Source organism: Oncorhynchus nerka, linkage group LG19 (assembly GCF_034236695.1).
Source record: "Oncorhynchus nerka isolate Pitt River linkage group LG19, Oner_Uvic_2.0, whole genome shotgun sequence".
In the NCBI taxonomy this organism is placed as follows: domain Eukaryota; kingdom Metazoa; phylum Chordata; class Actinopteri; order Salmoniformes; family Salmonidae; genus Oncorhynchus; species Oncorhynchus nerka.
The window spans coordinates 17,911,141-17,983,229 of record NC_088414.1 but is presented as its reverse complement, the minus strand read 5'-3'; the positions used below and the strand labels follow the sequence as shown (position 1 = coordinate 17,983,229).

General features: G+C 43.9%; 3 protein-coding genes and 1 pseudogene across 3 annotated transcripts; 3 read left to right on the top strand and 1 right to left on the bottom strand.

The window, feature by feature from the left end:
* The first annotated feature begins 32,959 nt into the window (after positions 1–32,959).
* On the top strand, positions 32,960–38,706 carry nefma (neurofilament medium chain a). The gene is given in 4 exon segments (XM_029620357.2): positions 32,960–34,113; positions 35,182–35,306; positions 36,316–37,478; positions 37,481–38,706. Coding segments are annotated over 4 exon segments (2,742 nt in total). The 5' UTR covers positions 32,960–33,081; the 3' UTR covers positions 37,903–38,706.
* A 9,063-nt stretch (positions 38,707–47,769) lies between these two features.
* Positions 47,770–50,794, bottom strand: LOC115147008 (neurofilament light polypeptide-like). Its single transcript, XM_029688997.2, has 4 exons — positions 49,598–50,794; positions 49,149–49,273; positions 48,504–48,946; positions 47,770–48,368 (listed from the first exon to the last, which is right to left on the bottom strand). Exons 1-4 carry the CDS (start codon positions 50,786–50,788, stop codon positions 48,094–48,096), a joined length of 2,034 nt encoding a protein of 677 aa, XP_029544857.2. The 5' UTR covers positions 50,789–50,794; the 3' UTR covers positions 47,770–48,093.
* A 4,104-nt stretch (positions 50,795–54,898) lies between these two features.
* Positions 54,899–61,041, top strand: LOC115101128 (phosphoglycerate mutase 2-like). Its single transcript, XM_029620356.2, has 3 exons — positions 54,899–55,407; positions 56,347–56,527; positions 60,661–61,041. Exons 1-3 carry the CDS (start codon positions 54,991–54,993, stop codon positions 60,828–60,830), a joined length of 768 nt encoding a protein of 255 aa, XP_029476216.1. The 5' UTR covers positions 54,899–54,990; the 3' UTR covers positions 60,831–61,041.
* A 4,323-nt stretch (positions 61,042–65,364) lies between these two features.
* Positions 65,365–69,523, top strand: LOC115101127 (T-box-containing protein TBX6L-like; annotated as a pseudogene).
* Positions 69,524–72,089: the final 2,566 nt, after the last annotated feature.

Sequence of the window (72,089 nt, the reverse complement as noted above, 5' to 3'; positions counted from 1 at the left end):
TACACATTCTAAAACAATAACACTGAATACATACTTTAAGGTTAATGCACAGGATTCAGCCTTCAGCAGTCTTTAACAAACTCTACCAATGAGTTATACATTCCACTAGATTTAGCTATTAACTCTGTATTTCCAGAAGAACTTCCTCTACTACTATATGTTATATGCTACACTAGAGCAGAGAAACCTGCAGTGAGTGGGGCACATCCAGCAGAGAGCAGTGTGACTGTCATCTACAACCTACCAAGCTGAACCTGGACACACACACACACACACACATACACACACACACACACACACACACACACACACACACACACACACACACACACACACACACACACACACACACACACACACACACACACACACACACACACACACACACACACACACACACACTTACTAAAAGTGAAGGTAGCTCACCACCATAGCAAAAGAAGTTGCACCATTATATACTACCCCTGTCTCCTGCACCAAACATCAGCCAGCCTCCCTGCATACGCAGCACATTTCCCTTGCCCTAACAAAGAGAGAGAGAGAGCCAGCAGCAAAGGGTTTACAGTATTAAACAGCCTGTTTAATGTATCTACTAAGTCGCTGGTGATACATGGACACGGAGGAGTATAGAAATAACAGGATACACTAAATAGCTCCTTTATAGAACCACATTGAGCAGGGGTTTCCTGCCCTGTTCCTGGAGAGCTAGCCTCCTGTATGTTTTCCTGCAGGACGGTAGCTCTCCGGGAACAGGGTTGGAGACCCCTGACATAGAGGCAGGCGAATCCAAATTCTCTCCCCACACTTGTCATGTGGGATGAGGGATTGGTTTCAGAATCTGGAACCTGTGCCTGGGACATTGTTACGGCAGGCGTGTCCTTGTCTGCACCCTCTCACAGCTGTGACAGGGAGACAGAGCAGCAGTCACAATGACTTGAGGGATTTTGCCCTCTCTCTTGCGAAATATAAAGAGACACTACGATTGGCTTAACCAGATCGATCCTGTGTTTTTGTGGATAACTCGCCCCTCTATTTCCCTCCAGCCTCACCCTCAGCCTGTGCCCCTCCCTCCCTGATTCCTGGTTGGCAGCTTTATATGAGTAGCCCTATATAATAAAGCTCAAATGTTGTGAGATCAGCCTTGTTCAGGCAGCCCAATTCTAATATTTTTTTCACTAACTGGTCTTCTGACCATTCAGATCAGCTCATAAAAATGATGACTGACTTACAATGCCTAGTATAAATAAAAAAATGTATTAGTTTCATTTGAAGTCAAAAGGTTTGCCAGCAATGCCATATACAATTCAAGTCAGTTAGGAACAGGTTTTTGATGTCCCAATACCTTGGCATCGGGTCTATGAACTGACCTATAAAACAACAATTGACACATCAATCCGTTTGTTTCAATTGAAGATATTATATAAAATACTTGCTACGAAAATAATTCTCAATATATTGGGCATTGAACAGTCAGCCTTGTGCAGATTCTGAATCAAGAGAGAATCAAGAGAGGATATTTTCTGATACGCCCATTGGTGGCTCGTTTTTGGAGCAAGGTTTCAGAATGGTTATGTCAAAAAAATCTGGGTTCCGATGGACCTGCAGACTGTATTGTTAGGTGATCTGAAAAACCACGATCAGTCATGGGAAATATCATTATACTCTTTGGTAAAATATTTATTTTAGGGCAATATCGGTAGAAATGTTACAAATAGGGAGGTTCAGGACCCTCCCCGTAAAATGAAGGGATGTATTGTAAAAGGAAATAGCAAAATTATACAGGGAAAGATGAGTTAATCTGTGGAAATCGGAGAGTTGGAGTTAAGATCAAATCAAATCAAATTGTATTGGTCACATAGACATGGTTAGCAGATGTTATTGCGAGAGTAGCGAAATGTTTGTGCTTGTAGTTCCGACAGTGCAGCAATACCTAACAAGTAATATCTAACAATTCCACAACAAATACCTAATACACACAAATCTAAGTAAAGTAATGGAATAAGAATATATAAATATATGGATGAGCAATGTCAAAGCGACATAGGCTAATATGCAATAGATAGTATTTTTTGAGATTTGAGATGAGAAAAGCAAGATATGTAAACATTATTAAAGTGGCATTATTAAAGTGACTAGTGTTCCATTTATTAAAGTGGCCAATGATTCCAAGTCTGTATGGAGGCAGCCGCCTGTCTGTGCTAGTGATGGCTGTTTAACAGTCTAATGGCCTTGAGATAGAAGCTGTTTTTCAGTCTCTCGGTCCCAGCACCTGTACTGTACTGTACTGATCAGAATTAATGGTGTATTGGCCACTTTGGGTGAAGACCCAGCACTTGCAGAAAGAGGAAATTAGGAATATATGTATAATTATTCAACTACATGTACATGTACCAGACATGTGAGCGAAAATAGCTGTAAATAGCAGTAGAAGTATTGTTGTCCATTAGTTTACTCCAATCAGGCGAGGGATGGTAGGGTTGGGAGAAAAATCTATAAAAATAAATAAGGGAGATTAGAAATGATGCAAACAATTAAATTGATTTGACGCATAATCTGTTATATTAAAGATGCTTATTTTCTTAAATAATAATCTGATCAGCTCGGGATCTGATGTGAAAAGATCGGATGTGATTGGTTAAAAGACCAATTAGTGGAAACAATACCAATATTGGTCTGCCTGTGTAAACACAGCCTTTATTACACACACACACACACACACACACACACACACACACACACACACACACACACACACACACACACACACACACACACACACACACACACACACACACACACACAAACAAAATCAAATCAAATTGTATTGGTCACATACACATGGTTAGCAGATGTTATTGTGAAAGTAGCGAAATGCTTGTCAATCACACACACACACAAAATCAAATCAAATTGTATTGGTCACATACACATAGTTAGCAGATGTTATTGCGAGAGTAGCGAAATGCTTGTCAATCACACACACACACACTCCATTTTCTTCACTCTCATTAGTTAGACACCATTAGATCAGTCCCACTGATTGGGTTCAAGAGGTAGATAAGTCAGAAATGAATCAAACACCAGCCAGAGGCTGCCTGCCATCAGAGTGTGGCAAGTTGTATATTTCACGCTGCAGGATCCGACTGTTACGTAACCTCTTTTGACTAGATATTTATTGTCTTTGCCTCCCAGGTTTAACTGGAACCTACGGCGCCTCCTTCTATTGTATCATCCCCCTTGTTTATCTTCCTCCCTCATCAGTTACTAATCATCTCAATGCACCACTCACACGCCCTTTACCCTCCCTTCAAGAGAGTCTGCAGTGTGCTCCCTCTCCCTTTCTTAAATCTCCTTCCTTCTCTCTCATCTCTCTTTAACAAGCACCCTCCAGAGTGAGACTTTATGGCTTAAAGGAAGACTCCACCCAAAAACTATGAGTCAATTGTTGATATAGTCCCAAAATCTTTCAAAATAAAGAAAAACAGCCTTGTAGCAGTCTACCACAGTGTCCCAGTGTTGACACTAAGGCTGGCGCACGCACGCACACACACACACACACACACACACACACACACACACACACACACACACACACACACACACACACACCCACACACACACACACACACACGGGGGCTAATTACATCTGGAAGAGATCATTAAGCCTGCAAAACAAATCTGCCAATTACACAGCACATCACACAGCTTTACCAGAAGAGAAACAAAAATTCACAAGTCACAGTGAGATTGTCTTCAACACACAAACCGTTAAAACGCAGACAAAGACAAACTCACATAGACATAGGCAAATACACAGAATAGTCACATAAATATATATAGATACACACATACAGACAGTGCCTTACTATGTAATCCCTCATGAAAAAGTACTAATTACTGTACAAAACCTGTTTGTGCAGTAGTGACTATGCAGAGACTGTGTAGTGAATGCGTAGGTTACGCACTAGTCATGATACACAAGTAGAGTTTTGTAGTGTTCAGTAGGAAAACAGTAGGGTTTCCAGTAGTAGTCAGGTAGATTGATGTTGATGTTGGTCGTAAACAAGTAGTCAAAACTCTATATAGCTTTACTAAAGAGGCTTTTCATTAGTAATCAGGTAGAGTTTTTACAACTTGATGTTGGTAGTAATCAAATCAAATCAAATCAAATGTTTTTATATAGCCCTTCGTACATCAGCTGATATCTCAAAGTGCTGTACAGAAACCCAGCCTAAAACCCCAAACAGCAAGCAATGCAGGTATAGAAGCACGGTGGCTAGGAAAAACTCCATAGAAAGGCCAAAACCTAGGAAGAAACCTAGAGAGGAACCAGGCTATGTGGGGTGGCCAGTCCTCTTCTGGCTGTGCCAGAAGTAAATAAGTATCACAACACTACAGCCAGACTACACCGGCTTTTCGCGACTGCAGAAGAAGACAAAACAGGAAGTAGTTGGTTGTTGTTAGCTAGCTACTGTTTTTGACAATCCCGAATGTAATCATCTTCCATCCATTGTCACCCTGTCTTTCATAGCCTTTATGCTGGAACCATCTGTAAAATGTAACTTTCCTTTATGTTTTATGAATACTTTCATGTCATTGTCTAGCCAAAACAGTCTTAGCCGTTAGCCTTGTCATAGAGTTGTATTGAGTTTAGCCTAGCTGTTTGCTATCTCCCTTGAAATGTAGCTATCTAGCCTTTGTTTTCGCCATGCTGTGTTTGTATGCAAATGTACAGTGTGTTAATATTGGTGTACTTACCAATTCTTCTTACCTCTTTTGACCTGCTGCCAAGGAGGCCCTCGACATAAGAAGACTGGAGGCTATTGTTGGTAAGATTAATATTGTTTATCAAATGTTTTTCTGTGTTGTCTTATGTGACCTCTGTTAGCAGATGATTGATAATGGCTTATAATTGGTTGTCTCTTCTGCTTGTCTTTATTTTCTAAACAGTTACTGCACGTGGTGGAGAAATGTGGCTGCAAAAAAAAAAGAGGATCTGAAGAAGCTTAAATCAAAGCTGAATGAAGACAAAGCCTCAAAGGGATGAATAAAAAAAAGTGTAAATACATAATTCAATAAATAAAATATTGCATTGAAGTTTGTATAAGCATATTGATTAATTTTGGATGTTATAACTGCAGTTAGAAACTTGATGTCACGACTTCCGCCGAAGTCGGTTCCTCTCCTTGTTCGGGTGGCGTTCGGCGGTCGACGTCACCGCTCATCTAGCCATCGCTGATCCACCTTTCATTTTCCATTTGTTTTGTCTTGTTTTCCCGCACACCTGGTTTACATTCCCTCATTACCTGATGTGCATATAACACTCTGTTCCCCCCCATGTCTGTGTGTGGAATTGTTTGTTGTAAAGTGTTTGTGCACTTCAGACTGGTTTGCAACGGGTTATTTCAACCCGTATTTTGTTGTTCTGGGTGCAGTTTGTTTTGTATCATTAAACATTAAACTCGGTTGTTACCCAGTTCTGCTCTCCTGCGCCTGACTTCCCTGCAGCCAGTTACACACCTCTTACACTTGAGGAAATAACATGTGCACTAGTCTAGTAGTGACACAGTAGTGAATCAAGATGATGTCAGTAGTGATGTTGAAGAGGCAAACAGCAGTAAATGTTTTCAATGGTAATTCAAAAGGGTTTATGTTGGAAATTAATAAGGATCAGGAGTAATTCAGTAGTGATCCGTAGTGACACAACACTACACACACAGATGGCATTCACAGTAATGTGTAGGCATTGTGAACATAAGAAGAGGAATTGTGTAGGTATGTTTAGGTTTTAAGTAGTGGATACCCAAAAGGTCAGTAGTTACGCAGTAGTCATTAAGGAAGAATAATGTAGTGATTTGAGAAGGAAATATGTAGTGTTCAGTAGTGAAACTTCCCAAGTTATCACTCATTACTACTTAAATTTCTACATAAATCACTACTGGTTTAGTACACAACTCAATAGCAAACAAGTAGTGAAAACAGTAGGTTTTGTGTAAATATTGTGTAGTAGGGATGAGTAGTAATTCAGTGGTACTTTTTCATGAGGGATGGACTCCAAGTGGTGTATCTTTCATGGCGCTACTATTGACTCATTCTGAGTCTGGTTTAGCTGAGCCAGCACAACCAGAGATAATACGGACAGACAGGGCATATGGTTAACCCATGTTATTATTGACCGCAGACAAAACGGGGGTTTATGACAAAGTCAGGTGAGGTCACTGTATTGCAATGGTATTTGTGCAGCTTCTCTCTGACAGTGGACATTTTGACCACCAAAGGCATCTTACTCAGAATCTACAGAACCTGTAGGCAAGAGAGAAACAGTGTGAGAAACAAGAGAAGAAGTGCAGGGATGGAAGGGGAGGGGGAATGCAGAGGACAAGGAGTGTGATGGGTGACTGCAGAAAAAACCAGTGTGTCAGTTTACTGATCTCCAGTGAATTGCCAAAAATAATAGAGCAATATAAGTAGAGGGAAGAGAGACATAAAGGAGAGGAGAAGGGGGAGATGAGGAGTGGGAGATGGATAGAGAGGTAGGGATAGAGAGGAGGAGATATGCCAAAATAGAGTATGGGTGAGGGAGACAGAGCGGGGGTAAGATTAGATGGAGGAAAGAGACGATGTAAATGCATTAGAGACATATTCTATTCCAGTCACATACACTGTTATAGGGTTAATCTATTCACTCTGCTGGTGGTTGGGCATCCATTCACGTCCTTCCCTGATGAAAAATAGCTGACTTTAGCACACATCGCTTTTAACCTCAGCATGAGGGCAAAACCTTGTCAGTACAAAAGAGTGTGTGCTTTTGTGTGTTAGAGCAATATGCTGCACTGTGTCCTCAGTAACTCTGACTTTCAGGTTCATACAGACTCCTTGCAGCGTAGACAGACCAGCTAAGAGGAGATCCCCTAAAGCCCATTTGGGCACTTCACATGGTGGGCTCAGACTACAAACAAGGGGTCTCAGAGCCAGGGTGCTGTTGATGACTGAGGCGTTACTGCAGGGCCTCATTACATTTGAGTCATGTTGGATCAATAGTCTGTAGAATACCTGGGTTGGGTGAGGGAGTGTCGTTAACGTTTCCTTGTGGATGTTGGAGACTGCCCTCTCTGTTCGCAGGATAAAGAACCCACAGCTCCTTCAAAGAGGGTCAATGAGGCGGCTCCAATATGGCTTCCATGCTCAGTTTGTCATAAATAAATTATTTAGGGTCATAATATTATCTGTGGTTATGATATGATGCCTTTGGAAAGTATTCAGACCCAACATTTTGTTACGTAACAGCCTTATTCTAAAATGTATCACATTTTTTTTTACTCATCAATCTACACTCAATACCCCATAATGACGAAGCAAAAACAGGTTTTTGGAATTTTTTTACACAAGTATTCAGAACCTTTACTCAGTACTTTGTTGAAGCACCTTTGGAAGTGATTACAGCATCGAGTCTTCTTGGGTATCAAATCAAACTTTATTTGTCACATGCGCCGAGTACAACAAGTGTAGACCTTTCCGTGAAATGCTTACTTACAAGCCTGTAACCAACAGTGCAGTTGGTTACACAGAAAATATGATGCTACAAGCTTGGCACTCCTGTATTGGGGGAGTTTCTCCCATCTTCTCTGCAGATCCTCTCAAGCTCTGTTGGATGGGGAGCGTTGCTGCACAGCTATATTCAGATCTCTCCAGAGATGTTAGATCGGGTTCAAGTCCAGGCTCTGGCTGGGCCACTCAAGGACATTCAGAGACTTGCCCCGATGCCACTACTGCATTGTCTTGGCTGTCTGCTTAGGGTCGTTGTCCTGTTGGAAGTTGAACCTTCGACCTAGTCTGAGGTCCTGAGAGCTCTGGAGGTTTTGATCAGGGATTTCTCTGTACTTTGCTCCGTTCATCTTTGCCACAATCATGACCAGTCTCCCAGTCCCTGCCGCTGAAAACATCCCCACAGCATGATGCTGCCACCACCATGCTTCACCGTAGGGATGGTGCCTGGTTTCCTCCAGATGTGACGCTTGGCATTCAGGGCAAATAATTCAATCTTGGTTTCATCAGACCAGAGACAGAGTCTTTAGATGCCTTTTGGCAAACTCCAAGTGGGCTTTCATGTGCCTTTTGGCTTCCGTCTGGCCACTCTACCATAAAGGCCTGATTGTTAGAGTTATGCAGAGATGGTTGTCCTTCTGGAAGTTTCTCCCATCTCCACAGAGGAACTCTAGAGCTCTGTCAGAGTGACCATAGGGTTCTTGGTCACCTCCCTGACCAATGCCCTTCTCCCCCGATTTCTCAGTTTGGCTGGGCAGCCAGGTCTACAAAGAGTCTTTCTTGGTGGTTCCAAACTTCTTCCGTTTAAGAATGATGGAGGCCACTGTGTTCTTGGGGACCTTCAATTCTGCAGATATTTTTTTGGTACCCTTCCCCAGATCTGTGCCTGGACACAATCCTGTCTTGGAGCTCTACGGACAATTCCTTCAACATCATGGCTTGGTTTTTGCTCTGACATGCACTGTCAACTGTGGGACCTTATATAGACAGGTGTGTGCCTTTCCAAATCATGTCCAATCAATTGAATTTACCACAGGTGGACTCCATGTCACACTCTGATCTGTTTCACCTGCCTTTGTGCTTGTCTCCACCCCCCACCAGGTGTCTCCCATCTCCCCTCAGTATTTATACCAGTGCTCTCTGTTTGACAGTTCGTTTTGTTTATCAAGCCTACCAGCGCCTTTCTTTTCTAAAGTTCCTGTTTTCTAGTTTTCCCAGTTTTGACCATTCTACCTGCCCAGAGCCTTTCTGCCGTCCTGAACCTTGTCCCACCACACTGGATTATTGACCTCTGCCTACCCTGAGACTGCCTGCAGTTCTGTACCTTTGGACACATGGAATGTGTTACTTCGACACTGTCTGCATCTGGGTCTTCCCTAAAACATGACAGTATGAACCGCAAGGAGCCACCATTGGACGACACGAGGAGTTACTGCAATGTCTTATGGAGGGACTCCATACACTGGGAGAATACCATGACCAGGCGTTCAAGACTTTGCTGGAGCGATTCCGCGGATTCCACACTGGGCAGCAGGTCACACCCGTAATCTACCCCAGTGTCCCGAGAAACCCGGTCCACTCTTCATACCTCTGATACCTCATTTGTCCTAAATATATTCTACCATGCCCAGAAATCTGCTCCTTTTATTCTTTGTCCCCAATGCTCTAGGCGACCAGTTTTGATAGCCTTTAGCCGCACTCTCATACTACTCCTCCTTTGTTCCGCTGGTGATGTGGAGGTAAACCCAGGCCCTGCATGTCCCCAGGCACCCTCATTTGTTGACTTCTGTGATCGAAAAAGCCTTGGTTTCATGCATGTCAACATCAGAAGCCTCCTCCCTAAGTTGGTTTTACTCACTGCTTTAGCACACTCTGCCAACCCTGATGTCCTTGCCGTGTCTGAATCCTGGCTTAGGAAGGCCACCAAAAATTCTGAGATTTCCATACCCAACTATAACATTTTCCATCAAGATAGAACTGCCAAAGGGTGCGGAGTTGCAGTCTACTGCAGAGACAGCCTGCAAAGTAATATCATACTTTCCAGGTCCATACCCAAACAGTTCGAACTACTAATTTTAAAAATTATTCTCTCCAGAAATAAGTCTCTCACTGTTGCCGCCTGCTACCGACCCCCCTCAGCTCCCAGCTGTGCCCTGGACACCATTTGTGAATTGATCGCCCCCCATCTAGCTTCAGAGTTTGTTCTGTTAGGTGACCTAAACTGGGATATGCTTAACCTCTTAAGTCGACCCTCTACTTTTTTGAACATTCTGTTAAAAATCGCGCAACATTTCAGCGCCCTGGTACTCATGCCAGGAATATAGTATATGCATTTGCTTAGTCTGTGTGGATAGAAAACACTCAGACGTTTATAAAACTGGTTAAATCACTGCTGTGGCTTTACCAGAACGGCATTTACATCGAAAAGCACAGGAAAAACTGATCACTGAAAATGGGAAAATATATCCATGCGCTACTTGAACCCATTGATGAAGGTGAACCACAATTAATTGACTGAGGTTGCAGTACCTACAGCTTCCACACGGTGTCTAGAGTCTTGTCATTTCCCTTCGAGTTTTTTCTTGGTCAAACACATGCAGGGCACCGTATCTCCTCAGGTCTAGGACCGGATATTTTCGTTGAGTTTCTAGCCGGACATTTTTCCAGACGGACAGCTAATGATCTTTACATCGCCTCCTGATGAATTTTATCGCTTATTAACGTTTACTAATACCTAAAGTTGCATTACAAACGTATTTCGAAGTGTTTTGTGAAAGTTTATCGTCGACTTTTTGAATTTTAAAAAATGACGTTACGTTTTGAAACTATGTTTTTTTCGTTTATCACACAGTCTACATATAACGATATATAGGCTTTATATGGACCGATTTAATCGAAATAAAGACCCAAATAGTGTTTATGGGACATCTAGGAGTGCCAACAAAGAAGATGGTGAAAGGTAATGAATGTTTTCTATTTTATTGTGCGGTTTGTGTAACGCCAAAATGCTAATTATTTTGTTTACGTCCCCTGCGGGTCTTTTGGGGTGTTACATGCTATCAGATAATAGCTTCTCATGCATTCGCCGAAAAGCATTTTAAAAATCTGACTTGTTGCCTGGATTCACAACGAGTGAGGCTTTAATTCGATACCCTGCATGTGTATTTTAATGAACTTTTGAGTTTTAACTAATACTATTAGCATTTAGCGTAGCGCATTTGCATTTCCAGAGCTCTAGTTGGGACGCAAGCGTCCCGAGTAGAAGCAAGAGGTTAACACCCCGGCAGTCCTACAATCTAAGCTAGATGCCCTCAATCTCACACAAATCATCAAGGAACCCACCAGGTACAACCCTAAATCTGTAAACAATGGCACCCTCATAGACGTTATCCTGACCAACTGGCCCTCCAAATACACCTCCGCTGTCTTCAATCAGGATCTCAGCGATCACTGCCTCATTGCCTGCATCCGCTACGGGTCCGCAGTCAAACGACCACCCCTCATCACACTCCCTAAAACACTTCTGCGAGCAAGCCATTCTAATCGACCTGGCCCGGGTATCCTGGAAGGATATTGACCTCATCCCGTCAGTTGAGGATGCCTGGTCATTCTTTAAAAGTAACTTCCTCACCATCTTAGATAAGCATGCTCCGTTCCAAAAATGCAGAACTAAGAACAGATATAGCCCTTGGTTCACTCCAGACCTGACTGCCCTCGACCAGCATAAAAAAATCCTGTGGCGGACTGCAATAGCGTAGAATAGTCCCCGCGATATACAACTGTTCAGGGAAGTCAGGAACCAATACACGCAGTCAGTCAGGAAAGCAAAGGCCAGCTTTTTCAAGCAGAAATTTGCATCCTGTAGCTCTAACTCAAAAAAGTTCTGGGACACTGTAAAGTCCATGGAGAACAAGAGCACCTCCTCCCAGCTGCCCACTGCACTGAGGCTAGGTAACACGGTCACCACTGATAAATCCGGGTGGTCATGCCTTCCTCCTGGCCACTCCTACCTCGGCCAACAGCCCCCCCGTACAAATCAGCTGGTCTTGACAATCTGGACTCTCTATTTCTGAAACTATCCGCCGCCATTGTCGCAACCCCTATCACCAGCCTGTTCAACCTCTCTTTCATATCGTCTGAGATCCCCAAGGATTGGAAAGCTGCCGCAGTCATCCCCCTCTTCAAAGGGGGAGACACCCTGGACCCAAACTGCTACAGACCCATATCCATCCTGCCCTGCCTATCTAAGGTCTTCAAAGCCTAGTCAACAAACAGATCACTGACCATTTCGAATCCCACTGTACCTTCTCCGCTGTGCAATCTGGTTTCCAAGCCGGTCACGGGTGCACCTCAGCCACGCTCAAGGTACTAAACGATATCATAACCGCCATCGATAAAAGACAGTACTGTGCAGCCATCTTCATCGACCTGGCCAAGGCTTTCGACTCTGTCAATCACCATATTCTTATCGGCAGACTCAGTAGCCTCGATTTTTTTTTTTTTTTAAAGACTGCCTTGCCTCTGCAGACAGAGTTCAGTATGTCAAATCGGAGGGCATGTTCTCCGGTCCTCTGGCAGTCTCTATGGGGGTAAACCAAATGCATGCTTTTCAACCTTTCGCTGCCTGCACCCGCACGCCCGACTAGCATCACCACCCTGAATGGTTCCAACCTAGAATATGTGGACATCTATAAGTACCTAGGTGTCTGGCTAGACTGTAAACTCTCCTTCCAGACTCATATCAAACATCTCCAATCTAAAATCAATTCTAGAGTCGGCTTTCTATTCCACAACAAAGCCTCCTTCACTCACACCGCCAAACTGACTATCCTACCGATCCTCGACTTCGGCGATGTCATCTACAAAATAGCTTCCAATACTCTACTCAGCAAACTGGATGCAGTTTATCACAGTGCCATCCGTTTTGTTACTAAACCACCTTATACCACCCACCACTGCGACATATATGCTCTAGTCGGCTGGTCCTCGCTACATATTCGTCGCCAGACCCACTGGCTCCAGGTCATCTACAAGTCCATGCTAGGTAAAGCTCAGCCTTATCTCAGTTCACTGGTCACGATGGCAACACCCACCCGTAGCACGCGCTCCAGCAGGTGTATCTCACTGACCATCCCTAAAGCCAACACCTCATTTGGCCGCCTTTCCTTCCAGTTCTCTGCTGCCTGTGACTGGAACGAATTGCAAAAATCGCTGAAGTTGGAGACTTTTATCTCCCTCGCCAACTTTAAACATCTGCTATCTCAGCAGCTAACCGATTCCTGCAGCTGTACATAGTCCATCGGTAAATATGTTTATTGTTTATTGTTTACTCCATGTGTAACTTTGTGTCGTTGTCTGTTCACACTGCTATGCTTTATCTTGGCCAGGTTGCAGTTGTAAATGAGAACTTGTTCTCAACTAGCCTACCTGGTTAAATAAAGGTGAAATAAAAAAATATATATAAAAAAATACCTCCTACAGAGTGCTATGCTGGAGATTCCGGGAGCTGCCAGGCTTTTCTCTCCCAGTGCTCCCTCATTTTTGAGCTGCAGCCTTCTTTGATCACCTCGGACCGCTCGAGGACAGAGTACATCATAACGCTGATGTCCGAGAGGACACTCGCCTGCGCTACGGCGGTGTGGGAGCAACAGTCCGCCGTATGCCTCAGTATAGAGGAGTTTGTGGCGGAAGTTCAGAAGGTGTGTGATTCTCCGTTGTCCGAGAGAGAGGCTGCTCCAGCTACGTCAAGACTCTCATTGTGTGACAGGCTACGCAGTGAATTTTCGCATGTTGGCGGATGAGAGTGTCTGGAACCCGGAAGCATTGTTCGACATGTTCCTTCACAGATTATCAGAGGTGGTCAAAGATGAGTTTGCAGCCTGGGAGCTGCCCCATGGACCTTGACTCCCTCATAGCCTTGACCATCCAGATCGATGTATGGCTTCGAGAACGTAGAAGGGAGAGAGAATCTGTGCCCTGTCACCCTCGTTCGCCCTCGATTCCCACCTCGTCTCCGAAGAATCCCGGAGACCCCAGAATTCTACATATCCGAGTGAACCCGACGTCACCCGAGTTCTCTTGGGAATCACCGGGGGCTGCCGGCTCGCCTCCTTTGGAGTCCGGGCACCTGGATAGGGCTAGATTGACTCAGGCTGAGTGCTTACGCCGACTCCTCACCCAGAGCTGTCTATATTGTGGAGCTACGGGACATTTTGTAGCCACCTGCCCATTAAAAACACAGGCTAATCAAGAAGGGTTGAGTACTCTGGTGGGCCTTATGGAGAATTTTTCCTCTCACTTTACTCGCACCCCTTTCCATGCCATCCTGCTGTGGGGGATTCAGTCGAAATCTCTCTGGGTACTCATCGACTCTGGGGCCAATGAGAGATTTTTGGACGCTACCCTGGCATCCGAGTTTGGCATCCCCACTCAGCCCCTCTCCATTCCTATAGACGTTAGAGCGCTGGACGGGCGGTCTATAGGCCTGGTCACTCACAATACCACTCCCATCAACCTACGAGTATCTGGTCATGCAACTTGGCCTTACCAATGCCCTAGCTGTGTTCTAGGCTCTGGTTAATGATGTCCTCCGCGACTAGTTGATCCGGTTCGTCTTCGTCTACCTTGACAACTTCCTCCACCCAAGAACACGTGCCCCACATCCGACAGGTTCTCCAACGCCTCCTGGAAAACCAGCTTTTTTGTGAAAGCGGAGAAGTGCGAATTCCATCGCTCCACTATATCCCCTTCCTGGGTTACATCATCGCTGCAGGGAGAGTGGTGGTGGATTGGCCCCAGCCTACGTCCAGAGTGCAGCTGCAACATTTACTGAGATTCGTCAAATGTCATCGCCACTTTATCCGGGGTTACAGCACCCTGGCATCCCCCTTGTCTGCACATGCCTCTCCCAAGGTTCCGTTCACGTGGTCCCCAGCTGCTGACCGGGCGTTATGGGATCTCAAACACCGTTTCACCACAGCTTTCATCTTGATTCATCCTGACCCGTCCCGCCAGTTCATGGTGGAGGCCGATGCATCGGCTGTCAGAGTGGGGGCTGTCCTGTCCCAGCGTTCTGCCCTGGACCTCAAGTTACATCCCTGCGCCTTTTACCATCGCCTCAATGCCATGGAGAAGAACTACGATGTGGAGAATCGTGAGTTTCTCGCAGTGAAGATGGCGATGTGGAGGAGATGGAGGAGTGGAGGCACTGACTGGAGTGGGCGGATAATCCATTCATTGTGTGGACCGACCACAAGAACCTAGAATATCTCCGCACCACCAAGCATCTCAATTCCAGGCAAGCTAGGTCGGCGCTGCTCTTCACCCGGTTCAACTTCTCCCTCTCCTACCGACCAGGATCCAAGAACATCAAGCCGGATTTGCTGTCACGCCGCTATAGGACCCAGATAACCGGATGTTTGTGCCTGACGCTGTCCACTACTGGGTCCTGGAGTGGGCCCAATCCTCCAGGCTTGCCTGCCACCCAGGCTTGCGTTGGACCCTGGCCTTTGTGCGACAATGCTTTAAGTGGCATACCATGGTCCCTGACTTCTCCACGTTCATCGCCACCTGCGCGGTCTGTGCGCAGAACAAGATTCCTCGGCAAGCTCTGGCTGGTCTTCTTCAACCACTGCCTGTCCCTCACCGTCCCTGGTCTCACATATTCCTGGACTTCAACATGGGTCTTCCCCTGTCTGATGGTAACACCGCCATCCTGACAGTAGTGGACCGGTTTTCCAAGCCGCACACTTCATTCCTCTCCTCAAGCTACCCTCTGTCAAAGAGATGGCCCAGCTCATGGGGCAGCACGTCTTCCGGATCCATAGACTCCCGGTGGTCTGAATACTTTCCGAATGCACTGTATGCATGGTTGGTTGAAGGGCTCTATCTCTATCACAGGGCAGGGAGAAATATGTTATTGGGATGGAAACGTTCACAATGGCACAAGGTTGTAGTCAATGGATGGATGTACATTTTACATTTTAGCAGAGCAACTTAATTAGTTACCCACTATCCCTATAAGTGGCAATTACTGTAGCCACATTTAAAATGCAGTCTAAACCCAACACACTATTTTAAGGCTATCTAACTAAAACAGTTTTGAAAATATCTCCCCTGGGAGGGGAAATAGGGAATGGCTCAATTTGTGTGGCTACATGGAAGTCATTAAAGGACCATCTAGAGTAGAACATGCTGCATCTGCCTTATGCTACTCACAAATTCAGAGTGAGGGAGAGAGAGGGAGAGGGAGAGAAACAGGGAGAGAGAGCTGCTGCTGATGCATTGCAGATAAACTGCAGATCCCGGATAACCCCTCCCATCTCATTTTCCATGCACCCTTCCGCCCCAAATGCTCGATATGACATCACTGCCTCCCCACCCTCACCCCATGCAGCTCGGCTCCCCAGAGCCTCTGACTCGTCAACCCCCCCCCCCCCCCCTCCTCCTTCCTTCCCGGCACACACACCCCATCCCAGTACAGTTTGGTGCTGCTTCACTCACGCCATATCCCAGGTTACGTCCCTCTCCCCACACTAGCAAGCACCATCCAGCCACGCCCATCTATGCTATTCACTATGACATTCAGCTTACAGCTCTGCTTATAGATTTGATCAAAATACATTCCTCAGCGGTATACTACATATTTATATTGATCTACGAGGCAGTTACCACACTGATTAATAAAACAAAATACTCTACCTCACAATGATGCCAATATCGGCATCAGCATACTGTAGTCATAAAACTGGTTGATTGGGATATTAGAATTGGGATGATATTTGAGGTTTATTTCAGAACATGACCTTCCAGTCCTGAAGTGCAACAGGACATACCAACTACTGGGGTAATATTGGGGGAGTTTATGTAGCAAATCCAATAAAGGACACCTCTGTGGCAACAAAACTGCTTACTAAGGGTAAATATGGCCAGGCAAACAGGTGTCTGAGTATACAGACAAACAACTACTGTATGTTATCATTGTGAACAACAGAGGACAAAAGATGGCGACTGAAAGTGGCAAGCATGACATGGATAAAAGGAGATAAAGATGGGTCGGGGGAGAAGGAGATGGGGAGATAAATTGGAGAGAGAGAGAAAGGGCAAAGGGGGCGACGCTCCAGCTGGTATTTCTGAACAACCTGTTATTTATGTCTGGTGGCGGCTGTGACTGTCTGGCCACGTATCAGACCATGTCTGTCCTCTAACTCAGCCCACTCATGCAGCGCACACAGACACACACACACATATATACACCACAGGAGGTCGGTGGCACCTTAATTGGGGAGGACAGGTGTGTGGTAATGGCTGGAACAGAACTAGTGGAATGGTATCAAATACATAGAACCCATGGGTTCCATGTGTTTGATGCCATTCCATTAGTTCCTTTCCAGACACACACACACACATGCACACACACGCACACACACACACATCCTCAATATCGTTTCCAATTACACATAGTCTCACTTCACTATTCACCCATAAACATTCCTTACACCATGCCAACACACAAACATTAAATGATCACTAAATCCCTATCCATAAAACATCTGTCTCTATATGGGAGCACTATAAAAAAATAAGCATTTTTTTCTCTTTACGATAATGCTTTGTTTAATTTATCAAATTGACAAGCTTTTAGAAAAATAAAAAGTCGAAATGGATACTCCTATACAGTGGCATAGGCTAACCTTTTCCACTTTTAAACCCATCAATTGTGTGTGCATTCCATGTAGGACTGGAGATGGGTGTGATTAAAACTTGTACAGACTCAGTGAGCATAGCCTTAATTTCATCAATTTCCTTAATTTTGGGTCAGTCACAGTGGTTCAGGTGTTCTGCCACTGTGTACTCCCTGTTTAGGGCCAAATGGCATTCTAGTTTGCTCTGTAAATTTGTAAATTTTTTCCAATGTGTCAAGTAATTCGATATTTGTTTTCTCATGATTTGGTTGGGTCTAATTGTGTTTCTGTACTGGGGCTCTGTGGGGTCTGTTTGTGTTTGTGAACAGAGCCCCAGGACCCAGCTTGCTTAGGGGGCTCTTCTTCAGGTTAATTTCTCTGTAGGTGATGGCTTTGTTGTGGAAGGTTTGTGAATCGCTTCCTTTTAGGTTGTTAAAGAATTGAATGGCTCTTTTCTGCATGCATTCGGCTATTTTATGTTTTACGTTGTACACAGGGGATATTTTTGCAGAATTCTGCATGCGGAGTCTCAATTTGGTGTTTGTCCCATTTTGTGAATTCTTGGTTGGAGAGCAGACCTAATTCAAGTATTTTTAGCCAGATTTTATGTTCGTTTGGTGGCATAGAAGGCTCTTCTTGTCTTGTCTCTCAGATCGTTCACAGCTTTGTGGAAGTTACCTCTGGTGCTGAGGCCAAGGTATGTATAGCTTTTTGTGTGCTCTAGGGCAACAGTGTCTAGATGGAATTTGTATTTGTGGTCCTGGCAACTGGACCTTTTTTGGAACACCATTGTTTTTTTCTTTCTGAGATTTACTGTCAGGGCCCAGGTCTGACAGAATTTGTGCAGAAGATCTACGTGCTGCTGTAGGCCCTCCTTGGTTGGGGACAGAAGCACCAGATCATCAGCAAACAGTAGGCTTCAGATTCTAGTAGGGTGAGGCCGGGTGCTGCAGACTGTTCATGTGCACTCACCAATTTGTTGATATATATATGTTGAAGAGGGTGGGGCTTAAGCTGGATCCCTGTCTCACCCCACAGCCCTGTGGAAAGATGTGTGTTTTTTGCCAATTTTAACCGCACACTTGTTGTTTGTGTACATGGATTTTATAATGTCGTATGTTTTACCCCCAACACCACTTTCCATCAATTTGTATACCAGACCCTCATGCCATATTGAATCGAAAGCTTTTTTGAAATCATCAAAGCATGAGAAGACTTTGCCTTTGTTTTGGTTTGTTTGTTTTTTAATTAGGGTGTGCAGGGTGAATATGTGGTTTGTCGTACAGTAATTTGCTAAAACTACAATTTGACATTTGCTCAGTACATTTTTTTCACTGAGGAAATGTACGAATCTGCTGTTAATGATAATGCAGATGATTTTCCAAAGGATGCTGTTGACGCATATCCCGGTAGTTATTGGGGTCAAATTTGTCTCCACTTTTGTGGATTGGGGTGATCCGTCTTCGGTTAAAGAGTTTATGTATAGCCAATTTGAATTTGTGGTGGGTATATTTTATCATTTAATTTAGGATAACATCAATCCGACAGGCATTTTTGGGTTGGAGGGTTTGTAGTTTTGTCCTGTAATTCATTCAATGTAATTGGAGAATCCAGTGGATTCTGGTAGTCTTTAATAGTTGATGCTAAGATTTGTATTTGACCATGTATATGTTTTCTGTTTGTTACAATGAGCTGAGTTCCTTCTTTTTCCATAGTGTATTTCTGTATTGTTTTAGTGATTCACCATAGTGAAGGCGTAGGCTCAGGTTTTCTGGGTATTTAAGTTTTTGGTTGGAAAGGTTTCTCAATTTCTTTCTTTGGTTTTTCCATTCTTCATCAAACCATTTGTCATTGTTGTTCATTTTGTTAGGTTGTCTGCTTGACATTTTTAGATTTGATAGGGATGCTGAGAGGTCAAATATGTTTAGGTTTTCTACTGCCAAGTTTACACCTTCACTATTACAGTGAAACCTTTTTCCAGGACATTGTCTAGAAGGGCTTGAATTTGTTGTTGCCTAATAGTTTTTTGGTAGATTTCCACAGGATTTTCCTTCCATCTATAGCATTTCTTAATATTCTTCAGTTCCTTTGGCTTTGATGCCTCATGGTTGAACAGAGCTCTGTTGAGTGTGATTTTGCTATGATCTGATAGGGGTATCTGTCACACCCTGACCTTTTTGTTAGTTCTGTGAAGTCGGCAGAACGTGACATTCGTTATTCCTTTTGTTGTTTTTGTTTGGTATTCTGAGTATTAAAGATCATGAACACTTAACACACTGCACATTGGTCCACTTCTTCAGACGAGCGTTACAGAAGGTCCCACCACAAGAAGACCAAGCAGCGTTTTCTGGAGGAGTGGACATGGGAGGAGATACTGGAAGGCAAGGGACCCTGGGCGCAGGCTGGAGAATATCGCCGTCCTAAGGAGGAAATGGAAGCAGCAAACACGGAACGGTGAAGATACAAGGACTTGGCACAATGAAGCAGGCACCCAAAAAATTGGGGTGCACATGGGGAGATTGGCAGGGTCAGGTTATAGACCTGAGCCAACTCCCCATGCTTACCGTGGGGAGAGTGTGACTAGTCAGGCACCATGTTATGCGGCTCTCTGCCAGGTGTGCTCTGTCTCAGCCAGGTGTGCTCTGTGCCAGATCCTCACATTAGTCGAGCTAGAGTGGCCATTAAGCCAGGAAGGATTGTGCCGGCTCAGCACTCCTGGCCTCCGGTGCATCTCTTCGGTCCAGGATATCCTGCCCCGGCTCTGCGCACTGTGTCTCCGGTGCGTCTCCACAGCCCAGTACGTACTGTGCCTACGCCCCGCAGTTTCCGTGCTAGGGTGAGCATCCAGCCAGGAAGGGTGGTGCCAGCTCTGCGCTCCAGACCTCCAGCGCGTCTCCACGGCCCAGTATATCCTGTGCCAGTTCCACGAACGAAGCCTCCAGTGAGGATCCATGGCACGAAGCCTCCAGTGATGATCCATGGCACGAAGCCTCCAGTGATGATCCATGGCACGAAGCCTCCAGTGATGATCCATGGCACGAAGGCTCCAGGGATGATCCATGGCATGAAGCCTCCAGTGATGATTCATGGCACGGAGCCTCCAGTGATGATCCATGGCACGGAGCCTCCAGTGATGATCCATGGCCCGGAGCCTGCAGTGAGGATCCATGGCATGAAGCCTCCAGCGTCGGTCCCCAGTCCGGAGCCTCCAGCGACGGTCTCCAGTCCAGGGCCTCCAGCGACGGTCCCCAGTCCGGGGCCTGAAGCGAGGGCCCCCAGTCCGGGGCCTGCAGCGAGGGTCCCCAGCCCAGGGCCTACAACGAGGGTCCCCAGTCCGGGGTCAGAGAGAGGGTCGCCAGTCTGGGGTCGGCGAAGAGTGTCCCCGCACCAGAGACGCCACCAAATTGGGGGGAGCCAGAGGTGGACTGGGGTCTGCGTCCCGCACCGGAGCCGCCACCGAGGATAGATACATACCCGGACCCTTCCCTATAGGTTCAGGTTTTGTGGCTGGAGGCCGCACCTTTGGGGGAGGGGGAGGGTACTGTCACGCCCTGACCTTAGAGAGCCTTTTTATGTCTGGGCATTCTATGTTTTGTATTTCTTTGCGTTTGGCCGAGTGTGGTTCCCAATCAGAGGCAGCTGTCTATCGTTGTCTCTGATTGAGAATCATACTTAGGTAGCCTGTTTTACCACCTATGTTGTGGGATCTTGTTTATGGTTAGCTCTGTGAAACCGGCAGAACGTGACATTCGTTATTCCTTTTGTTGTTTTTGTTTGGTGTTCTGAGTATTAAAGATCATGAACACTTACCACGCTGCACCTTGGTCCACTGACTTTGAACACTCTAAGAGACTCTGGGCTGAGGTCAGTGATACAGTCACCTACAACACTACTGCAAGAGATGAGCTATAATTGTACCTACCATAGGAGTCCCCTCGAACCCTACCATTGACTATGTACATACACAGCATGGCACCGACAGAGATGGTAGATTTGTGTGTATTAGGTAGTTGTTGGGGAATTGTTATATTACTTGTTAGATATTACTGGATTGTCAGAACTAGAAGAAGAAGCATTTCGCTACACTCACATTAACATCTGCTAACCATGTGTATGTGACTAATAAAATGTGATTTGATTAGATTTACTCTGCATCTGATAGAGCTGCAGGAGTTGTGACCCGTTTTTGTTGGTTATGTTGTCATAGTTGTGTCTAGGGAGGCACATGGGGGAGGGAATGCTGTCACCTCCAGGTGTTTGTCCCCCTGTGTGCTGAGGGTGTCGGTTTCTTGTCCGTTTCTGGCATTTAGGGCGCCACAGACTAGTATATGTCACTGAGCATGGAATTTGTTCAATGTCATCGTTAAAGTATGGGGATTCTATTGGGGGGATATAGGTAGCACACATGAGGAAATTTTTCTCTGTTGAGCAGCAACATTATGTACAAAATAAGTTACGAACAATGAGAAAAAAAACAAATAAAATAGCACAGTTGGTTAAGAGCCAATAAAACGGCAGCCATCCTCTCCGGCGCTCAGAACTGTTTTTTTTCCATTAACAATGTATTTGCTCTCGCTTTTAAGGGACTCCTCCAATGGAAGTTAACATCACTATTTCAACTTAATTCCTGTCCTAGTGTGGAAATGCTGGTTTCGTTCCACCCTCTGAACACTGGCGCATGGCTCCTTATCAGTGGAGGCTGCTGAGAGGAGGACGGCTCATAATAATAGACGGAATGGAGCAAATGGAATGGCATCGATGTATTTGATACCATTCCACTATTCCGCTCCAGCCATTACCAGGAGCTCGTTCTCTCCAATTAAGGTGACACCAACCTCCTGTGCTCCTTGTAAATATTGATTAATCGGGCGTGCACATCTCCACCATAGAGAATAATAGAGGCCTCTAGTGGCCAAACGGCCGTATTAGCATGGGCAGCGCCATTGAGGCCTTCCACCATTTTAATGTAGTCAACTGGGTGGGACTTCCAAGTCCATTGGCTGATCCCTCCTTGTGATCCTGTTGAAGTCATGTCCAACCGGGTCATCAGGCGGGATCAGCCAATCGAGAGGAAGAAAAATTACATCTTCAAAATGGAGATAGCCTCAATGGCGCTGCCCATGCTGTCACAGATGCTATAATTGCACAGATCCAAAGATGAGTCCTCTATCTATCTCTATGAGCTCCACCTTTGTCCGTGTGCACAGCCCATATACGGTCTCTGGCACAGCCCACGCATAAAAATGGTGGCCTCCATGCACTTATCACAAATGCCTTGTTTACCAAGTTCGCTGTATTGTACATTGCTCACTCTTACCCTTTTCTTGTATTGTCGTTATTAGCACAGTATACATGATCCCAATTTAAGCTCCAAGACGCATGCAATTTGAAAAAAAAAAAATATTGGCAAATTTGAAATATGTTGCGCCGTCGACAAAAACCCCATGGATAGTGGTAAAACCATGACATCGTATCTGAATTCCGACATATGTATGTACCTTCGTCATTGTAAACACACCAAATATTACCATTCTCCTAGCAGCAAGACATTATGCAGCCAGCACGATCACAGATTCCCTTTGTTTATTTTTTATAAGATTCCCCTTGCAAAGAAATGCTAAACATTGGGAGTATCCATTTTTTTGCACTCCAGTGCTGAACAACTGTTTTCACAACCTTTGAAAAAATAAATGGATAATTTGATAGATCTTTTTTATATTGTATTATTTATACCAGCATTTCCTTAGAAAGTTTACACACATACTGGTATGTTGAAAACTATTATGTAGGCTATAGTTAAATAAATTAAATATAGCTCCATTCACTGAAATGCAATACAGTGTATCTGAATTACACATTGGTTTATAGAGAAATTATATTCCATGTGCCGAGGTAAAACTGGGTTTAAGATTACTCAGTAGAGTCTGTAGAATCTATATATGGTGTTATTTTTTGGAGGACTGAGGTCTAAATACCCAGCAGCACCTTCTACTCAACCCATTCCATTGCTCCCAATGCAATACACGGAAGGTCTATAAACTACATATTGGCTTATAAAGAAAATACTGTTCTATGTGCCGAGTAAAAGTAGGTTGGGAATACTCAGTGGGGTCTGTAGAATATATATATGGTGTTATTTCTTGGGGGACTGAGGTCTAAAATACCCAGCAGCACTTTTTACTCCACCCTCTCCATTGGTCCCAATGCAACACACTGTAGGCCTATATATTACATATTGGCTTAGAGAGAAAACACTACTCTTTGTGCCTGAGGTAAAAGTGGTGTTGGGTGTGGTCTAAATACCCAGCAGCACTTTCTACTCCATCACGGCCATTGGCCACACTCCCGTGTTGGATTTCCCTGTTCAAGCCCAAATTTATCATACTTTGACTAAAACGATGACTTAAATCGTTGTACAACATCAAAAGTAAGTACAACATCAAATGGCATTGTCTTTCAGTTGAAAAGGGAGATTTCCGCTGTTGTGGACACGCAATATTTTATTTTACTATCAATACTTTTTGGTTTATGTTTGGATTTCAATATCATTATTTTTGTTTGTTATACAAACAACTTTGTTCTCAACTTATTGATATTAAACCCCTGAGGTCGATGTTCGCACCCCCAAGGAAATCGAATTAACATAATACAATAATCCCCATAATAATCAGTCAATTTAAGATAGAGATACTGTATTTGTTTTTTTACATTGGATGGGTCTCAATCCACCGCATCCACCTATGTAACGCTTACGCTTTTGAGGTCAAAGGTGACAGAGTTAGAGAGGTGTTTGTCAGATCATGAGACAACCCGAAAATCAGTCTTCTCACAAAATTGTCTGAACGGTTTGTCCTACGACCCCCCACAAGCGTCTTAGCGTCCGAATAGAGTCTGAACAATTTGGGCTGCACACTGTGTAAAGGTGAGACTCTCACAAACACATACGGTGCATTCAAAAAGTATTCAGACCCCTTGGTTTTTTACACATTTTGTTCCATTACAGCCTTATTCTAAAATGTATAAAATTGTTTTTTCCCCTCATCAGTCTACACACAATACCCCATAATGACAAAGCACAAACAGGTTTTTAGAAATGGTTGAGGTCCTGTGCGCTCTGGAGCAGGTTTTCATCAAGGATCTCTCTGTACTTTGCTCTGTCCATCATTCCCTCGATCCCTACTAGTCTCTTAGTCCCTGTCGCTGAAAAACTTCCCCACGGCATGATGCTGCTACCCCCATGCTTCACCGTAGGGTTTCCTCCAGGTGTGACGCTTGGCATTCAGGCCAAAGAGTTCAATCTTGTTTTCATCAGACCAGAGTGTCTTGTTTCTCATGGTCTGAGAGTCCTTTAAGTGCCATTTGGCAAACTCCAAGTGGTTTGTCATGTGCCTTTTACTCAGGAGTGGCTTCCGTCTGGCCACTCTACCATAAAGACCTGATTGGTGGAGTGATGCAGAGATGGTTGTCCTTCTGGAAGGTTCTCCCATCTCCACAGAGGAACTGGATATCTGTCAGAGTGACCATCGGGTTCACCTCCCTGACCATATCCGTTCTTCCACGATTGCTGAGAAGATTGTCTTGGTGGTTCCAAACGTCTTCCATTTAGGAAGAAGCCACTGTGTTCTTTGGGATCTTCAATGCTGAATACATTTTTTGGTACCCTTCCCCAGATCGGTGTCTCAACACAATCCTGTCTTGGAGCTCAACAGACAATCTCCTCGACCTCATGTCTTGAATTTTTTTCTCTGACATGCACTGTCAACTGTGGGACCTAATATAGACAGGTGGGTGCCTTTGCAAATCTTGTCCATACAATTTAATTTACCACAGGTGGACTCCAATCAAGTTATAGAAACATCTGATGGATGATTCATGGAAACAGTGTCATGCCCTGACCTTGGAGATCCTTTTTATGTCTCTATTTTGGTTTGGTCAGGGCGTGAGTTGGGGTGGGCATTTCTATGTTTTGTGTTTCTATGATTTTCTATCTCTATGTTTTGGCCGGGTATGGTTCTCAATCAGGGACAGCTGTCTATCGTTGTCTCTGATTGGGAACCACACTTTTTCCCACCTGTGTTTGTGGGAAGTTGACATTCTTTATGGCACTTAGCCTTAAGCTTCACGGTTTTGTTTTGTAGTGTGAATTGTTTTGTCCGTCGTCTTTTTCTTCTTCTTTCTTTTTCACCTGAGCTCAATTTCGAGTCTCATAGCAAAGGGTCTTAATACTTATGTAAATGTGATAATTCATTTTTTTATGTTTAATACATTTGAGAAAATGTCTATAAACCTGTTTTTGCTTCGTCATTATGGGCTATTTAAAATAATGCTGTAATGTAACAAAATGTGGAAAAAGTCAAAGGTTCTGAATACTATGCAAATGCACTGTACATGTCGATTGTTTAGCTCTTAAAATTCTAAATCAAATAGCAAAATGATCCTTGTTATGACCCTCTTAATTAAAAAATTAAATATAGCTTACAAGAGCAATTAGGGTTAAATGCCTTACTCAAGAGCACATCGACAGGTTTTTCACCAAGTCGGCTCAGGGATTCAAACCAGCAACCTTTCTGTTACAGTCTCAACATTCTTAACCGCTAGGCTACCTGCTGCCCATGAACTGTTGCTTGCTGTAGTGGTTGCCCTCAACAAATCAGGAAACCTGGGCACCTGGAACAGGATAATACTAACGTCAACACTTGCTACGGTGATCCCTAAAAGTAAGCCAGGCTTGGAGTGCCACCCCAGTATCCGTGCCCCCCCACCCCCACCGCCAAGTTCACATGTGAAGAACAATCAGATGTGAAAGTTTTTCAAATATGAAACTGCAAATTAGATTTTTACATTTGATTGTTTTTCACATGTGAAAATGCAATTCCATATGTGAAAGTGAAATTTTTACATGTGGACTCTTCTTACATGTGAACCTGCTAATTTGATTTTTCACATGAGAACATTTTGAGACGTGAGATTTTCACGTGGAGTTGATTTCAACATGTGAATTCTAAATGTAATACATGTGAAAATATGGCTTCAAATCAGAAATTGTAGCTCAACATGTGAATCGATATAACATGTGAAAATGCAATTTTCAAATGTGAAACTACACATTTGATGTGCTTTTTTTGAAGGAGTAACTTCCATCCCAGGCATGAGCAGCAGTCTGGCAGTGGTGGAAATATAACCCAATTGTCATACTTCAGGAAAAGTAAAGATACCTTAAAAGAAAATGTAAAACTGAGTCACCCAGTAAAATAATATTTGATTAAAAGTATTTTGTTTTAAACATACTTAAGTATCAAAAGTAAAAGTACAAGTGTAAATCATTTCAAATTCCTTATATTAAGCAAACCAGACGGCACCATTTTCTTGTTTTTATTTTATTTACGGCCAGCCAGAGGCACACTTCAACACTCAGACATAATTTACAAACAAAGCATTTGTGTTTAGTGAGTCCACCAGATCAGATGCAGTAGGGATGACCAGGGATTTTCTATTGATAAGTGAGTGAATTGGGTTGTTTTCCTGTCCTGCTAAGCATTCAAAATGTAATGAGTACTTTTGGGTGTCAGGGAAAATACGGAGTAGAAAGAACATTATTTTCTTTACAAATGTAGTGGAGTAAAAGTAGAAGTTGTCAAAAATATAAATAGTAAAGTACAGATACTCCAAAACACAACTTAAGTATTTTTACTTAAGTACTTTACACCACTGCAGTCTGGCATGGGCCAGGTTCATGAGCCCTCACATGAACTCGAAGGGAAGTTCAAATCAAATCAAGCTTTATTTGTCACATGTGCGAATACAACATGTGTAGACCTTACCGTGAAATGATTACTTTACAAGCCCTTAACCAACAGTGCAGTTCAAGAAAGAGTTAAGAAAATATTTACCAAGTAAAAAATTATATAAAGTAACACAATAAATTAACACAATAAAATAACTTGTATGTTATGGTAGGACACAGGGCGGCAGGTAGCCTAGTGGTTAGAGTGTTGGGCCAGTAACCAAAAGTTGCTAGGTCAAATCCCTGAGCTGACAAAGTAAACATCTTTCATTCTGCCCCTGAACAAGGCAGTTATCCCACTGTTCCCATGCTGTCATTGAAAATAAAAATGTGTTCTCAACTGACTTGCCTAGTTAAATAAAGGTAAAACATAACAGTCTATAGATCATACATTGGGTTCATTTGCATCTAGCTGATGATGCAGTGTGCTAGCCAGAGACTTGTACTTCCTTGCATGGTGGTGTGATTTGCCAAACTGTGTTTTCTGGATCTACTTATTTACATCTCTGTTCCTCTGCCACGCCCTATTAGCTCCAATAAGTATCAGATTAATCACCCCAGTACTTGTATTGATTACCTCTATATCCAATGACCTCTCTTCTGCCTACCTTTCCCATCTTTGGCCAGAGGGATCTCTTGTGGCGCTCTCAACTGTCTTTGATTTAATGTAGTCGCTCATGCATTAAATAATGTGTAGAGACATACATAATAGAACAAGAGAGGGGAACTGAGTTTGTAATATCCTGTTGGGTGTCAAGAAGATGCTCCTGAACATAACTTTATTGATATACTTATCTTATTTAATCAAATCTAATTCGATAAGTTAAAAGAACAGATAAGACTTTAATCTGAGTGAACCTATATCAGGTCTGGGGCGGGTCTCCTTCCTGTTTGTCTGCAGTGATGGTGGCCAGGGTGTTGCAGGGGGGTGCAGGACGTCATTGGGAGCTAGCAGGGAGAGCTCTGCTCTGTAGCCTGGGCTGGGCTTGGCTGCTTGCTCTCTGTTCACAGCCTGCTTCTGCTGCAGTGCCACTTGAAAGTACTCCAAGCCTTCTGCAGTGCGTTGGAGCCCGAGCCCCCAGACTGAATATAAACAACACCCCTTTTCTCTACCCCCTCCATGCATCACACCACCCCTAGCTGTGCCAGCCAAAAGCACCTTGAAGGCTGAGTGGCTGGCCTATTGTACTTGTGTGGTGATTTACATGTTTAAAAGGCTGAGGCCAGCAGGAAAGCAGAGAGAGAGAGAGAGAGGGGCAATGAGCAGAGGCCAGTGGTCTAGGACACTGAAGGATCAGCACGGAGAAAGTGAGTTAGTGCTTTATACAAGTATAGTCACCCAAGTAACCTCTAGTACACACATTCTGCTCGGAGATTCACAGTAACTACCTCTGTTTTTTCTCTCCTTGTCCCTCCCTCTCTCTCTCTCTCTCTCTCTCGCCCTCATCCCCCCCCTCTCTCTCTCTCTCTCTCTCTCTCTCTCTCTCTCTGTCCCCTTCTCTCTCTCTCACTCTCTGGTACAAACACAATCTAAAACTGTCTGAGCTCTCAAACGCATTAAGGTTCGCTCTGCAGAGCTAGCTGTTGCGATGGAAAAACAATGAGTGAGATAACAGAATACAGATGGGTGATTAATGGGAAGAGTCTAATTCTATCTCAGAAATGGGAATAACTTATTCTCCCCTCTTATGCTTGTGATATAAAACAAATAATGTTAAAGGTGAAAAATACAATTCAAATCTCATTGATTTTCATTTTGTGGGTAATAATGTCCTGGGGGGCAAAAATAGCCTTGTCATTTGTCAAAAATAGCCTCGCCAGTTTTCATTCGATAAAATATGGCCATCTAAGGCAACCTATTGGCCAAAACCTGAGACAGCCATTTTGTTGCATTAGCTGCAGCAGTTGCAGCTACAGGGTTTGCAGTGACCTCTGTTACCTCTGAAAGGATTAGAGCATGATTGATGGGGGATCAATAAGAATGACAGCAGACTGCAGCCAATCAGATCTGGCAAACAACACTGCAGCTTCACTCCTTAGAGAAAACATCTCAATGCAGGGAGAAGAAAGCAGCCTCTCCGTCCCATGGGATCTCAGCCACAACCCAAAGACTAACGTATGCATTATATTCTGTATCTCTTAGCGAAAGCATATTAATCAAAGTGAAATATTGTCCTAAAGAGAAACTGCTAGATGATATTGTATACTGATTGTACTCATATTCAGGACAGTGCAGTCCAATTGCTTCTCATTATGCTCAGATTCAATGTAAAATCCAATGGGGGGAGGGTCTAACGTTAACATGCTGAAAATTCAAACGTGTAATGACTCTATTCACAAAAGTACGTTTCTTCCAATTCGTTAAGCTCTCAGAGAAGAAGAAAAAATGATGCTAGGAAGAGATAAGCCCTCTTTAAATTGTGAGTACAGAGCAGTTGGTGTTTCCCATCATTGTTAGAGTTAGACAGATAGAGTTTACAGTCCTTCTGAGGCTGCAGAAGTGATATAAAACCACAGCTCATGGGTGGGCTAAATATAATTACAGAACTTTGGTGGGATAACAAAATGAGTGAGTTAAAGTATGCCAGCTATCTTGCATGACTAGTCAAAGATCGTAAAGAATCGTTTCTGGATTGTATTATGCATCTGTGATAATACAGTTAGCATTCTGCTCCAGAATCCACCAGACATCTTATGTCCCAAAGGAAACTAGCTCTGTCTGAAACCTTGCAGATGATTGAAAATCATCAGATATAGGCAGTAGTCACCAATCTGTCAGGCTGAGCCACCCATACTCATGAGTGTTACTGTGCAGGAGCACCCATTCAGATGGCCAGATAAGATTCTGAGCCACGGGGGAGACATTATATTATAGAAACAATGTTACACCGTTTAAAATTAGGTGCTTTGTAACAACACTCAAACTAGTGGCAAATGAGCTGCCAACAACTTGAAGGAGACGAAACCTTAACCTTTGCTGGAGTAGTGAAACACATCATCCTGAAATGTTTTGAAACATTACCTGGTGTGTTGTAACACCACTTTATCAAGTGTTGTGTAACACCTTGCCAGGGATTGGGAGCACTAACAGAAAATGTTTGGTATTTGGTGTTTTATTAGGATCCCCATTAGCTGTTACAAAAGCAGCAGCTACTCTTCCTGGGGTTCAACACAAAAGATGAAACCTAATACAGAATGACATAATGCAGAACACCAGTAGACAAAAACAGCTCAAGGACATACATTTTTTTTTAAATGCACACGTAGCCTACATATCATGCATACGCACATACACTCTCTAGGTCAAATAGGGGAGAGGTGTTGCTTTATCTGTTTTTTTTAAACCAGGTTTGCTGTTTATTTGAGCAATATGAAATGGAATTTCCATGGAATAAGGGCTCTATATAATACAGTATGCTTTCTTGAATTTGATCTGGATTTTGGGACTGTGAAAAGTCCCCACTATTTTGGTGTTTCGAGTCCTGTTTAGCCTAGTTAAATAAAGGTTCAATAAATAAATTGTGCAGAATGAGATCCCTTCTCTTTTGGTGCCGTTTCATCTCTCTAAAGCTTCTAAACACCATTATGAGGCTTTGATTTACTGTCTAGCTCAGAATAAGATCCGTTTTTCTGGTGTCTTAATGTTTAACCTTGTGTCATGTATTTGGTCATTTGGTCATCGTTTCGGCAGGCATTTTCAAGCAGTGTTCAAACCTCCATCAGTAACTTGAGGTTTAACTGCAAGTATTGAGGATTCTGCATTTGACTCTTCCATTGCCAATCATGAATGTGGGAATGGGTGCTGTCCTCATTGAATTTAACTTTGCCTGACAGTTTTGATATCCATTCATCATGATCCATTGCACCTCATGGCTCAACAAGCTTAATACTAATATAGAAATATAATTTTCTTTCTTTTGCATACAACATTTTTTGAATTATCCACAATCCTCTAAAAACAGAGTCATTGTGGCAAGATGATTAAACAAAAGACTTCCAGTGAGTTCAATCACTAAATGTTCTTTCTCTTTGGTTATCTTCATGAAATATATTTACATTTGAATCAACATATTAGGTTGGATTTTTTCAAAAATTAATTTACGTAAAATGAAATGAACAAATCAATGAAAGAAAGGACTTGCGTACATTTAAAAAATATATATTTTGGGTTAATTTTGACACTTTATTGAGACAGTTCTGAAAAGACAGTGGGGATACAGATAGGTGGGAGAAACAGATGGAAGGGTTGGAGCAGGGAATTTAACCCCGGTCTTCGGTGGGGAGAGAGGTGACATGTCTAAGCCGGATGTGTTACCACTAGCCAAGGGCACTGCAAGACTTGAATTCCTTTTTATTAAGTGTATGTTGGTTTTTTTTGTTTTTTGGTCAATTTACATTCACCCCAGAATCATTTCTTACAGTGTGGCTACCTGGTTGAGCTGCTGGTAAAATGCCATTGAAATGCACCATTTTACCCCGTTTCTAATCTGTCTAAATAAAGCATTGAACAAATAAAAATGGAATTCCACAAAAAAATATTATCTATAGGCCCTTACCATCAATCAAGTATTTAGGCTATAAACCATTTGCATTTCTAAACCATTGATTGTATGAGAAACAGTTTTTGTGTTTTGACACACTGAAACGCCAAAAAGTGTTTTCACAACACTCTCTTTAAAACACCAATATTCAGGTTGAAGTACCACTGTGAGTGTTACAGAGGACTTGATTTCTGTTTTAAAACACATGCTGTCTATTAAAACACTTACATTGCGTTTACAGTCAAACACCCTCCAAACACCAGATCTCAGTTTAGGCACACTACTTTTCATGGTTTCATTACGCAATCATGGTGTTTTGAGACTTTCGATTTTTACAGTGTACAATCTGGATGCATTTTCATCACTACAGAAATGGTTTGATTAGAGATGTCTCAAAAAGAGCGCAAGAGAGCAAATTTGTCCAAGGTGAACTTCATGCTTCATAATTTCCTGAAACTAGCAAGTGCTCACAGATGATTCATGCATGATGTAGCCTTGTTGATTGAACCCGTATGCCCTTATGGTGGTCTCAGTTAATACGTCATCGGTATGTCACTGATGGTAATCCCTCTGGCATCGGGAGATTTGATGTCAAGAAGTAATCGATCACCTATATTGAAGATTTAGCACAAACACATAACATCAATACTAACAATTTAGGGTCGGCTTTATACATGTTCGTTGGCAAAGATGAAATACTCATTAAATTAATTTAAGGATCGACCATTCTACAATACTTTCGAGTTGAAAGAAAATGTATGAACACTTTTTCCCGTCTTATAAATACGGGAATTGTGTTTTGCTGCTTTAAGTCGCTGCCCATGGTGCTGCTAGCGCTAAACGAATGACTAGCGTCTGGCGGACTGTCTCTTTCCAAGGTGCTGATATTGGTCTCGTTCTGAATTACATTGGTAAATTGATCATTTCTGGTGTAACCTTTTTTGCTGACTAACAATAGGGAACATAAGAATTAACATGGGAAACATTGAACTCCTCCATAAGTCACATCTCCATGCATAGAAATGCTGCACATTGGTTGTTCGAATGAGCAAATGCAGAGATGTATGTATAATTTCCTTTCTCACACCAATGTTCAATATTGCGAGAAAGTTATATATTCACTCGGTGACAAGCGACAACTGATAAATACCTGAACGCATAGGCTATCCTAATGAATGACTCAGCATCTGCATGGTTTCGAATGAATGATTCCAGAATCATCCTAATGATAATCCCCCCCCCCCCCCCCCCCGCCACCCACGAACCCTCACACTTCCACGTGGTGTTTCTTGAAAGGTCTGAGGGGTTGGTTGAGACATGGCCCTCCCCCTTAGATCAACGAGCCAGTAAAAACAGCTCCCACTTGCCTTTTTAGAGATTGTGCCGTATATAAAGGACAGCCGGTGAGGCTAAGAATGCTGTGAGCGCCATCCACCCCGCACCTGCACACACACACACGCACCCACCCCACTACTCCACCTCGCACACCTTCCCTTCCATTTGCACACGCACCCCCTTGTCTGGCCGGATGAGTTACCACCCGGTGGACACCGTAGGGAGTCCATTCAGGAGAAGCATGGATAGTAGGACAAGCTACGGCCGCTCCTCCGGCACCCCCTCCAGCGGGTTCCGCTCTCAGTCCTGGTCCCGGTCAAGCCCTAACAAGCCCTACAAGAGGAGCGTCAATATGCCTGTAGCCAGAGCGTACAGCTCCACACTCCTCAGCTCCGCCGACAGCGTTGATTTCAGTCAAACTAACGGAGACTACAAGCGTTCCAATGAGAAAGAGCAGCTCCAGGGGTTAAACGACCGCTTCGCCGGTTACATCGATAAGGTGCACTATCTGGAGCAGCAGAACAGCCAGATTGAGGAGGAGATCCAGGCGCTGCGGCAGAAACAGGTGTCGCAGTCCCAGCTAGGCGATTTATACGACCAGGAGCTCCAGGAGCTGCGCTCCATGCTGGAGCAGATCCACCACGATAAGGCGCAGATCCAGCTCGACACAGACCACATCGAGGAGGACATCCAGAGAATTAGGGACCGCTTCGACGAGGAAGCTCGCATCAGGGATGAGACGGAAGGCATCATCCGGGCGCTCAAAAAAGATATGAACGACTCTGAGTTAGTGAAGTCGGAGTTGGAGAAGAAAGTCCAGTCACTGCAGGATGAGATTGCCTTTATCCGTAACAACCACGAGGAAGAGGTGAGCGAGCTGTTCGCCCAGGTGCAGGCGTCTCAGGTGACCATGGAGAGGAAAGACTTCCAGAAGACGGACATCACCGAGGCGCTCCGGGAGATCCGCACCCAGCTCGAGGGCCACTCCAACCAGAACCTGCAGCAGGTGGAGGACTGGTTCATGTGCCGCTATTCCAAGCTCACTGATGCTGCGGAACAAAACAAAGATGCAATAAAGTCCGCCCGTGATGAGATTGCAGACTACCGCCGCCAGCTCCAGTCCAAGACCGTGGAATTAGAATCGGTCCGGGGAACCAGGGAGTCACTGGAAAGGCAGCTGAATGACATCGAGGACCGACACAACAACGACCTGTCCAGCCTGCAGGTATGATGAGACCCGCTGTTGGCATTGTTTCCATCCAGAAACTCACAGCCACAGGCTTAATGGTGAAGTGTTCTATAAAGTTGTATTCTGTGTAAGTAAAGAAGCAATGTAGTGGAGAGAGTTGGCTAAATAATATTATCAGATGTGTTTCGTTTATCATATAGGCTATCAAATTGTGCCAGAGTCGTGTGAGGATATTATCACGATTCCTTTGAGGTTTTTAATTCTTATTTTTAATATAGGTCTACCTATAAGGAGAGTTCCCTACTTTGAGAATGAAACATATACATATTATATTATATATTGTGTTAATATAGATAGATGTGTTTTATCTAGGTATATAAGCTCTGCGCAATGGTGGTGTCTGCGCATTTGCTTTAAGATAAATGGCACAATGCTGACATCTTATGGGCACAGCTTTTACATCGCCCATCCTTGTGGAAGCATTAGGCTACTTATACGCTGCGACAATTGGTGAAAGTCAGGACATTATAGGGTTCTTAATTAAGGGGAGACATAATGCAGCAAACGTTTTATTTTTGCCGAGTCAGAGACGCGGGTCGATGCGTTCATTGGCTGTGTCCTTGCCTCACCCCACACAGATTTCGAGGAGGACTGTTGAACAAGTGTGAAGAGGCTGCCCTTGAAACAGTGTACACTGCGTCAGAATAAATTATTTCACAGAACAATAATAGCCTAACCTTTTGCGCAGAACGGTCTCCAACATATCAATTGATTTGCCCTTTTACAAGGAGACAGGGTGACTTCACACTTTCAATTGTTATTGCAACGACAGTGTAATGAAATCTCAAAGTGCTTTAATGTGTTGTAAATTTACACACGTTTAAATGTGCTTGTGATAAAGCCTAATTACTAGGAACAAAATACGAAATTGTATATATATATTTTTTTCCAGTTTTCATATTTCTTCCAGAGGGTTCTGTCCTTTTGGAGACATATCCTCCCTGCACCAAAAATAGATAACCAAGTATTTTTTCAAAGTTCCACACAGGCCTAGGTAATAACAGCTCCTAACCAGCTGATGTCTCTTGGTCTTGTTTTCTGCAGGAGACCATCCACCAGCTGGATAATGAGCTCAAGGGCACGAAGTGGGAGATGGCGCGTCATCTGCGCGAGTACCAGGACCTGCTCAATGTCAAGATGGCTCTTGACATCGAGATTGCTGCATACAGGTACAGTGCGACGGTAGTGTTCTAATTAGGCCTATCATTGATTAAAACAAATATTTTTTTTAAAAACAGGAGGAAACTAAAATTGTACTCATTAAGGAACAAAAAGATTGTGTTTCATCATGTGTAAAAAAAAAAATGTGTAAAAAAAAAGTATATATATATATATAAAGGCAACATTTAAAGTGTTGGTCCCATGTTTCATGAGCTGAAACAAAAAATCCCAGAAATGTTCCACATGAACAAAAAGCTTATTTCTCAAAAATGTTGTAGATACATTTGTTTACATTTGTTTACATTTGTTTACATTTGTTAGTGAGTATTTCTCCTTTGCCAACATAATCCATCCACCTGACAGGTGTGGCATATCAAGAAGCTGAATAAACAGCATGATCATTAAATAGGTGCACCTTGTGCTGGTGACAATAGAAGGCCACTTGAAAAGGTGCAGTTTTATCACAAAACACAATGCCACAGATGTCTCAAGGTTTGAGGGAGCATGCAAATGGTATGATGACTGCAGGAATGTCCACCAGAGCTGATGCCAGATATGTTCATTTCTCTATCATAAGCTGCCTCCAACGTCGCTTTAGAGAATTTGGCAGTACGTCGAAACGGCCTTACAACCGCAGACCACGTGTAACCACGCCAGCCCAGGACCTCCACATCCAATTTCTTCATCTGCGTGATCATCTGAGGGGTGGTGGGGTGGTTTGGTGGTGCTGAAGAGTATTTCTGTCTGTAATAAAGCCCTTTTGTGGGTGGGCCCAGCTGCCAAGCGTGTGGGCCTTTGCCCTCCCAGACCCACCGATGGCTGCACCCCTGCCCAGTCAAGTGAAATCCATAGATTAGAGCATAATTCATTTATTTAAATTGACTGATTTCCTTATATGAACTGTAAAATCTTTGAAATTGTTGCATGATGCATTCATGATGCATTCAGTATATATCAACCCTAACTTTTATATTAGGCCTACACTATACTATATCTAATTTTCTATTGTTTTTGCAGGAAACTCCTAGAAGGTGAGGAGACCCACTTTAGCACTTTCCCTTACCGCCAAGCTGTCACCTCCTCTAAGAAGTCCAAGTCTGGGCCTCCCAAACTGAAGGTCCAGCACAAGTTTGTAGAGGAGATCATTGAGGAGACCAGGGTGGAGGATGAAAAGTCTGAAATGGACGAGGCCCTGGAAGAGATTGCCCAGGAGCTGTCTGCCGCACTGGAGGCAGAGGCAACAGATGACAGAGAAGAGGAAGGAGAGGATAAGGGAGAAGAGGAAGGAGAAGAAGCAGTGGGACATGGAGAAGAGGGAGAGGGTGACTCAGAAGAGGTTGTAGCCTCCACTGAATCCCAAGTGAGCTCCAGCGCCCCTGCTGAGGAGGAAGAGGAGGACAAAAACGGTGGCGATGAAGAAGAAGATGGAGGAGAGGGTGCTGAGGAGGGAGAAAAAGAGGAAGAGGGTGAGAAAGAAGGAAAGGGTGAGAGTGAGAAGGGAGATGATGCAGAAGGTGGTGATGAGGGAGAAGGAAGGGAAGAGGGAGAGGAGACAGCCCCAGAATCAAAGGTCTCTCCTGACAAAGAGAAGGCTGGAGAGAAGGAAGGAAGTGGAGGAGAAGAAGAGACAGCAGATGGAGAGGGAGAAGAGGAGGGTGGTGATAAAGAGGAAGTTGCAAGTAGTGACAAAGGATCCAAAGATGGAGATGATACGGATGAGAAAGATAAGAAAGGAAAGGATGAGAAAGATGACAAAACAGATGAGGCAGATGTAGCCAAGACAGAGTCTCCCAAAACAGATGCCCCCAAGAGTGAGGTCCCAAAAGCTGAGGCCCAGAAATCTGAGGCCCCAAAGGTCTCCAAGCCAGACTCCCTGAAAGCTGAATCCCCTAAGGCTGGGTCCCCTAAGTCTGAGTCACCAAAAGCTGGATCCCCCAAACATGAATCCCCCAAAGCTGGTTCCCCTAAATCTGAATCCCCAAAACCTGGCTCCCCCAAATCTGAAACCCCCAAACCTGCAGGATCCCCCAAATCTGAATCCCCCAAACCTGCTGGTTCCCCCAAATCTGAATCCCCCAAACCTGCAGGGTCCCCCAAATCTGAATCCCCCAAATTGGGATCCCCTAAAGCAGAGTCCCCTAAGGAAGAGGCTCCCAAACCAGAAGCTCCCAAGTCAGAGGCCCCAAGGCTGCAGAAGAGAAAGTAGACAAAAAGGGTGATTCAGAGGAAGAGAAGGTAGAAAAGAAAGATGCAGCTTTGAGCGGAGAAGTGGAGAAGGGTGCCCCAGAGGACAAAAAGGACGATGGGAAGAAAGAGGAGACGGATGTGATCTCAAATGGAGTGGACGAGAGCCCCACCAAAGATGACCCCAACCAGAAAGATGACCCCAACCAGAAAGATGACCCCAGCCAGAAGGTGGTCATCACCAAAACGGTGGAGACCATCACCACTGGAGAGGATGGAGCCAAGCATGTCATTAAATCAGTCACTGTCACCGAGACTGTGAAGGAGACTGAGGATATGATTCAGGAGAAGATGGTGTCCAGCAAGACGTTGGAGAAACACTCTTCCAAGTCCGTCAAGGTGGTGACCGAAACCGAGTGACTGCGCTCCAACCAATCCTCCCAGGAGGGTCAGGGAGGAGGACACGACGACAAGCAATCATACAGCTAGAGCGATGTAATAAAGATAACCACTCTCAAACATACAGAAAAGCAAAGAGAGAAGCCATATGATGTGACTAAGCTAAAATTTCTAAAATGCATGTTGAGTGAAGCTATAAATTAGCTTTTCTGCAGATGTGGTTAGGAAAATTTGGGAATGGGACAGATGATTAATTCTCTTTCTTTCTATCTGCAGTTCACAGGAGGGCTCACGGGTGGGGGCGTCTGCATGCTAGCTCAGGGAGGGAGTCCCCTCTCTAACATGTATGTATGTATGGATGGATGGGAGAGTGATAGAAATGTATCTTCATTCAAATTAAGTTTTTTGGGGGGCCCAGGTGGGAGGGTCCACTTCAGAAGTAAGCTTACTTATTATGTGACGATACCAATTGAGCCAAAAAAAAATACAATCGACTACAATACAATACAGTGAAGAAAGAGAATGACGATGGTGCAATGAACTCATGATCATGAACATACAGAACCCAAAGCAATTAACGCATAAATAACCTTGAAGAAACTCCTAGCCTTAAACATGCTTTGTATCAGTGTCTATTATGTTTACGAGTGCAATTGAAAATAAATCTGTAAATGCGCACACATACATTATTGTATGCATAGGATGGACTTGAATTTAAATACCGAACATACATGAGGTGCTACAGTTTGCAATCCCATGTCTTTACTCATCATGAATGATTTCCCAGCAGCATTTGCTCAATAAATGTCGTACTGAAATACAAAATATGGTCTCTTGTTCCTTTATGACATGGCAAACTCATTCCACGGACGGCTGAGTGTCTGCGGGTTTTCGCTCCACCCTTGTACTTGATTAATGAATTAAGGTCACTAAGGAACTCCCCTCACCTGCTTGTCTACGTCTTGATTTAAAGGAAAAAACAAAAACCTGCAGACACTCGGCCCTCAGTGGAATGAGTTTGACACCCCTGCTTTATGCAATTTTCCTGTCCTGTACGTTCACTTTTGTATATACAGTAGGTTTCTCACCACAATATGCACACAATATTCAACTTCCTCATCTGCTTTCATGGGGATGAGATTGCATCCTTCATTATCTTTTGCAGCATAGAATATATACAAAGCCACATAAACATCCACAGGCTGTCCTCTACAGATATTTAAAGTCGCAATCGGTAGGTAATACGTGCATGCCATCTAAGAATAGGCCACCAACAATAATATGAACAATGCAATCCTATGCCGTCACATGCAAATAGCACTTGATTAGAGTTGATTTATCAAATCAAACTTTATTTGCAAAGCACATTTCTTAACAAAGAAAATGGCACTTCAAAGTGCTTTACATACTGTACATAAATAAAATAATAAAAAGTGAGAAAGATTTAAAAAAGAAATATATATATATATATATATACATACATTTCTCGACAAATATACAATGAAGATAGATTAATTAAGAAAATAAAAGAACAGTGGACATGAGAGACTAATATGAAAGATTTAGGCTGAGAAATGTATGGTATATGACATAGTCTTTCAGCCATTAGCTATATTATTCGAGAACAACATTACCTACAATGTTAAACATGATTTGAAACTATACCTGTTTTAAAGTATTTTACATTTTACATACATATTTTACACCTTAAACAATGGAGTGATAGGTAATTTGGAGATTCAGCAACATTGAAACAGACAGCGACTCATTTGGAAGTTCAGCACCACAGGAAAGTGGACAGCAACGGTCTCAGGCGCAAGCCACACTGGAAAAATCCCTGAAGAAGTTTCTTTGAAATCCTATCCACATATACTGAGAGTAGAAAACATTAAGAACTTCCAATTCGTCGGGTCATGGACTCTACAAGGTGTCGAAAGCGTTCCACGGGGATGCTGGTCCATGTTGACTCCAATGCTTCCCACTGTTGTGTCGTTTTGGCTGGATGTCCTTTGCGTGGTGGACCATTTGTGATACACACAGTAAACTGTTGAGTGTGAAAAACCCAGCAACATTTCAGTTTTTTGATACAAACTGGTGTGCCTGGCACCTACTACCATACCCTGTTCAATGGCACTTAAAGTGGAACTGATAGTGTTTTAGTAACATGACATCGTATTAAAATCGGTTCATATACACCTCCAGTAAGAATATGACACCTTGTTTTTATTTTCTGATAAGCGAGCACTTAGATATGGTCATTTTCAAATTTTCATACATTTGTAGAATGTTTGGGAATGACATTTGTGAAAATTCTGTTTGGACAATTAATAGACACTGCAGCAAATAAAACCTAATAAAAACATGTGTCTTGTCCAGGACTGGTGTCTATGCAGACCGGTATGCCATAGCCAATCAGAGCTAATAGCCAATCAAATAAGCCATTTGCCACACAGGCCTGCCGTCATTCACTTTGGAATGGACTGTGTGTTTACAGGCAGAAGCAACAGTTCGACTTTAGAGCATTACAACGCATTGGCCAAAAGCCACAAAATACACCTGAATGGATTTCTGCAAATATGTACATACCACGGGAGTCCTCTTACATTTGGGAACTTCACAGTCCTATTGATCAAACAACCATAAAAAGGTATCTCTCCCTCAGTTGCCTTTGCACATCTACAACAACATGATCAACAACTAATGCTAGCCAGAGCAAGATAAGCTAAAATCTAACAAGGGAACATTGGATAAACCCTCTCAAGCTTTTGAAGCTAGTTGCTCATCAGCATTGCAGTGAAACAATGGGGAATAGTAGATTGCTTGTCCTTCTGCATCTTGCCTGCCAATGCATGCTTGTCCAAACCCACGTTTTGACAACTGAATGGGAACTTGTCTGCCTGCCCACCCATTTGATCAATGCCAAATACATTTGACTGACAACTAAGAGATATGCTAAATGTAGATAACAATCGTTAAAGTTCAGCATAGATAGCTAGCTAGCAAAGCGAATCACATTTCTTGCCAGCTAACCAAATGACACCTGCATCTCTAGCTGTAGACACTGAGAAACGATATGAAGGGGGGTTGTTGGTCACTCACCCACTCCTCCAATGACATGACATCCTCCCAGCAGTGTTTTTAGCTTGCTATGTGGATCAGCTAGCCCAGGGGTGTCAAACTCAATCAGTGCAAGGGACCTATATAAAAAACAAAACTAATTTGCGGGCCAGACATAACCTATTTGTTTTCACAAAAAAACGTGCAACTGCAACCCAAACTGGCCATTGTTTTATTAGAAAAAATATGGCTCTTTACAATGTCCACTTATATACAGAGAATGCTGTATATAGCATTCTAACATATTAAAACATGCTATTTGGCATGCTATTTTATCTCTTATAAATAATATTTGTCCAGCCTTGGCTGCTATGCTTGCAGATGTGCATAATATGCTGCGACCCTAATCAGAAAGTATTTAACAACAAATAACAAAAACATAGCTATAGGTTTGTTTTAACATTTAAACTTAAAACATGTTTTACATTTTTTTGCACTGCATGGATCACAGACAAGTTGTCAAAACGTGGGTTTGGACAAGCATGCATTGGCAGGCAAGATGCAGAAGGATAAGCAATCTACTATTCCACATTGTTAGAATGCAACATTATATTGTAGTTGAGTAGCCAGCTTGGGTTACTGCTCAAAATGTTGCTAAAATATGCCTCCATGTTTCTCTTTTGCATGGTGTTTTCTTGCAGGTTTTGTTTTTTGGTTATTCATTGTCATTGCTTTAAAAACCCAAACCAGACTGCAACATGTTAGTAGCCTAGCTAGGACTGTGGCATGTGTCTGCACACTTTCCCTTTGCTGCGTGCTGTGAAAGGGACACACGAAAGCAGCTCAATTTAAGTTAAATTGTCCGATGTGAGCGCATCCAGCTGTAATCTCATGAAGTAAAATAAACAAATAAGATTACAACAAATATCAAAAGAAGAAAAACCTTAGAGAGGTCTGCCTGTCGGCTACGACTGTAAATTGACTATATGAGCTGTTCCTCCGTTGCTTGTCCTCACGTTGCTTGCCCTCATCTGATCTGGGCTGAAACTTACTGCACCTGCCGACACTGCTGGTCGGGGACGACACTGCGGGGATGACGCTCTATGCTCACTCAGTGCGATTTCAACCCATTTCAACAGTGGACTTTGCCAAATTGCATGAATAAAAACCAAAGCAGGCAAAAAAGTAGTGGGTTATAAAACTTGTCACGTTTTAATTCCAATACATGTAAAGCCTCTGCCCTAGTACGTCAAACTGGACCCAGGGGCAGACATAGTAAATACATTTACATTACATTTAAGTCATTTAGCAGACGCTCTTATCCAGAGCGACTTACAAATTGGTGCGTTCACCTTAAGACATCCAGTGGAACAGCCACTTTACAATAGTGCATCTAAATCTTTTAAGGGGGGAGGGGGTGAGAAGGATTACTTTATCCTATCCTAGGTATTCCTGAAAGAGGTGGGGTTTCAGGTGTCTCCGGAAGGTGGTGATTGACTCCGCTGTCCTGGCGTCGTGAGGGAGTTTGTTCCACCATTGGGGGGCCAGAGCAGCGAACAGTTTTGACTGGGCTGCGCGGGAACTGTACTTCCTCAGTGGTAGGGAGGCGAGCAGGCCAGAGGTGGATGAACGCAGTGCCCTTGTTTGGGTGTAGGGCCTGATCAGAGCCTGGAGGTACTGAGGTGCCGTTCCCCTCACAGCTCCGTAGGCAAGCACCATGGTCTTGTAGCGGATGCGAGCTTCAACTGGAAGCCAGTGGAGAGAGCGGAGGAGCGGGGTGACGTGAGAGAACTTGGGAAGGTTGAACACCAGACGGGCTGCAGCGTTCTGGATGAGTTGTAGGGGTTTAATGGCACAGGCAGGGAGCCCAGCCAACAGCGAGTTGCAGTAATCCAGACGGGAGATGACAAGTGCCTGGATTAGGACCTGCGCCGCTTCCTGTGTGAGGCAGGGTCGTACTCTGCGGATGTTGTAGAGCATGAACCTACAAGAACGGGCCACCGCCTTGATGTTAGTTGAGAACGACAGGGTGTTGTCCAGGATCACGCCAAGGTTCTTAGCGCTCTGGGAGGAGGACACAATGGAGTTGTCAACCGTGATGGCGAGATCATGGAACGGGCAGTCCTTCCCCGGGAGGAAGAGCAGCTCCGTCTTGCCGAGGTTCAGCTTGAGGTGGTGATCCGTCATCCACACTGATATGTCTGCCAGACATGCAGAGATGCGATTCGCCACCTGGTCATCAGAAGGGGGAAAGGAGAAGATTAATTGTGTGTCGTCTGCATAGCAATGATAGGAGAGACCATGTGAGGTTATGACAGAGCCAAGTGACTTGGTGTATAGCGAGAATAGGAGAGGGCCTAGAACAGAGCCCTGGGGGACGCCAGTGGTGAGAGCGCGTGGTGAGGAGACAGATTCTCGCCACGCCACCTGGTAGGAGCGACCTGTCAGGTAGGACGCAATCCAAGCGTGGGCCGCGCCGGAGATGCCCAACTCGGAGAGGGTGAAGAGGAGGATCTGATGGTTCACAGTATCGAAGGCAGCCGATAGGTCTAGAAGGATGAGAGCAGAGGAGAGAGAGTTAGCTTTAGCAGTGCGGAGGGCCTCCGTAAATAGCAGTAACATAGCAGTAACATAGTAAAAGTAAATCTGTTTCCCTCAGTTTATATGCCCACCCACCCCGACCAAGCGGTTGCTAGACAATCATGTTATATGAGCACCCATCCCGACCAAGCGGTTGCTAGACAATCATGTTATATGAGCACCCACCCCGACCAAGAGGTTGCTAGACAATCATGTTATATGAGCACCCATCCCGATCAAGCGGTTGCTAGACAATCATGTTATATGAGCACCCACCCCGACCAAGCGGTTGCTAGACAATCATGTTATATGAGCACCCACCCCGACCAGCCTGCCTCCTTTTACTTATGCCTTAAGTAACCTTCTGTCATATGTAACCTTACCAAAAATAGTATATCCTCTCTGGCGCAGGCGTTCCGCTAGCGACCCACCTTGACAACATCCGGTGAAAATGCAGAGCGCCAAATTCAAAATACAAAAATAGTCATAATAAATATTCATAAAAAATACAAGTGCTATACATCGTCTTAAAAAATAACTTCTTGTTAATCCAGCCGCTTTGTCAGATTTCAAAAAGGCTTTACCGCGAAAGCATACCATGCGATTATCTGAGGACAGCGCCCCACTTACAAAAGCATACAAGCAATTTACAACCAAGTAAAGGAATTACAAAAGTCAGAAACAGCGATAAAATTAATCACTTACCTTTGAAGATCTTCATATGGTAGCAGTCACAAGAGTCCCAGCTACACAATAAATGTCAGTTTTGTTCAATAAAGTCCCTCTTTATATCCCAAAAACTCTGTTTTGTTGGGGCGTTCAGTAATCCACTGGCTCAAAGGCAGTCAAAACATGCAGACGAATACATCCTAGTAGTACTGGTAAAGTTCGTTGAAACATGTCAAACAATGTTAATAATTAATCCTCAGGTTGTCAATTGTCTAAATAATTGATCATATTTAAACCAGACAAAAAAACAACGAAGGGCGCGCACTTGGTCACGCGCGCAAACCAGCACTGCATGATTCTACAGTCCACTGACAGAAAGGTCTCATTCTTCTTCATTTTTCAGAAAACAAGCCGGAAAAAATGTCTAAAGACTGTTGACATCTAGTGGAAGCCATAGGAACTGCAATTAAGGTCATAACCCATTAGATACTCTAATAGCCTTTCAATTGAAAATACCCACATAAAAAAAATCCCACTTCCTGGATGGATTTTCCTCAGGTTTTGCCTGGTATATCAGTTCTGTTATACTCACAGACATTATTTTTAACAGTTTTGGAAACTTTAGAGTGTTTTCTATCCAAATCTACCAATTATATGCATATACTTCTGGGCCTGAGAAACATGCAGTTTACTTTGGGCACGCTTCTCATCCAGATAATGAAATACTGCCCCCAAGCCATAAGAAGATATCATGCTAATTTCAGTATCCAGGATTTACTTTTATTATGTTATTATGTTATCTCGTCTATGAGACCATGCTGAGTAGTTTAGAAAAAAGTTTTATGACTGATAAACAGTGCCTTCAGAAAGTATTCATATCCCTTGACTTACTCCACATTTAGTTGTGTTACAGCCTGAATTCAAAATGGATTAAATTAAATAAAAATCTCACCCATCTACACACAATACCACATAATGAAAAAGTGAAAACAAGTTTACATTTTTTTGTGCAAATGTATTGAAAATAAAATACAGCAATATCTCATTTACATAATACTTATATCCCTCAGTCAACACAGAATCACCTTTGGCAGTGATTATGTCGATATTATGGAGAAAATTTTGAAAAAAGCTCGGCGTTATAGTTGTAGCATTTTCCGGTCGATTTCTCAGCCAAGCATGATGAAGAAACGGGAGCTATTTCACCTACAAAAATAATATTTTTGGAAAAAAGGAACATTTGCTATCTAACTGGGAGTCTCCTGAGTGAAAGCATCTGAAGTTCTTCAAAGGTAAATGATTTAATTTGGTTGCTTTTCTTATTTTCGTGAAAATGTTGCCTGCTGCCAGCAGAGCCTAGCATAGCATTATGCCATGATAAACTTACACAAATGCTTGTCTAGTGTTGGCTGTAACGCATATTTTGAAAATCTGAGATGACAGTTTAACAAAAGGCTAAGCTTGTGTTTGAATATATTTATTTCATTTCATTTGCGATTTTCCTGAATAGGAAAAGTTTCTAGGGGTATTTATGTCCGCTGCGTTATGCTAATTCGTTTGAGGCTATGATTACGATCCCGGATCCGGGATTGCTCGTCGCAAAAGGTTAATTTCAGGTAGTAACAAAACAAAATGTGGAAAAAGTCAAGATGTGTGAATATTTTCTGAAGGTACTGTATCCAGTCTGCAATGCAGTTTTGCTTGGTGCATCATTACGCGCAAGTTAATTGTTTTAAGCGATTTAGGTTGTTTGGAATTTAGTATGTGACTATTATATTAAATTGAAGACATGTTGGGTGCTGTCCATGGGTGACTCTGCTGATCGCAGACCCATGTTGGGTGCTGTCCATGGGTGACTCTGCTGATCGCAGACCCATGTTGGGTGCTGTCCATGGGTGACTCTGCTGATTGCAGACCCATGTTGGGTGCTGTCCATGGGTGACTCTGCTGATTGCAGACCCATGTTGGGTGCTGTCCATGGGTGACTCTGCTGATCGCAGACCCATGTTGGGTGCTGTCCATGGGTGACTCTGCTGATTGCAGACCCATGTTGGGTGCTGTCCATGGGTGAATCTGCTGATTGCAGACCCATGTTGGGTGCTGCCCATGGGTGACTCTGCTGATTGCAGACCCATGTTGGGTGCTGTCCATGGGTGAATCTGCTGATTGCAGACCCATGTTGGGTGCTGTCCATGGGTGACTCTGCTGATTGCAGACCCATGTTGGGTGCTGTCCATGGGTGACTCTGCTGATTGCAGACCCATGTTGGGTGCTGTCCATGGGTGACTCTGCTGATTGCAGACCCATGTTGGGTGCTGTCCATGGGTGAATCTGCTGATTGCAGACCCATGTTGGGTGCTGTCCATGGGTGACTCTGCTGATCGCAGACCCATGTTGGGTGCTTTCCATGGGTGACTCTGCTGATCGCAGACCCATGTTGGGTGCTGTCCATGGGTGACTCTGCTGATTGCAGACCCATGTTGGGTGCTGTCCATGGGTGACTCTGCTGATTGCAGACCCATGTTGGGTGCTGCCCATGGGTGACTCTGCTGATTGCAGACCCATGTTGGGTGCTGTCCATGGGTGACTCTGCTGATTGCAGACCCATGTTGGGTGCTGCCCATGGGTGACTCTGCTGATTGCAGACCCATGTTGGGTGCTGTCCATGGGTGACTCTGCTGATTGCTAACATTCTTCCTCTCAGGATTTTAGCTCAGCACTCACGTAGAGTGCCGAAGGAAGCAACTAAATTTTGAAGAGTCATAAAATCAGCTCCACAGTATTTCAATGTCTTAAAAGCAATAAAAACACACGACTGATCCCAGATTTGATCGTTCTCAGCCCTGAAATGAGGTAATAAAAATGCCATCCCTCTCTGAAGTTCCTCCCGTTCCTCAGCATCTGTTCTCAGACACATTGGACCTGAGCTGCATAGCTGATGGAGCCTCTGATGTGGACCTTGCCAGGTTAGTGCTCCTTCAAGACGGAATAAAGTACAAAAAACGATCAGATCCCTGACAGTGCGTCGTGATTGTGCCTGCGTGCCCCGAATGTCGATGTAGGCAACTCCAAACCCAGAGAACTAGCTGTGTTCGCCATTCATGATCGGCATTATAGACAGGTTACCCGAAGTGCAACACACAGAGATATCTAATTCTGTGCAACACACCAGTGTGTGTGTGTGTGTGTGTGTGTGTGTGTGTGTGTGTGTGTGTGTGTGTGTCTGATAGGCTAATAAGCATCGTTAAACAGTACTCTGTCTTGTTACAAGCAGCTTATAAACCATTCAATATATAGTTTTTTTCAACATTTACAAAATGTTTATAAATCATGACACATAACCTGTTAAATGTTTTAATGAATTAATTGAGAAAGGACCTGCTGTCATGTATGATGAACAACAGGCCTTATATGTTTTCACATTGTGGTTAACTATGTGGTCATGTTTTTAAGCACCTTCAAGATGTATCAATGATATGTTCAACATTTCATCCTGATAAAATTTTAAAAAATACTGTTTACTGAGTTATTATTCAGCATGATTCAGTATAAGGACAAAAAAAATCAATTACACACTCTGCATGGCTTTCAAAAGTATTTATTCAACCATCCAAAACCACACTCTCACAGACTTGCACAGGCATAGCATACACACTCTTACACACATACTAGAGGAATTGTGTGACCTTTATTGATTTTATTGACTTATAACTGCTAGCAGATAACCTTGATTTTGATGCATTAGTGCACTAAAAGACATTGTATTGAGCACCTTGTTAACAAGCACACTGGAGTCGATAATGTTGGGTATTTCTGCAGTTTGCCGAGCTGAGGTTTTATTAGACTGTCTTTTGGCTTGTGTGGTCTTGGGCCACAAACTTACTTTTTAGCCTTTGGTATTTCAGATTAGTCTTTCTCTTCGGCAGATTTTTCTCTCTTCTCCTCACTCTTGGACATCTCTGGTTCGCCCTTCCCTTCTTTGGTTTCTGAGTCGTCATCTTTTTTCTCCTCACTTTTACCTTCATCTTTCACCTCTTCATCTTTATCTCCCCCTTCTTTATCATCTCCTCCCTCTTTCTCTACCCACTCCTCTTCCACACCTTCCTTTCCATCCTGCTCCCCACCCTCGTCCTTATCTTTCTCTCCATCCTCTTTTGCAGTTTCTGCATTCTCATCTCCACCTATATCAAAAAAGGAAATAATTGAGAATAGAGGAATAATTTAGTTAGTATACAGGTTTGTAAAAATGTCAGCATGTAAGCCATACACAACAACAATAGAGAATATTCTTTGAGGGGAAATATCCCAACGCTAACCTTGATCTCCATCTTTAGCATCCTCTCCATCTTCCTTCTCCTCCTCGCCTCCCTCATCCCCATCTTCCTCTTTCTCTTCTCCCTTTTCCTCCTTCTCCTCTCCACCCTCTTCTTCCTCTTCCTGTCCCTCCTCTTTCTTCTCTTCTGCTTCTTCCTCCGCCATCGCCTCCTCTTCCTCCTTCTCCTCCTCTTCCTCCTCCTGTGGTGGGCTGGCAGAGTCCCGCTGGGCCAGGCTGGTAGAGATGATGTCTTCTCCAGAGACGAATGAGGAGCCGAGGAAGCGTGAGGTCATCAGGTAGGGGGCGCCAGAGCTCAGGCTAGACTGCATTGAGAACATGGAGCGGCTGAAGGAGGGCATGACTGACAAGCTGTGGCCATAGACATTGGACATACCCCCTGATCCGCCCACACTGAAGTGAGACTCCTCCCCCTCCAGCAGCTTCCTGGAAAAGTAAAGGATCATGGGAAAGATAAAACTTTAGAATAAAAGAGCAATAGACTTTCCTTGACCTGGACTGGCATTTACATTTACATTTAAGTCATTTAGCAGACGCTCTTATCCAGAGCGACTTACAAATTGGTGCTGTTATTACATTATATTTGTTTAAGTTGAAGCTCTGGCCAATGCTCCTCATAGCATCCTACCTGTAGGCAGCGATCTCAATGTCCAAGGCCATCTTAACATTCAGCAGGTCCTGGTAGTCCTTCAGGTAGCGAGCCATCTCCTGCTTGGTGGCTCTCAGATCATTCTCCAGCTGGCCAATAGTGTCCTATGGGAGACGTTTAAAGGTTATGAAGTGGATAAAACATTTTTTTTTTACAGTGGGTAATACAGGTAATATGCCTAAAATGTCTGAATGGATGAAATTTTAAATGTATTCAAAATAATCTTATTTGTTCCTATTCTGTATTACTAAATCAGTTCCACTTGGCACAAAATATAAAACATTATTGGTGTCTTGTATTCTGATATAGTCATTTACCTATTAGTAAGCAGTTTCTAAACATAAATAAATTCACATCAAGATTGCATTTATTCTGAGGTATTTGCATCAGATTTGCTGTTTAATTCGTCCTGCAGTACCACCACTGACCTGCATGTTGCTGATCTCAGCGCTCTGCTTGTCCTCCATGATGTGTAGCTGGTTTTCCAGAGACTTGTTGAGACTCCGGCAGGTATCGATCTCCAGCAGGTGGGCCTTGAGCTGCCGGTGGTACTCCCCTGCCTCATCCCTGGAGCTCCTCACCGCATCGCTGTGCTGGGCAACACTCTCCGTCAGGGAGCCCACCTTCCCATGGAACCACTCCTCAGCAGACTGCATGTTCTTGGCCGCCAGCCTCTCGTACTGGGCCCGGATGTCCCTCAGAGCACCGGACAGGTCTGGTGTGGCTGCCTCCATCTCCACAGCCACCTGGGCCCCCAGCTGGGCCTGGGCCTGGAGCTCCACCACCTCCCTCTCGTGGAGCTTCTTGAGGAAGGCCACCTCGTCCAGCAGGGTCTCCACCCTCTTCTCCAGCTCAGCCCTGGCCAGGGCAGTCTGGTCGGCCCCACACCGTGCATCCAGCAGCCTGCCCTCCACGTCCTCGCGGGCCACCACCTCCTCCTCGTAGCGGGCCTGCAGGGCGCTCAGGACCTGCTCCAGGCGCTCCCTCTGGCCCAAGGCGGCCTGCTGCTCCCCACGCGCCTCATCCACGGCGGCCCTCAGGGCCCGCGCCTCCTGCTCATAAAGGGCTGCCAGGCGGGAGGGTTCACCGTGCCTTTGCCTCAGCATCACCAGCTCAGCCTCCAGTGCACGGTTCTGCTGCTCCAGCTCCCGCACACGCTCGATGAAGCCAGCGAAGCGGTCGTTGAGGTCCTGCAGCTGGGCCCTCTCCTGGGTCCTCACTGTGCGGAACTCAGAGCTCACCTGGGTCGCCTGGCTCAGCTCCAGTTCCACAGAGGAGGAAGAGGCCATGGATGAATGCAGAGCCTGGCCAGGAGAGGAGTACTGCAGACGGGAGCTCACGGAGGAGGAGAGAGGGGAGGCGTGGGAGGAGAAGGCCGATCGTGACCTCCCCTTGGTCATCACTCCGCGGGGGGCTCCCTCCACGTGCCAGCGGCGATAGGAGGAGGATGAGTAGTAAGGGTCAAAGCCGAGGGTACTCATGGCTGGGCTGGGAGGGCAGGCAGCTCTGTCTGGCTCTGTGTCAATGTGTCTGTAGGGCTCAGGTGAAGAACCCAGACTGATGCTGCTGCAGTGGCTCCAGCTTTTATAGCAGGAGGAAGAACTCTGACGCAGGCGCATTCCCAAACTCTGACTATGCGGGATCGATAGGCTTACACTGCAACGGACAGAGAGGGAGAAAGGAAAGGAAAGAAGGAAAGAAAGGGGGAGGGAGAGGTTGCAGATGGAAAGATATTTGTGTTTTTGAGGGTACAAAGGAGGTTAACATGTTTCTAGTTTCTCTACACTGTTTCTGTCACACACAGTAACCTTGACTACTAATGTTCACAAGTTAATGTTCAGGAAAGTAGAGTAAGATAGCTAAAGCCTCTGGATAATGAAATATAAATCTGCACTGTACCTGCACCGATAGTAAAAATGAATAGTCGCATGAAATTACTTGAGTCATTCATTTGAATGTAGGTCTCGCAGTCCTCCCTGTAGGGGAAGAAAATGAATGGGCTGTCCTCATTCTACAGCAGCCTATGCATTGATATTATACACAGCTTCTCCTCATACAGTGACACAGCACCTGCCCTGCTGGTCAATTAGAGAGAGACACCCATGACCACAGAAAACCCACATTGATAAACACCGAACACTCGGCTGGACGGTATGTGTTTATTTATTTATACATTATGGCTGGGAAGATACTGTTTGGTGCCTGTAGATACTTGTGAGGTTCTGAATCAGATGCTGTAATGATAATGTGTATAAGTATGATGATGTCTGTGAAGATGTGTTTGTGTTTTTGGGATGATAATGCATTGATAATCATAATAATAGATCATCATAATAATAATGATAGATAATGCATCTATTATACAAAATAGGTCAAATGAATTCAAATACATTTTCATGATTGCTTTAGTTGGAAGGGACACTGAGGAATTTGAAGAGAAGTTGAATGGTCTTTTTATATTGTCATGTTTATTCCCTAACAAGAGAAACAGGCTTCTTATCTTTCAGCTCCAGAGTGAAGAGGGAACCATAGCTGGTCAATAACACTCTGCTTCCTCCTTGCTGACACCCACTTCATCCTTTTCCTCCTCCACTTCCTCCCGAGAGGGGTGGGGGAGATACACATTTTATACTGTCCCAGACTGTTGATTGAGAGAATGGATAGCACAGTGACTGGCCATACATTTAAGCATAGTATGAGGATCTTGTGAGAGAACAGGCTGGTATGAGTCCATGTTTAGGTGCAGTATATTATGCATTTCGCCTGTACACATTTGAGGAGAGTGTATGAATTTACGTGTGTTTGTGTGTCTCTTTTGTATGTGTATATTTTGCTGACAGTTCTCAAAGCAGAAGCCTTGAAGGTGAGATGGATGTGGGTTGCTTGGCTACAGTAGGTGTGGGGTGCTGCCGCAAGCTGAGTCATAAGTAAAGCCCCAGGCATTTTAAGAAATCAGTCGGGGGCTCAACTTACTGTTGAGAGTTAGAATAGTAGAGTATACAAGGTGCAATTTAGATTGTTGTGCATCGGCATTTTGACAGTCACTCAATTAGCCCATGTCGGTCACTGACAGTCACTCAATTAGCCCATGTCAGTCACTGACAGTCCCTCAACTAGCCCATGTCAGTCACTGACAGTCCCTCAACTAGCCCATGTCAGTCACTGACAGTCCCTCAACTAGCCCATGTCAGTCACTGACAGTCCCTCAACTAGCCCATGTCAGCTAAAATGTTTTAGATTGGTAAATGAGTCTAGCCAGGTATATATACTTGTAGTTATCATGGTCAAATTACCCTGACCTCCAGGGGGCCCCCATTGATTTTGTGAGTCACTCTCACTCAGAAGTCATATTGACATGGCAAATGTGTAAAATTGCAGCAAACTTGCTTTGAAACTGCAACATTCTCTTTACAGCCCATGTTGTAAAAATAAATTAGCTTAGGGCCCCAAAAAGTGAAAGCCAGCCCTGAATACAGTAGTGTTTTCACCCATCCCCTCCACACCCAGCCCCGCAGTATCCTCTCCACTTCTCTCTCATACACCCTTCTCTTTCAGCTTTACCTGCTTTCTCTCTACCTCTCGCTTTTCTCTCTATTTCTCGCTCTCTCTCACGGCAGCATCCTCAGTCTTTCTCTCTCTTTGTGATTCCTCTATCTCTCTGTCCTTTTTTGTGATATAAGATATGCAGATTGGCTACATGCCAAGAGTTCCATTACTAATGTATTTGCTGATATTGTATTTCTCTCTTTCCTCAATGTGGCTCATACTTTGATTGGTAAAAGGGGCATTGATTGACTTGGCCCTGTAGTTTGGGCTCCGCCCTGACTCTCGGTCAGTTTAATGCCGAATCAGTATTTTCACCTGTAATGGCCCCAGAATTTAAGTGGGTGGTAGGAACGGTTTGAAACCTTGGTGCATTTCTGCATAGAATTTCAAACATCCCAAATAAATATTTGCTGACTGCATTTATTTGCAGACTGTTGTCCTGTGGAGACCCAATAGTGGTTGTACTGGGAATAAGTACAGTTTCTAATGTGTGTTCTTTGGAGTATGGTCGATATTATACAGTAGCACTACTATAGTATGTGTGATATTATACAGTAGCACTACTAGAATATGTGTGTTATTATACAGTAGGACTACTAGAGTATGTGTGATACTATACAGTAGGGCTACTAGAGTATGTGTGATATTATACAGTAGACCTACTGGAGTATGTGTGATATTATACAGTAGGACTACTAGAGTATGTGTGATATTATACAGTAGACCTACTGGAGTATGTGTGTTATTATACAGTAGGACAACTAGAGTATGTGTGATATTATACAGTAGACCTACTGGAGTATGTGTGTTATTATACAGTAGGACTACTGGAGTATGTGTGATATTATACAGTAGCACTACTATAGTATGTGTGATATTATACAGTAGCACTACTAGAATATGTGTGTTATTATACAGTAGGACTACTAGAGTATGTGTGATATTATACAGTAGGACTACTGGAGTATGTGTGATATTATACAGTAGGACTACTAGAGTATGTGTGATATTATACAGTAGGACTACTGGAGTATCTGTGATACTATACAGTAGGGCTACTAGAATATGTGTGTTATTATACAGTAGGACAACTAGAATATGTGTGTTATTATACAGTAGGGCTACTAGAATATGTGTGTTATCATACAGTAGACCTACTGGAGTATGTGTGATATTATACAGTAGACCTACTGGAGTATGTGTGATATTATACAGTATACCTACTGGACTATGTGTGATATTATACAGTAGGACTACTGGAGTATGTGTGATATTATACAGTAGACCTACTGGAGTATGTGTGATATTATACAGTAGGACTACTGGAGTATGTGTGATATTATACAGTAGGACTACTGGAGTATGTGTGATATTATACAGTAGACCTACTGGAGTATGTGTGATATTATACAGTAGGACTACTGGAGTATGTGTGATATTATACAGTAGGACTACTGGAGTATGTGTGATATTATACAGTAGGACAACTAGAGTATGTGTGTTATCATACAGTAGACCTACTGGAGTATGTGTGTTATCATACAGTAGACCTACTGGAGTATGTGTGATATTATACAACTTCCCCTAACGTAACCCCATGTTGAGACAGAATGTTTTAGTCTGTTTTACCCTAGTCACTACTACCTCACTGCATGGTATAATTGCCTGTATCAGTTCTAGTTTTGGAGTTAGATTACTAATTCCATTGCCTTAAATTGATGTCAGAAACTCTACCACAGTAGGTTGTTGGCACCCTAATTGGGGAGGACGGGCTCGTGGTAATGGCTGGAGCGGAATAGGTGGAATAGGTCAAATATACATGGTTTTCATGTGTGTGATGCCATTCCATTTGCTCCGTTTCGGCCATTATTATGAGCCATCCTCCCCTCAGCAGCCTCCCGTGCACTCTACAGCACCTCAGCAGCAGCAGCTTACTCTGATCTTTACACTTTTATTTCACAGCTCTCGGTTTAAAAGTCATGTTGCTATTTTAGCTCAATCCCTGACCTCTGGCCTTCCCAGCTGGGACATGTCCCTCCAGTCCATGGGAGGCACTGCCCTATTGGCTGAGCCTAGCTGTCCATCAGGGGGTGAAGTGCCCTCATTGGTGGAGAGCAGTTTACGCCCGGCTGCTATGCAGGGCCTTATTCCAGAATGCTATAAAAAGAGTGTGTGAGGAGTCGCTCTGGGCTGTTGGTCTCAGAGTGTGTGTGTACCATAAGGTAGGGCCGTGTCTCGTGTGTTTGGTAAAGGAATTTAAAGCAACACTGCAAGCATGACTACTGCCCATAAGTTGGTGATCGTCCGTCATGGCGAGAGTGAGTGGAACCAGTACAACAAATTTTGCGGCTGGTTTGATGCCGACCTCAGCGAGAAGGGCCTGGAAGAGGCCAAACGTGGTGCCAAGGCCATCAAGGACGCCGGAATGAAGTTTGACATCTGCCACACCTCCGTGCTGAAGCGAGCAGTCAAGACCCTGTGGACCATCCTGGAGGGCACAGACCAGATGTGGCTTCCCGTGTACCGCACATGGCGTCTGAACGAGCGCCACTACGGCGGCCTGACAGGTCTCAACAAGGCAGAGACAGCCGAGAAGCACGGAGAGGAGCAGGTCAAGATCTGGCGTCGTTCCTTCGACATCCCCCCTCCCCCCATGGAACACGACCACGCCTACCACAAGATCATCAGTGAAGTAAGAGGCCGGTGTTGCTGGTGGTGAATCGTAGTACATCACAAAACAGACTTGTGAACCACATTTTAGGTCTGTGACTGCTAACATAATAATAATAATAACACCTGACACATTATTTTAAAGCGTTGCGTGCAACTACCCCTGGAATATGTTCCCATTGTACAAGGAAACCAGTCAATTTCAGGAGATTTATGACTTGCTTAGGAGATCCTGCAAGACTTGCAGGTTTCAGTCGAAGTAAAACAGCATTCATTGGATGGATGGAATAGTGTTGGATGAAATTCTAGAACTTCTCATGTAAGACTTGTTACTTGTATGAGCCAAAACATGTACTGTACGAATCAAATGAAATCAAATGTTATTTGTCACATGCGCCCCGAATAGAACAGGTGTAGACCTTACCGTGAAATGCTTAATTACAAGCCCTTAACCAACGATGCAGTTTTAAGTTAAGTTACGAAATTTACTAAATAAACTAAAGTAAAAATGATTTTTAAAAGTGACACAATTAAATAACAATAACAAGGCTATATACAGGGGGTACTGGTACCGAGTCAATGTGCGGGGGTATAGGTTAGTCGAAGTAATTTGTACATGTAGGTAGGGGTAAAGTGACTATGCATAGATAATAAACAGCGAGTAGCAGCAGTGTAAAACAAAGGGGAGGGGGAAGTCTCATTGTTCACCAGTCTTATTGCTTGGGGGTAGAAGCTAAGGAGCATTTTGGACCTAGACTTGGCACTCCGGTACCGCTTGCCATGAGGTAGCAGAGACAACAGTCTATGACTTGGGTGATTTCCTCTGACATGTACTGCTTGAGGTACTACGTAGGCTTTGCCAGGTTTCATTTGCAGCCCTCTAGGATGTTACATCATACCTGCTTTTGTGATGATACATTTGAGCAGTGTAACCCAACATGCTGTTCTGTCCTCCCACCAGTCAAGGCGCTACAAGGGCCTGAAGCCCGGTGAGCTGCCCACATGTGAGTCCCTGAAAGACACTATTGCCCGTGCCCTGCCCTACTGGAACGATGTCATCGCACCTCAGATCAAGGCTGGCAAGAACGTCATCATCGCTGCCCACGGCAACAGCCTCCGCGGAATTGTCAAGCACTTAGAGGGTTGGTATTATGGGCTGCTGCAGTGGCTGGACACAGGGGGGTCAGGAAGTGGGAGAGGAGGTACAGGGAAAAGGTTAGAGTTAATGTTTCACAGGGAATGTTGGCATGTTGTCAAACATCACATGACTCACAGATCTAACAGATGCATAGCCCCTGCACAAACTGAAAGGTCTGCAGCCTGCAACAAGTAAGGATGATGCACAGTAGTAATGATGGTACACAGTAGTAATGATGATGCACAGTAGTAATGATGGTACACAGTAGTAATGATGGTACACAGTAGTAATGATGGTACACAGTAGTAATGATGGTACACAGTAGTAATGACAATACAATGATAATACTAACATAATGATACACTCGTGACATTACAGTTAATCGCCTAACTGTTTGCTTACTGTGGTTCAGTGAGAATACAGCTGCTGGGCCTGTAGGCATAGTATGGTACACCACATGCACCCAGTCACATATATATATATATATATATATATACACACTACCGTTCAAAAGTTTGGGATCACTTAGAAATGTCCTTGTTTTTGAAAGAAATGCACATTTTTTTGTCCATTAAAATAACATCAATTTGATGAGAAATACAGTATAGACATTGTTAATGTTGTAAATGCCTATTGAAGCTGGAAAAGGCAGATTTTTTATGGAATATCTACATAGGCGTACAAAGGCCCATTATCAGCAACCATCACTCCTGTGTTAGCTAATCCAGGTTTATCATTTTAAATTCATATTAGAAAACCCTTTTACAATCATGTTAGCACAGCTGAAAACGGTTGCGCTGATTAAAGAAGCAATAGACTAGTTGAGTATCTAGAGCATCAGCATTTGTGTGTTAGATTACAGGCTCAAAATGGCTAGAAACAAATAACTGTCTGTAACGGCGTTCGTCTGTTGAAAGAGAGTCGGACCGAAATGCAGCGTGTAGGTTACTCATGTGCTTTAATAAAGGAAATAGCGATACATGAAATAACTGTGAGAATACAAAACAACAAACGGAACGTGAAACTATACAGCCTATCTGGTGAATACACAAAGACAGGTACAATCACCCACGAAATACAACGTGAACTCAGGCTACCTAAATACGGTTCCCAATCCGAGACAACGAGAAGCACCTGACTCTTAACCTCTTGAGAACCGCCTCAGGCAGCCAAGCCTAACAACACCCCTACTCAACCGCAATCCCAATAATAAAAACCCCAATACGAAATACAACACATAAACCCATGTCACACCCTGGCCTGACCAACTATATAACGAAAACACAAAACACATTGACCAAGGCGTGACACTGTCGTCTGAAACTCGTCAGTCCATTCTTGTTCTGAGAAGTTAAGGCTATTCCATGTGAGAAATTACCAAGAAACTGAAGATCTTGTACAACGCTGTGTACTACTCCCTTCACAGAACAGCGCAAACTGGCTCTAAACAAAATATAAAGAGGAGTGAGAGGCTCCGATGCACACCTGAGAGAGAGGACAAGTACATTAGAGCGTTTGGTTTGAGAAACAGATGCCTCACAAGTCCTCAATTGGCAGCTTCATTAAATAGTACCCGCAAAACACCAGCCTCAACGTCAACAGTGAAAGGCGACTCCGGGAGGCTGGCCTTCTAGGCAGAGTTTCTCTGTCCAGTGTCTGGGTTCTTTTGCCCATCTTAATATTTTATGTTTATTGGCAAGTTTGAGATATGGCTTTTTCTTTGCAACTCTGCCGAGAAGGCTAGCATCCCGGAGTCGCCTTTTAAAATTATAAACTTGGATTAGCTAACACAACGTGCCATTGGATCACAGGAGTGATGGTTGCTGATAATGGGCCTCTGTACGCCTGTGCGGATTTCCACGACAAATCAGATGTTTCCAGCTACAATAGTCATTTACAACATTAACAATGTCTACACTTTATTTCTGATCAACTGGATGTTATTTTAATGGACAAAAAAATGTGTTTTTCTTTCAAAAACGAGAACGTTTCTAAGTGACCCCAAACTTTTGAACTGTAGTGTATATACATTATATATATATATATAAATATATACACAGTACCAGTCAAAAGATTGGACACACCTACTCATTGAAGGGTTTTTCTTTATTTTTACTATTTTATACATTGTAGAATAATAGTGAAGACATGAAAACTATGAAATAATACATGTGGAATCATGTAGTAGCCAAATTGATTATTCGAAAATGGATTAAAGAAAAAATTTGCTCAGCAATCTACACACAATACCCCATAATGACAAAGCAAAAGCAGGTTATTTGAATTTGTTTCAAATTTTTACTTTTTAAAAACCGAAATAACTTATTTACATAAGTATTCAGTCCCTTTGCTATGAGACTCGAAATTGAGTTCAGGTGCATCCTGTATCCATTGATCATCTTGACATGTTTCTACAACTTGATTGGAGTCTACCAGTGGTAAATTCAATTGACCGGACATGATTTGGAAAGGCACACACCTGTCTATATAAGGTCACACAGTTGATAGTGCATGTCAGAGCAAAAACCAAGCTATTAGGTTAAAGGAATTGTCCGTAGAGCTCCGAGACAGGATTGTGTTGAGGCACAGATCTGGGGAAGTGTACCAAAAAATGTCTGCAGCATTGAAGGTCCCCAAGACCACAGTGGCCTCCATCATTCTTAAATGGAATAAGTTTGGAACCACCAAGATTCTTCCTAGAGCTGGCCGCCCGGCCAAACTGAGCAAATGGGGGAGAAGGGCCTTGGTCAGGGAGATGATCACTCTGACATAGCTTTAGAGTTCCTCTGTGGAGATGAGAGAACCTTCCACCTGCAACACTCCACCAATCAGGCCTTTATGGTAGAGTGGCCAGACGGAAGACACTCCTCAGTAAAAGACACATGACAGCCCGCATGGAGTTTGCTAAAAGCACCTAAAGGACTCTCAGACCATGATAAACAAGATTCTCTGGTTTTATTGAACTCTTTGGCCTGAATGCCAAGCGTCACGTCTGGAGGAAACCTGGCACCATCCCTACAGTGAAGCATGGTGGTGGCAGCATCATGCTGTGGGGATGTTTTTCTGCTGCAGGGACTGGGAGACTAGTCAGGTTTGAGGCAAAGATGAACGGAGCATAGTACAGAGAGATCCTTTATGAAAACCTGCTCCAGAGCGCTCAGGACCTCAGACTGGGGCGAAGGTTCACTTTCCAACAGGACAACGACCCTAAGCACACTGCCAAGACACTGCAGGAGTGGCTTCAGGACAAGTCTATGAATGTGCGAGGCATTGGAAAACCTCTCTGGTCTTTGTGGTTGAATATGTGTTTGAAATTCACTGCCTGACTGAGGGAAAATGTGCAGGGTACAGAGATGAGGTTGTCATTCAAAAATCATGTTAAAATCTATTATTGCACATAAAGTCCATACAATTTATTATGTGACTTGTTAAACACATTTTTACTCCTGAACTTACTTAGGCTTTCCATAACAAAGGGGTTGAGTGCTTATTGACTCAAGACATTTCAGCTTTTAAAATTATTTTATGAATATATATATTTTTCTCAAAACATAATTCCACTTTGACATTATGGGGTACTGTGTAAACAAAATCAGGCTGTAACACAACCAAATGTGGAAAAACTTAAGGTGTGTGAATATTTTCTGAAGGCACATTTCCAGATAACCAGGAGTCTATAAATAGCTTGTTGCTCTCTCCCTGGAGCTCAGACAGACACAGTGGAAAAGGCCATGGGCACGGTTCCCGTTACTGACACGACCTTTCTGCAGAAAGGTTCTGCATTCTCCAGGAGTGGTGAGACCGGGGTGATGCCGACAGGGTTGCAGGGTTGCAGAGGGAGAGGGGGTGACAAAAGGGCAGAGGGAAAGGGCAGAGAAAGGTAACGTCTGCTGAAACAAGCTACTTAGTGGCCCCACTAGCGCTCCCCTGAAAGAGGAGTATGGACGACCTCCCCTGTCAAAGGTGGTACTAGCTAAGAAATATACCAGCCTTTGAGGATCTGTACTTCCCCTCCACTGGGAATACACATGTCAAATACATTGCCTTATGTGAATTTCCTCTATGTGGATGATCAGTCTTGATTTCACAAACTATCCTCTGCTCACTCCTAACACGTCTTTCTGTCTGTCTCGTCAGGCATGTCAGACGCTGCCATCATGGAGTTGAACCTGCCAACAGGTATCCCCATTGTGTACGAGCTGGACGCAAACCTGAAGCCCGTCAAGCCCATGGCTTTCCTGGGAGACGCTGAGACTGTGAAGAAGGCCATGGAGGCTGTAGCTGCCCAGGGCAAAGCTAAGAAGTAAGCCAGCCTGGAGACATCAAGAGGGGAAAGAGAAAAAGTGACTGTCCCTCCCCCCGCTCAAGCCTTGTCCACTCAACCAAACACACACGCACACACACACACTATTGTGGAGTGTCACAGTCCCACTGTAGGTGTTGGTAAAGCCCTGTGTTAAGGGCACAACAGTCTGACACAACAAATAAAGAAAACACCTTTTTGTGTCTTTGCCTGTTTCTGCTTTTATCTCTTTCCTCTTCCTCCATCTGTTTTGATGTTTTTCCTCCTTTATAATCTTTTTCCTCCTTTTCCTCTCTTGCTACACCTTTTCTCTTCTTCCATTTATCCTCCATGACCTGATCTTCCTTCTCTCCCTGATGGGTAATTCACTGGTATCAGCATGGCGATGGTGGTGCTGTGTAATCTTATCCAGATAGCAGAGCAGAGCGGGGAGGAGAGAGAAGAGGAAGGTCACTGAGTTCCTTTTGGCAGCGTTCCTGTGGTGCAGCAGCACCTTGTCTGACTCCGTCCCTCCCCATCCCTCTCATCTCCTCAGTACAGACACAGTACACTGGCTGGGGCTGGCTCAGGGCCAGGGACACGTTTAACACTGGACTAGTCGCTCTCTTCGGAGACAAAATGACAGGTGCAGGGGATTGTGTGTGTGTGTGTGTGTGTGTGTGTGTGTGTGTGTGTGTGTGTGTGTGTGTGTGTGTGTGTGTGTGTGTGTGTGTGTGTGTGTGTGTGTGTGTGTGTGTGTGTGTGTGTGTGTGTGCGTTTAGGGGGTGAGGTACCAGGGCAAAGTCAGTGTGTGTGGCAATATAACTCAGTATTTGTATGATTTATTTTAGTGTTTTATTTTGCTCAACTTTATCAAGGGTGCCAATAATTTCGATCATGACTGTATGTCAGATGACTGGGTCACAGAAGGGGGCACTAAAAGGAATTGCCTTCACATTAGATTGAACGCAAATGACATCAAACCTAGAGCTGGGACAGCAGTAAAATACAATTTTACACTAACTAGCACTGTTCTAAAGTGGATAAATAAAATCATACTTCCATCAATTAAGTTAGAAAATCTTTAATTAAATTCTCAACTACAACCAACCTTATAAAGCAGTGTGTTGTAAGGCATTCAGATGTTCTTATTCAAGTTCTATACTGTAAGGTATCCATGTCTTCACTGACACAAACAATTTAGCTTTTCCAATCAATCTTGCTTCAAAAATAGTTTTTTCTCTCTTCTTGCATTGAATAAAATCCTTAATTTAAAGTGAAAAGTATTCATCCACGTAATAAATGATCAAGCCCCAGAACTGACTTCTCTCAATTTTTCAAATATAAAACACAATTATAATGTGTAATGTGCTATTGAGCAGGCAAAGGCTAAATGCTACCTACTAACAGTGGTGTTGATATGGAAGTAAATACCAGAGTTGTTCAATGTATAATCTATAGGAGAAATTAGAGTATCAATGTATAATCTATAGGAGAAATTAGAGTATCAATGTATAATCTATAGGAGAAATTAGAGTGCCCCCTAGTGGTTCAACGTGTTTTTATCTGTTGAGTGACTCAGATTATTTTCCACATTATTAGAATTGCATGTGTGGGGAGACAGACGCAGCTGAGCCCAATAGGTTGCCATGCAACCAGAATCCACCAGGGTGAGCTCTTCCCACAGAGATGCTCACTGCAGCAGAGAAACTTCATCTGAAGAGACCAGAGAATGCCAGAGAAGCCGGTGTTTGAAGGATGTATTGGCACAGGTGTTGTAAGGCCTGAGATGAAGTCGAGCGTTGTGTCATGCCTAACAACAGCCCTTAGCCGTGGTATATTGGCCTATCGCTTTATTAAGCCAATGTCTAACTTATTTGACATGAAACGGTCCCAACGCAAAAGATATCTAAGTGTAACCATTTTTGCCATGCATACTGTATCATAGTTGCAAAGGTCATCTGGAAAACCTACACTTCAGGCACATAGGCCGACAGAATTCCACCTTCCAGGCTGAGGTTGATCTAGGCGGTAGGGATGTGTCTCTGCATGTCAGTCTGGAAAGTCGATGGGCCTAATTGAACACTCCGATGCGCTTCAACTTCTCCGAGACTACTGTACAACGCACACAAACACACCTTGATTTTACCTGAGTATTTGGGCCTGCCTGAGTCATCCTGGTTTTCCCATCTGGAACATTCTTAAAGCTGAAGGTGCAAAGTCGAACAGAGATACTAAGCCTTCTGCAACAATGAGTTTCACACTGACATACAAAGTTTGTGTCATGCATTTGTTATACGTCCTCTGTTGTATCCCTATGAGATATTCCATTTAGCACTGTGTGAATTGAATTATATCCCTATACTAACTCTTGAGACAATAGCCACTAAAGCTACCACACACAAAGGCCTCACCCTCTACCCTTGTGCTATGAAAAGTGTTGCATACAATGTCCACACACAGACACAGTAACCTATTCAGAATCTAAACAATGTTTATTCAAAGCACTTCTTCACCAATCTGGGCCATGTCATGTGCTCAAAAACAGTGCAGTAATAGTTTATCACAGAGTAATTAACACAAATACAGTATGCAGAACACAGACTCAAACCCAACTTCTGGAGTCCTCTCAAACCTCAATGATGATTGCGTCTGAAATTCAGATAGGATGTGCCTGGGCTGTGTGACCGTCACTCCTTCACTGCTCTCTGGGTGTGTTTAGCATGTGTATGGATCTCAGCCGGGGATCAGGAGGGTGCTCCAGACCCAGACAGGGGCCGCACGGGATCAGAGCAGCCAGAATGGAGGGCCCTGCGGTGGGGTTATCACACATCAGAAACCCTGGAGCCTCCATCCATCCCCCCATCCCCTCCCTCTGTCCTTTCAGGCTAACAGGCCACTTGTGCCAGCCCCATTAGGCCCCATACGGCACCTCTCCAGGCCTGGGGGCCCATCGGCCATGATTAGCCAGAACTGCCTCCCATTGTCAAGGACGGAGATAACTCAACCCCCCCCCCCCCCCCCGCTCCCCCATTTAAAACCCTTAATCAACAGGGCAGTTCAAGAAAGAGTTAAGTAAAAATATTTACCAAAATTATAATAAAAAGTAACACAATAAAATAACAATAACTTGGCTATATACAGTGGGTACCGAGTCAATGTGTGGGGGGTACAGGTTAGTCGAGGTAATTTGTACATGTAGTTGGGGGTGAAGTGACTATGCATAGATAATAAACAGTGAGTAGCAGCAGTGTAAAAACAAAACAAATGGGGGGGGTGTCAATGTAAATGAGGCTCCTGGATGGCGCAGCTGTCTAAGACACCACATCTCAGTGCTCAAGGCGTCACTACAGACACCCTGGTTTGATTCCAGGCTGTATCACAAATAAATCAAATCAAATGTATTTGTCACATACACATGGTTAGCAGGTGTTAATGCAAGTGTAGCGAAATGCTTGTGCTTCTAGTTCCAACCATGCACTAATATCTAACAAGTAATCTAACAATTTCACAACAACTACCTTATACACACAAGTGTAAAGGAATCGATACGAATATGTACATAAAAATATATAAATGAGTGATGGCAGAACGGCATAGGCAAGATGCAGTAGATGGTATAGAGTACAGTATATACATATACGATGAGTAATGTAAGGTATGAAAACATATAAAGCGGCATTGTTTAAAGTGGCTAGTGATACATTACATCAAGATGGCAAGATGCAGTAGATGGTATAGAGTACAGCATATACATATGAGATGAGTAATGTAAGGTATGAAAACATATAAAGCGGCATTGTTTAAAGTGGCTAGTGATACATTACATCAAGATGGCAAGATGCAGTAGATGATATAGAGTACAGTATATACATATGAGATGAGTAATGTAAGGTATAAAAACATATAAAGTGGTATTGTTTAAAGTAGCTAGTGATACATTTAATTACATCAAGATGGCAAGATGCATTATATGGTATAGTGTACAGTATATGCATATGAGATGAGTAATGTAGGTTAAGTAAACATTATATAATATAAAGTGGCTAGTGATAAATTGATTACATACATTTTTCCATTATTAAAGTGGCTGGAGTTGAGTCAGTATGTTGGCAGCAGCCACTCAATGTTAGGGATGGCTGTTTAACAACCGGCCGTGATTGGGAGTCCCATAGGGCGGCTCACAATTGGCCCAGCGTCGTTTGGGTTTGGCCGGTGTAGGCCATCATTGTAAATAACTGACTTGCCTAGTTAAATAAAGGTACATTAGTTTATTTGGAAAATATACATATTTTTTTTAAACAGTGATTTCTAGAAACAAAAGGTCACGTTCGGGCAGCTATTTCCTCACAGCACCACAGTATGCCCACCCCCTCCATTTCCCACCCTCTTGTCTGACACTTCAAAGGTTCAAAACCAGGCACACCACTCTGTTGTAACCACACCCACTTTGCCCTCACGGGCCATTCCCCTTCTGGGCTGACCAATGAACTCCAGAGGTCAGCCCCTCTAACTCCACAAGTTAAGGATATGGAAAGGAAAGTCTTGATATTGATAGGAAACCTTTCATGATCCAAGGACCACCACTAAGTCCACAGCTCCTCTCACAGTATTCTCACAGGGATGTGGGTCTGACAGCAGCGATATCAGCGCACACATTTGGATAAGGAATTCTCTTCTCTTTGACATTTGTGGTGAACCGTGCAGGCAATGCAGCATATCTCTGGTAAGCATCACTTTTTCAACCTTTGCTACATCAGTCAGTGGTCTAACAAGAGAGTAACAGCAAGTCTATTGCATAGTTGAAATGTTGCATTATCTGTGGAAATCCCTGTGAACAAAGGGGTTTCTCCAGCACTGGTCCACTCTGTAAGGCTCCATGTCCCCCTCTCTCTCTCCAGAGCCGAGGCCCAACATGATGACCCCGTCCCCCCCTACAGCTGAACCCTACCACCAAGGCAACGTCAGGATGACCCTGGAAAAGGCTGACCTCTGGAAGTCCTTCCACAACCTGGGGACTGAGATGATAATCACCAAACATGGCCGGTACAATTGTTGTTATATCCTTCATCATCATTTTTGATCTGCGTAAATCTCCTAAACACATTCTATGATATGGTGTGTTCACTACAAAGTACATTTCACCCGTAATTTCATGCCATATCGTAGCTTTACCAATATTGTAGCTTTACCAACGTTGTGAAACTGTATCTGCTGCTAGTATACTTTGTCTGAGAGAGCGCATAGAGTTGTGATCAGGAATTGAGAGGATAATACAATTAGTGTGGATTTGTATGTATCAGGAGGATGTTTCCCCATTGCAACGTCAGTCTATCTGGACTCCAACCCTATACCAACTATGTCCTCATGGTGGAAATGGTTCCGGTGGACAACTCCAGATACAGGGTAAAAACAACATGTCCACCATCCTTATATAATGCCTCAGTTGCAAGGAGTTTTTCCTAGCCACCGTGCTTCTGCATCTGCATTGCTTGCTCTTTGGGGTTTTAGGCTGGGTCTCTGCGTAAGCACTTTGTGACATATGCAGATGTAAAAAGGGCTTTATAAATACATTTAATTGAAAATACATTTGATTGATATATCACATCTTACACACACATTACAATACATTTCTATTGAGAAAGTTCCAATTAGATAAGCTAAATGTGTCACAGTTTGGAATATAGCCAGGCATTGTTTTAAAAGGAAACATAAGGAGATGAAGTAGAAGACAAGCTTGCAGTCAGTCTGCATCCAGCATACAGTCCAGACGGTGCCCCGCCCACACCCAGCCAATCACCACACACACTGCATATCAAAGACCTACATCCTGTTTTTCCACCCCCAGCTGGAGGTTCAGCCACGGCCATTTAACAACCCATCCCCCCCCCCCCCCCGCTCCAATCAAAGTGAATGGAGAGCAATACCCCCTCCATGCATCCACTGGCCCTCCCCTCAGTACACATTGCTTTTGACCATATGCTCCAGAGAGAGAGAGAGAGAGAGAGGAGTGTTTTTCCTTTGCTATAGCAGTTCATGTATATATGTTGGTAGATTATAAGCAATTATATACATACCTATAGGATACTGTTCAAGCTTGCAATAATATGCACCACATATTCCTTATATATATCAGTGTAAAGACTGGGGGTATGTGAGTTTTTGTGGAGCATCTACGTGTCGAGGCTTGTTTTGTGGTTCGCTTCACACCTGAGTAACGCCCGTCCCCTCCCCCTTCTCTCTCTCTTTGTAGTGGAATAAAGGCCAGTGGGACATGGCTGGGAAAGCCGAGCCCCAGCTCCCCTGTCGGACGTACGTGCATCCAGACTCCCCCACCCCGGGCTCCTACTGGATGAAACAATCGGTGTCCTTTCTCAAGCTCAAACTCACCAACCACACACTGGACCAGCACGGCCATGTAAGAACACGTATCTCCCTCTCTACTGGATCCCCAGCCCGCAACCTCTCACAGTCTGAGAGTAGACAGCTGTCACTTCTGTAAACAACGTTATTAGTTGACTCATTAATGGTGTCTGTTCTCTCCTCAGATCATCTTGCACTCTATGCATCGCTACATCCCACGCTTCTCTGTGGTCCAGGCTGACAGTCTGCACAGTGTGCGCTGGGGACACTTCCATTACTTCTCCTTCCCTGAGACCTCCTTCACTGCAGTCACGGCCTACCAGAACACTAAGGTCCGTCTATCAACTCACGTATTAAGCACATACAAACGGCGTAGCCACGTAATTAACTTGCTCTTTGGGAATGGGTGTAACCCAATCTGATGTCTTCATCTCCACTCCTGCTTTCAGATCGCTAAACTGAAGATTGACCACAACCCCTTTGCTAAAGGATTCAAAGGGGAGAACACCCGTACTCATAGCAAGAGGTAGGGATCAATAGAACTATAACACTACGTGCGTGTGAGTTGGGGAGACGTGCTTTACAAGTTTTTATTGTCCTTTTTTTTTACATATAGGTGTCGATCCAACAAGAGTTCTGGAAATGCTTCAAAGAAAGCCAAACAAGACAGAGAAACAGAATTCAAAAATCCTTCAGGTGTGGATCTTAACTCTATACAGTAAGATTAGACTGATCAGATCTGTATAATGTCAAATGTTGTCCAGTCCGTAGGCCTATAGGCAGTCTCATTGATCCAGAATCGTTTCCCATTTAGACCTCCAAAGGGCAAAATTAGACTGTGAGCCAGCAGAAAGGGGGATAACCTTGGGAACAACAGAGAACATGGTGTCGGCTAAGGAGGATCTCTTCTCCCCCTGGGCCATAGAACAGGACCCGTCCCAGAGCCACAGCCTGCACACTGAACTACTGGAGCTCCACGACCACAGACAGGACTACAGCTCCGAGGAGCAGATGGTGCCTGGCCCTGCATCTATGTCCTCCCAACCATGCAGGTACTGTACAACCACCAGGCACACACGCATGCATGTATAAGCGCAACATTGTAGCATCATAAACTAGATTGTAAAGCATACTTTGACTTCCATTTTATGGAGGTGAAACCCAACATACAGGCGAATCCCCACTCTAACAGCCTGCACACCCACACAGGTTCATATGCAGAATCCTGACTCATTATGCCAATAGAAAACTCAGTGACTCAGTGCTATACTTAACAGGCACTCTATGGTGCAGACTACACCTCCATACTGTGCAATTAAAAGTGACACTTTGAGTCAGCGAGTGTTTGAGTTCACATACTGTATGTGGGTTGATGACATATTAGTAACCCGCTACATATTTTTATTTTCTCCAGATCTGTTGAGCATGGCAGACTTCCATCTCCATCTTCTGTAGTGGAGGATTGCAAAGGCAGGCGCAGCTATGAGTCTCACCTCCGTGATGTAGCCACTGTCCCTGGGCACAAGACTAACAGTCCTGGCCCTGTCAGGGACATGGGACACACCCCCTTGGCTCAAGCTATGCCCCAGGACTATAGCATGTCCCCTGTCCATCTGCCCACGTCCTCCAAAACCTACCCTGGGTACCTGGGTTACAGTTACCCCCTCTATGGCCACTACACTACTAACCAGGGCATGGGTCAGTGGAGTGAGGGTGGTACAGGACAGTACCCTGGACAGTCCTTGACTCACCACCTGCCCTTCTTCACCAGTCAAACACTGACTGCAGACCACATCACCCACCAACGCAGCGTCCATCACCATGGCAACACAGAGGCAGAATGGAGCTGGAGCCAGTACTTGAGTTTGGATAATGATCAGAATAGCTGACTCTGACTCACAAAGTGAAGGAGCTGAGATTCATTCTGTGAACAAAGCTACTTGTGACATTTCAGAAAAGAAGGCTATGATCTTTGTGCACGAGGTCCAAACCAAGATATCGTCAAGTGTGTTTAAAAAAAAACTTGCTCTCTGCTATGGACATGTGTGTCAAGAGAAGTGTGTGCAATTTTCTGTTCCAAGTCTATGCAGAGCTGCAGTCCTATTTAGCGGAAATAGCAGAAGGCTATTTGAGCTATATACTGGACTTAATGGACTGAGCCTCCTCATACTGTGCCTGGTGCTCCATATGAACTGCATTCAAATGTTTGTGGGCATTCATGATTGTATTACGCATGTGATGTGCGTATGCTTTTTTGTTTACTTATCAAAGTGATGATAATTGAGATCAGATTATGACCAAAAGGATATCATGATATCCAAAAATAAATAATAATAAGATTCCCATATCGGTATAGTTCTCTACATCATAACTGTTGTAAATATGACAACTCTTAAGAGGTTTCTCACAAGCCACAAGTGGTTCCAACATGAAGGGTCATCAATGTTACCCAGCAGAAACTGCATGACAGAGAGATACAAAGGGACACAGAGGTGAGTCCTTCACTCTCACAGTCGGACAGGCCAGGAACACATGTAAATAAGTCAATCAATCAAATGTATTTATAAAGCCCTTTTTACATCAGCCGATGTCACAAAGTGCTGTACAGAAACCCAGCCTAAAACCCCAAACAGCAAGCAATGCAGGTGTAGAAGCACGGTGGCTAGGAAAAACTCCCTAGAAAGACAGGAACCTAAGAATAAAACAGGAGAGGAACAAGGCTCTGAGGGGTGGCCAGTCCTCTTCTGGCTGTGCCGGTTGGAGATTATAACAGTACATGGCCAAGATGTTCAAACGTTCATAGATGACCAGCAGGGTCAAATAATAATAATCACAATGGTTATAGAGGGTGCAACAGGTCAGCACCTCAGGAGTAAATGTCAGTTGGCTTTTCATAGCCGATCATTCAGAGTTAGAGACAGAAGGTGCGATAGAGAGAGAGAGTTGAAAACAGCAGGTCCGGGACAAGGTAGCACGTCCGGTGAACAGGTCAGGGTTCCAAAGCCGCAGGCAGATCACTTGAAACTGGAACAGCAGTACGACCAGGTGGACTGGGGACAGCAAGGACTCTTCAGGCCAGGTAGTCCTGAGGCATGGTCCAAGGGCTCAGGTCCTCTGAGAGAAGAGAGAAAGAGAGAGAGAACTGGAGGGATCATAGTTAAATTCACACAGGACACCGGATAAGACAGGAGAAATACTCCAGATATAACAGACTGACCCTAGCCCCCCGACACATAAACAATTGCAGCATAAATATTGGAGGCTGAGACAGGAGGGGTCGGGAGACACTGGCCCCATCCGACGATACCCTCAGACAGGGCCAACCAGGCAGGATATAACCCCACCCACTTTGCCAAAGCACAGCCCCCACACCACTAGAGGGATATCTTCAACCACCAACTTTCTACACTGAGACAAGGCCCTGTATAGCCCACAAAGATCTCCATACGGGACGAACCCGAGGGGGGCGCCAACCCGGAAAGGGAGATCACGTCAGTGACTCAACCCACTCAAGTGACGCATCCCTCTTAGAGACGGCATGGAAGAGCACCAGTAAGCCAGTGACTCAGGCCCTGTAATAGGGTTACAGCAGAGAATCTCAGTGGAGAGAGGGGAACCGGCCAGGCAGAGACAGCAAGGGCAGTTAGTCGCTCCAGAGCCTTTCCTTTCACCTTCACACTCAAATCAAATGTATTTATATAGCCCTTCGTACATCAGCTGATATCTCAAAGTGCTGTACAGAAACCCAGCCTAAAACCCCAAACAGCAAGCAATGCAGGTGTAGAAGCACGGTGGCTAGGAAAAACTCCCTAGAAAGGCCAAAACCTAGGAAGAAACCTAGAGAGGAACCAGGCTATGTGGGGTGGCCAGTCCTCTTCTGGCTGTGCCGGGTGGAGATTATAACAGAACATGGCCAAGATGTTCAAATGTTCATAAATGACCAGCATGGTCAAATAATAGTACTCCTGGGCAAAAGACTACACTCAATCATATGACCTACCGAAGAGATCAAATCAAATTGTATTTGTCATATACACATGGTTAGCAGATGTTAATGCGAGTGAAGGGAAATGCTTGAGTTTTCAATAAAGACTTAAAGGTTGAGACAGAGTCTGCGTCTCTCACATGGATAGGCAGACCATTCCATAAAAGTGGAGCTCTATAGAAGAAAGCCCTGCCTCCAGCTGTTTGCTTAGAAATTCTAGGGACAATAAGGAGGCCTGTGTCTTGTGACCATAGCGTACGTGTTGGTATGTACGGCAAGACCACATTGGAAAGACAGGTAGGCGCAAGCTCATGTAATGCTTTGTAGGTTAGCAGTAAAACCTGGAAATCAGCCCTGCAGGAAGCAAGTGTAGAGAGGCTGGCACTGAAGTAATATTATCAAATTTTTTGGTTCTAGTCAAGATTCTAGCAGCCGTGTTTAGCACTAACTGAAGTATATTTAGTGCTTTATCCGGGTAGACCGAAAGTAATCTAGAAGTGACAAAAGCATGGATTAATTTTTCTGCATAATTTTTTAACAGAAAGTTTCTGATTTTTGCAATGTTACGTAGATGGAAAAACGCTGTCCTTGAAACAGTCTTGATATGTTCGTCAAAAGAGAGATCAGAGTCCAGAGAAACGCAGAGATCCTTCACAGTTTTATTTGAGACGACTGTACAAACATCAAGATTAATTGTCAGATTCAACAGAAGATATCTTTGTATCTTTGGACCTAGAACAAGCTGTTTTGTCCGAGTTTAAAAGTCGAAAGTTGCAGCCATCCACTTCCGTATGTCTGAAACACAGGCTTCCAGGGAGGGCAATTTTGTGGCTTCACCATGTTTCATCGAAATGTACAGCTGTGTATCGTTCACATAGGAGTGAAAGCTAACATTATGTTTCCGGGTGGCATCACCAAGAGGTAAAATATATAGTG

What these genes read in the sequence shown, in the direction of transcription:
- LOC115147008 (XM_029688997.2), bottom strand. Translation starts at nt 50,788, where the DNA reads ATGCGCCTGCGTCAGAGTTCTTCCTCCTGCTATAAAAGCTGGAGCCAC. An exon ending in CTGAGATCAGCAACATGCAG is followed by an intron (nt 49,274 to 49,597) that starts GTCAGTGGTGGT and finishes CGTCTCCCATAG; the next exon opens with GACACTATTGGCCAGCTGGA. An exon ending in ATTGAGATCGCTGCCTACAG is followed by an intron (nt 48,947 to 49,148) that starts GTAGGATGCTAT and finishes TTACTTTTCCAG; the next exon opens with GAAGCTGCTGGAGGGGGAGG.
- LOC115101128 (XM_029620356.2), top strand. Translation starts at nt 54,991, where the DNA reads ATGACTACTGCCCATAAGTTGGTGATCGTCCGTCATGGCGAGAGTGAG. An exon ending in ACCACAAGATCATCAGTGAA is followed by an intron (nt 55,408 to 56,346) that starts GTAAGAGGCCGG and finishes TCCTCCCACCAG; the next exon opens with TCAAGGCGCTACAAGGGCCT. An exon ending in AATTGTCAAGCACTTAGAGG is followed by an intron (nt 56,528 to 60,660) that starts GTTGGTATTATG and finishes CTGTCTCGTCAG; the next exon opens with GCATGTCAGACGCTGCCATC.